Below are 72089 nucleotides of genomic sequence, written 5' to 3'. Positions count from 1 at the left end.
TTACTCCTCTGGAGCTTTTGTTGATACAGGTTATCATGCAGTTTTCATTGCCACATGCCATATTTTGCGGAGAGATCAGGTGAAGATCAGCAATAGACTCTGACCTGGCATGGCTTTCCTATTGAGGAACGATCAGTCCACAACATTGAGGGATTTTCATTTGGCTCCCACTGTATAAACAGAGTTTTTGTTGACTCATACCCAGACCTTGTGCTTCTGTTTTGGACTAGATTCCAGTGACTGGCACCTTTGCTCCAACATTCTGAGTGTACGAAGACAGTATAAATCACAATCCTTAACAGACTTGAAAAAGAAAGGATTTACACAGAATTAAGTGGACTTCCTATTCTATTTATAATCAAATGAAATATCACCCTGACAGAAAGCTGATGCTGGATTGACGCCTTTGCATAAAATGCCAATTTCAAGAATTGTTAAGTGTCCTGTGCTTTATTTCCTGGTACTTATTGGAATAGTTGAACCAATGCCTCAGTGGATAAGCTTTAATGCTTCATACAGGCTCCTGAAAGGTTTCTAATACTTAGAAAATTGTCCCACCAAAGTGAAGTACTTTCAAGTCCTATTAACTGAAGTATATTCTTAAATCTCTCCTTTTGAAAATCAAGGAGACTTAAATGTACTTAACTCTAATGAGACCATGGCCTTGGAATTAATAAACTGATTTTCCTAAGTTTTCAAAGCATTTCAAACAAATTGCCTTAGCAATTCTTACAACAGCCCTATCAATTAGGTGGCATCTCTCTCTTATTCATGATATTTGTGCTCATACTATTTTATTTATTTGCTCATTTTGGGGGCGATTTCTAGTCTAGTAGGTTTTCCCTACTTAATTTTGTAATGAAAACTCCATCTGTAGATCACAAGAGACTTGGACAGAGTATACTTTAGAAATGATTGGGAATAAGTATTTTGGACCTCATGTGAGCACATGGTCAACATGGTTCTGTTATGGATTAAAATGATTTGACTATTCAGTATAAATCTGAAAGAAAGAATAGTGCAACTTTTAAAAACCCACTTATTGTAAACACTGATAACCCTAGTGAAGAGGTTTTTTTTCCTTCCCATGTATAAGTACCTGAAGTCTTGAATATATTTTACTGTAAAAAGGTCTGATGTGCTCATAGCAGAGTGGAGCTATTTGTCTGTTACAGCATTTCCTGGAATGATCCTGTATCTAATTTCAGGAAAAACTATGAAGAAACAGCTACTGATTGAATAACGATTATTGTACAGCCCTATTATTGGCAAATAAAATGGCAAATCCAGTCTAAATATCTGGCTGATTATGCAAGAAAACATAATAACAATAATGCCAGTTGACTCTCAATGAGTCTGGGCAGCTCAGAACAAAGAAATTATAGTAAAGCCAATAAAACTGCACAGTTTAAATGCTGCACAGTTTCTTCTCAAAGACATATTTGGTTCTTTCATTATAATTATTCCACTGAAGTGTAACATACAACTACCATCAAACATCACTGAAGTATAACATACAACTACCATTACATAATCAAGTGTAACATACAACTACCATGTTGATATTCCTATAACCATACTTTCTGACAACCATTTAGCAGCCCTTGCATACTTCTTCCTTCAGTTCCCTACGTGTATTCATTAATTTCTGTAAGATGAATGGAAAAGGATATACTGTTGTTCACATGCTAATTATTATTATTTGGAATAAATAAGATACCGCCTTAATACTGATTACTTTGGTCTGTAATTGTTAAGAATTTCATGGGTTTTTCTGCAGTCAATCACATTGTGAATTCAACGTCACAACTGTTAGGTAATGAAGTTTAACATAAGGAAAAAAGGGATGTTAATCAGTTCTTGGATTCCATTATCAGAAGCAGAAAAACATTTCCAACAGTGTATTGCCTTATCAAAGGATTAAAAAAATGATGAAGATAATCAGAAATAAATTTGATTTTATCATATTTAAATAAGCTAGTGAAGCACATTGCTAATTTGGCTTTTGAGGTGATTAAGATGATGAACTTTAGAAAAGGACATCCTTATCAGTGGTGGGATTCAAAATTTCTTACTACCGGTTCTGTGGGCGTGGCTTGGTGGCTGTGGCAGGGAAAGGATACTGTAAAATCTCCATTCCCTCCCCACTCCAGGGGAAGGTTACTGCAAAATCCCCATTTCCTCCAGATCAGCTGGGATTCAGGAGGCAAGAATAGATGGGGGCGGGGCCAGTCAGAGGTGGTATTTACCAATTCTCCGAACTACTCAAAATTTCCACTACTGGTTCTCCAGAGCTGGTCAGAACTTGCTGAATACCACCTTTGATCCTTATACTATATAAAGAACTTAAAAGGGGGGGAAACAACCTTGAAACTCCACCAACAAGCCAATATTGATAGGCAACATGAGGACTCTTCCATTATGGAGGAAGAAGTTAACAATAACAATCAAGTCTGCCTCTTGCCATCATCACTGTTGTTATCAACATTTTCATCAGCAAGATCATCTACTACATGGATGTCATCCCAGCAATAAGGTGATTGACAGAAAAGCATACAATAGTATTCAAAATATACAATGGGTTTTTTTTTACAACTCTATTTAATATTTATTATTTCTTTACTAATGTTGTATAACATTAATCTACATGTTAAAATGTAATGTATTGCAGGTTTAATAATACTTCTAAGGGATTTTAGTACGTTGAATCATGACTTAACCATACTTTCTTAATCACATTTTTATCCCCCTAAATTCTTAAATTTAACTACAGAATGATCTAACTCTGAGATTTTTCAAAACTGAGATCCGTGTGGATAGGAAAGTGATTGTATTTATGGTTACCATTAAATAAGCAATATGTGGGGAACGTCATTGGGTTTTTAAGAATGCCTCTTAACCATTTCTAAAGGAGCTGAGGTCAGTTCATTTCTCTACTCATGTTGACTTTAGTGTCCATTTTTAGAATACCAACAAGTGGGATTAGGAATGTGTAAACGTCTTAGATAAAATAAAAAGCAGCCTGAGACTTTCCAGATAGCATGTGTGCCAATCCAAACAACCAATGTTTTTAGTATTTGAAAAAAATACTTGCATGGATGAACTATATTCATACTTTAAAATATAACAAAAGGTGAAGTTCAGATCAATGATTAAAATGAAGACACAGGCCTCTTTTGGTAGGCAAGGTCAAAAAACACACATGGATTTAAGGGATGCTCTTTATTTTTGTAGGGCAGAATAAAACTCAAAATCAAGATTGGGTTATTATAAGTTACTTTCTCATGTTTTCCTCTTTCTTCAGACCCTTTTCTGAAAGTCCCCACACACACTTTTTTCATTTATTCTTTCCTGACCAGAACTACATTCAAATACATCTTAGTGAAAGAGAGAGCTATGATGATCATATATATCAGACTGGTTACAGAAATGAGGTAACTTTAAGTGAACTTCCTTCTAGTAGTTTCTTGTCTCTTAGTAGACCCTTGGTCTACTGGTTGTGGTTGTAGTGTTTTGAGTACCACTGGATAGCTAAATGGTTGTTCCTCCCTCCCTCCCTCCCTCCCTCCCTTCCTGTCCAGGACATATACACTGTTCCAAGCAAATCAAATTCTAAGTGAAATTTCTCACAGGTTTTTAAGAGAAGCACTTAACTGCAGGCACTGTAGAAAAGTAAAATGGGGATTTAATTCAGACAGCTAATGTTATTTAAACTGTTGGGCCAGAAAAGAGTATTAATGGTTGTAATGACAGGGGCATGAGAATAGGGAAGCATTAAAACTGAGACTAGCCCTGAGCAGAGTTCACAATCTGTCTTTTATAGTGGTTGCTGTTTGCTTCCCTTTTTAGATTTAATTTAAGATTACTTTTTTTCTAAAAACTCTTATTTGCTCATTGCAATGTTTAAAACGCCATGCTTGACAAGGAATCGGCATCTATCAGTCACTGTCAGCTGCTGTTTGAGAAACAGCACTGATAGACTAGCAGCTAGCAAAGCCTTCTGATCACCCTTGTAGCATGCTGTGATTCAATTAGTCATGGTCAGAAGGTGCTATTATTATTCATATATTACAGATTGTCCCATAAGTAAACAGGACTATGATGGAGTCTGTGATCCTCCCAGTGCCCTTCTCCAGGACACAAAGGAAATTGCCAGAGAGGCTATGGGGTGGGACATTTTCTGATCTGATTTTTGAGTTCCCCCTGGAGTTGAGCCTTCCTGGTTCTTATCATCTAATTCATAAGCAGCCGTGAGTAGAGCTGTCCCCAATTAACTCAACATTGGCCCTTCCAGTTAGATAACCTTTTTCAAAGCCACAACATGCCTAATTAGAGTATGTGGTGCTTATCTGCAATAATGATCAATATCTGTTCTTGTGATATTTCAAGTTATCTTACATGGTTTGAATTGTAACCGACTAAGAACATATGTTTTAAAGTTGGCTATCTATCCCAATCCCTGAACACAACATAACATACAAAATAAGTCAGACCTTCTCAAATCAAGTCACTTCACTTTCAGGAGTTCTCTCATCATGCACCCAGCATATAATGAACAAAAAAACAGATAGAAGGGACCTTGGAGGTCTTCTACTCTAACCCCCTGCACAAGCAGGAGACACAATTCTGAACAAATGACTGTCCAATCTCTTCTTAAAAACCTCCAGTGAGGGAGTACAAACAACTTTTGAAGACAAGCAATTCTAGTAGTAATTTTTTTGCGTGCCGAACTGGTAGTAATGCCGGCAGGAACCCACCCCTGAGACTCTTCACAGTGCCTTGCAGCCTTCTCTAGGTGGTTACAGAGTCAGCAAACTGCCCCCAACAATCAGGCTCCTCATTTTACTGACCTTGGAAGGATGGGAAGGCTGAGTCAACCTCGAGCCTGGTGAGATTTGAACTGGCAAATTGCACACAGGCAGCAGTCAACAGAAGTAATTTGCAGTGCTGCATTCTAACCACTACGCTACCACGGCATATACATTCAAGGAGGCTTTAATCCTTGGTTTTATGTACTTCTATAGAGGTGTAGTGATTTTTTACATATAATGCAACTCCAACTCCTCTTTTGTAAGGTCTGTTTTTTAACAGTTATCCTTCCAGTAGTACATTCCAGTCATGGGTTTCATCTCACCAAGTTTTGATAATGGCAACTATATCATACCTGCCCTCATACTTCAAGTTCACCCTATTTGTTCCCCAAACTTTGAGCATTAGGCATCCGAGTCCTTTATGATTTACCCAAGATACGCTTCCTATATCTCCTGCCTTATATGTGAGTTTTGAGTGATTGGTTGTTTATGCTTGGGGTTAGGTGGTAAAGATTGGTCATTCCCCCCCACCCTCAGTTTTAGTTTAAAGCCCTTTGGATAAACTGAGCCGTTGTTTTCCAAATACATTCTTCCTGGTTTTTGTGAAGTGCAGTTCATCTCTTATTAGAAACCTTTTGTGTATGTAATGCAGACCATGGTCTAGAAATCTCTTCAGCCAGTGGTTTATTCCTAAAATCCTTTATTCCCACATTGGAAATTGACCTTTTGTTGGAAGTACAGATGAAAACATCACCTATGTTCCTAACGCCTTAACTTGGTTGCCAAGCTGCTCATAGTCTCTTGATATTATTTTCAGGTTCATTGTTGTATCATTCATCCCTAGATCAGTGGTGGGTTCCAGATCCTGTTGCAATCGGTACGGTGCAATGAGGCCAGGCGTCCACCACATGAACATGCGCTGCAGGCATATGCGTCCTTACCTCTTGTGACGCCTCCACAAGCTTCCGTGACGCTCCAGCTGCTTGGCAGAGCATCGCGCAGGTGCTGTGTGCTCCCTGCGCATGTGCGGAATTGCCGAAGAGCTGAAATACAGGTAAGTAGCTCGGGCAGGTGGCCCTCCAGAGCACCATACCAGAACGGTACCCGGTGCTCCGGCCAAGCACCGGTATGCCCGTACTGGGGCGTGCTGCCTGAAACCCACCACTGTCCTAAATGAAAGAGAAGAAAGAGATAGTAATACGTGGGCTTGATTATTTTAGTAAGACTTTCAGCCACATCTTTGATTTTTGCTCCAGAGACAACATACCTCCCTAGACTGATTGTCCAGTCTACACACTGGTGATTCATTTCCCCTGAGAAGTGAATCTTCTCTAACTAACACTCATCTTTTTTGGGGGGTGGGGGGAGTCTAGAAAGAGTCTATTCTTTCTATCACAGGAACACTTGATGATGTCCTTTCTCCAGATGTTTGCATGATTTCTTCCAAGCAATGGCTATAAAATCGAATGCTCAGCTCCAATGGGGCTGCACTGGATTGGGCTGCAGTAGACAGTAGGGACATGTTGGTTCTTGGTTGTTGTTTTCTTCTATGAGTGACATGTTGCTATTTGCCTGTTTTTAAAGGTTTGTGTACATGTTTATTTCTTCTGGTAGTTGTTTGTTCCTTATTGTATTCAGTTTGAATACCATCATCTTCCTTTGGTTGCTGTTTCTCATTTTGTAGGTTGCGACTCAGAATGGCTAGAGTTGCCTCTACACATTTTACTTTTTCTTCAAGTAAAAAACAAGTAACTATGTATTTCATATGTGACCAGGCAGAGAGGCATGTGTGCTCCTATGTACATTTCACAGATACACCCAAGGTTCAGTGACATGAAAGGGTTATAAGCCTCCTAAATATTGGTTTGGCAGGAGATGCACTACCACTTCCATCTGTTTTCTTCCTGAGCAAGCACTTTGACCATACCTTTCCCAGTAGGACACTGATGGAGAGGAAGTGGCAAAGAGCTCATCTAGGTGTTGTTAACATTAAACAAAAGGAGGAATGCAAAGGATACTCCTTGAACTGTTTCTTCTTCCAGAATTCCTGCTTGGAATTTGCCTGTATAAGAGACAGAGTTTAGACTGCTTCTCTACTAGCGAAGACAGCTCATTTTGAGCAGTTCACCTGCATCAGCCTTTCTCATGTGCCTTTTCAACGAAAGAACAGGATTATTAATTTCTTTTTCATGTATTATTTTTTATTTTGCCAAGTATTTTTTAAATTGTGAAAAATCTCATATTTGATATGGTAATAATTTTATCTATATTTACTGTACAGAAGTATTTAGTGATAATAGTTTATTAGATTTTATTTTACCCAATTTTAGTGCATATTGCTTAGAGATTATTTTAATGATAAGCACTTTAGAAAATCCTTAAAATACAGAAAAATATGAATTTGTGTTGCTTGCAATTCATACATTTACGAAATTTATACATATTTTAAGGTATGCTTTCAGAAACACAAATACTGTACCTCTTACTCATAGAGGTGTTCATACATACTTCCATTATGACTGACTGTTTGGTGACTGTTCACAATTATGATTGACACCCCCCCCCCCCCAAGTTATTTACAATCTGGATTCAAACTTATGATAACTGCTCCCTGGGGCAGGTGACTGCATGTTTGGTGCTTGACAACTGGCTTGCATTTATTGTAGGACTATTTACAGTCATGCAGTCACATAATGTGATTTACGTTCTTGCCAGAAACCAGTCTTTCTGGCAAAAAACACCAATAATGAACAACGGGTTTGCTTAACAGCTGTGGTGTTTGTTTAATGACCAAGATGTTTGCTTTACAACTGGTTATTCGTTTTATGACTGTGGCGATCGTCACAAAAAAGGTCATATCACTGGACAGAGTCATATAGAAATGCACTTAAGGACTGCCCTGACTTACAACTGTAATTGCAAATTCAATTACAATTGCAAGCTGAGGTTTACCTGTTTTATATTCTATATATTATTACTTTGTATTCAATTTTATATCTATACCTATACCTATTTCTATATACACTATATTTCCAAAAGTATTCGCTCACCCATCCACATAATCAGACTCAGTTGTGAGCGAATACTTTTGGCAATATAGTGTATCTACACCATATATATAAATATGTTTGTAAAAATTTTAAATGGGTGGATCGTAGCACATTCTTTTCAATGTATCTTGGCTGTGCTGTTGTTCTTACAGATAGTGTCATTTCATTTCCATTAATGTCAGAGAGAATTCATTTTGCATGTAGTATATATTTAGGATAGAGATTGATGAATCTTTTCCACATATACAAATCATATACATTCTCACATCCAAATAAATCAAGTTCTTTTATTAACTCCCAGATTAATTTACACATATAGCTTATCTTACCCATCAAACCAAACATATTCTTTTTTTTTAATCTTTTCATTTTACCAACCTCAGGAGGATCAACCTTGAGCCTGTTAGAATTGAATTCCTGGCTGTGGGCAGAGTTAGCCTGCAATACTGCATTCTGACCACTGCACCATCAATTTAACATGGGAAAGGAGGTCAAATCTTTTTGTTAGGCATTCCATTCCATAATTTCCTATCTGCTTCCAGACACATTAGACTTCTAGTATATTTAAATCCTAATATTGTTCAGCCAAAGGTACAATATATGTATATTCCAAAGTTCCCCAAATCAGAAAATTAACATCAAATATTGGTTTCCAATATTTAATACATCCCTGAACTCCTCTTGAAATTGGGAGAAATCATGAGCTGATATGGTGATTAACACATTATTTATTAATGTAAAACATTTCAGAACTATTGAAGTGCATCAGGGAAAAATCACTGAATGATTAATTCATTGAAATTTTTTTTCCTCATCAATGAATTTATTCTTGATTAATTTATTGCATCTTAAAAGCCTAATATTTAATTATCAGTAAATACTTACAAAAAAATCTTCAAAAAAGAGTTCAGAGAAACAACACAATTAAAAACCTTATCATAGTAAGGCTATATCAGGCACTCTAATTCAGGGGTCCCCAAACTCTTCAGCTCATCAACCCTTTCATGAAGTTTCCAGTTCCATCAACCCCAAGCTTTTATAATCCGATTGACCCTTGGATTTGATGTTTATCACTTTTGGGAACCCTGCTCTAACCCAAGCCATGGGGGAGCAGCCAGGTCTTGACGGCTCATTCAAATAAGAGTGCAGGGAGAATCCAGAGACAAATGAACCAGAGCAATAGAGTACTTTCTTGATTCTTTTGACAAAGCCTAATCCTTGATCTAGATATATTTTATCTATTTCATGAGAAAAACCAGTATCTGTAAATTGTTGGCTGAACTTGTTTTCCTACTCCAAAACAATGAACAGTTAACTGCTAAATGGGATTTCAGATGAGAAGGAATAAAACGAGTAATAAAAACTGACGAGTCAGTTCTCTTCTTTTTACCTGCCTCGATCAGCTTTCAAGAGCCAGAGTTAATTGCATAGGCGCCAGGTATAGTTGTATTTCAGGTAGACTTACTGAAATGGGCAATAAAACTATTCATGATTTTAATGCCAGGGGTTTGAGTAGTTCCAAGATTAAGAATGGATATAGGTCTGAATTATGATGAATATACTACATATCTCCCCATTTCTAATTCAATGGTTGCATAGAAATATTTCAATTTGACTGGAATATACACAGTACCAGGAAATAGCTACTGATCTGTCCAATTACTGTACTCTATCTTCACTTGAATTATCCATTGTTTAAGAAAAAAATGTTGCTTATTTCTCAATTTGTTGGAAATAAAACAAACTTGAGAGTACATCCAGCCTTCCATTAATTTGATAGGGCATGGAATTATTAACTATGACTATCTTTTCATTGAAAGGAACTTGTCTAATTAGTTTCAATAGGATTAAATGATAACTAACGTTGGATTGTCATATGGGCAATTCTTTTAATTCATTCATCTCTGATGAAGAGATCAAGCTAAAGGAATGATGATCATGTATATACTTTGTAAGGGAAAGAGAAGCAGATTTGGAAAACTCTGTTTAAGAGCACTGCCAAGAGGAAAACAGAGAGCATAGTTACATATCATACAACCCAGACAATGCAAACAAACTATTCATGCCTGCCACAAGGATATTTATGGCATATTCAGCAGTTGTCACGTCAACAGTACACAGAGCTAAATCATGTTCTTAATTTTAACACCAAACCCTATGCAACCGTATTTTGGTTAGTAACATGAAACAGATTCATGGCTTCTTTTGTTCTGACATTAATATGACTATGCTTTTCCCATTGTGTATTCAATGGGGAAAATACAGAAGCAGAGTACGGATGGACCACTATGGACTCCTCTTAGACAACCAGCAGAATGTTCAGGCTAGATCCAGGAAAAATAAGTTTTCTACCAACTGGATGATCTTGAAGCAGAAGGAATCTTCCATTTATGAAATCATTAATTATGGATTATCTCTGAGTATTTTATCATGTAATAAATAATAATTTCAGTATGATCCATTAGAAAAGGTGAAACAATTAGGAAGTCCATTATGTATTAAAGGTATGTTACATGGGTCACATGAACATGCTTTGTTTATTTCTATAAATTAGCCATTGTGAAGCTATAAAAATGCATATCCAAGGCAAAACCTTCATTTGCTAACAGTAGAGGAGCTTGATGTCTACAATTATTACTAGTGTAGAAGGCTCTACCAGTTTTTCAGTACGTTTAAATATTCCCACAGAGAAAAACTTAGAAACTATAATTCATACTTCTTCCACTACAAATCTATTTTTCAGGATCCAGTAGAGGCAAAATTGAAAAACAAAGTGTTTTCCCCTTAATACCCATCCTTGCATTGAGATAAATATGATCAAGGCCAACTCGAGGCCTGAGGCACAGGGAGTCCTGGCTAAGGTTTCAGTTTTTAAAATAACCAATCTCACTGGGGTCTACTGTGAAGCTGGTATCCCTAAAGCAACCTAGGTGTTTGCCTAAAGTGGGAGAACAGAGTAAATGATTTAAATAAAGAGTAAATAAAATAATTAATTAAATAAAGTTTATATCCCCCATTATACATTCAGGTTATTTTTGTCAAACTAAATAGCAATTAACACTGGAACTGTGTTTTAAATTACTGTTATAAATTCACCCACAAACAAAAAAAAATCCAATTATTCTCACATTAAAACTGAAAAGCTATTTTACTCTTTGAATCAACAGAATCCTGGTCTCCGAAAGCTCCAAAATGGATCTTGGTGAGAACTGGGCAGGAGGTATAGTAGGAGAGGTTGAATATCCAAAGAATTCTTACACATACAAACACAAACACTTCTAACCTAGGGAATAATTTAGATTTAAAGGGTGAATATAGGTTGCTTTTGGTTGATGTAAATAAATTCTGCCTCATCACGAACAATATTGAGTTGTAACAACAAAAACAACCTGTTGCAAATTCCAGTGAGGCCAAAAATAATACGAAACTATTATGATCCACATGATCAATAATGCACAGTCTACCAGTAGGTATAATCTTCCATACAAATTTTGCACAAAGCAGGGCACATTTTGGAAAAATGCAAATAGTAAAATTATACATTGAAGTAGTTGGACTGAAGAAACATATATACACATATTAATTGTTGTACAAAAAGTAGTATTTTAGGGGAAAGGGGAATACAAAACATTGCATAAGGAAAAGCATGAGGAAAACCATTTCATAGAAATTTGCAAATAAGAATAAATGCAATTTTTCCTGAAGTCTAAAAAGAAAACCAGACAGAACTAGAATGATCAAAACTTGCAAACCTGTTGTGGACCTGCATTTAAACTGATGGATAAATTTCTTAAACTGAAGTGATTTTCTATTGTTTGCAAATGTCCAAACAAGAAGGAAAAGTATTGAATGCTGCTGCTTTCTTCTTCCACTTTGCAAAAATCTATAGATGGTAGAAGTTTAGAAACAATTTGAGCATTCTGACATTAGTCTCATGAACATAAATTAAATATTACCAATTCTGTTTGCCAGCATACACTGGGCAGATCAGCACTGCAACAGAATTTCAGCTTAAAAAAATATGAATCAAACTGAAGAACAAATAGAGGGGACAACAATGCAACAACTATGTTGATTGAATTTTTGCATAATGCGAATAAATGATAATTTCAGACTAAATAGCAGAAAAGCAGAGATAGATGCTATCCAATACCAAAACAGATTTAAAATGATTTTTACTGAACAATCATTAACATGCTTAAAGAGGAATTCAAACATGTTCTTTCGAAAGTTATCCCCATGCATTCAGTTAATTAATTATGTAGATTAATTTCCATATAAGTGCACATGGGACTGCTTGCATCAGCTCATCATTAAACACGGAATATTAAAATAAGAAAACTAAAGCATTTGAGACTGAGTATACATAAGATAAATTTATTATCAGCTGCATTCCCCCCCCCCCCCCAAAAAAAATGAAACTGCAGAATCCATACAGTATTTTAAGTGAAGCTGATCAATGCAATATCCACAAACTGGATTTGTTGTATGCAGATGAAATCACTGTCACATACTTTTTCTATATTGTATACAATATATATATGAAGAAATAAAATAGGGACTATATCATAGATTATTCATCCATAATCTTCAGCCACCGAATCATAATTTCATGGGGGGGGGGGGTGTCTTGAACATATGTGTGCAAGTCATCTGCTCTGCACCTACTTTCCAATTTACTTTTCTTGTACTTTATATCATTTCATTTCTTAAGCATTTCTGGTCCATTCCCCACAATTTGAGATGGGAAAACACTACTCTACTATAACCATACAATAAGAATAAAAATCTCCAGCTATATATACACGGAAATTTAAAGGACTCGTATCTTGATGGAGGAGGGGGGGGAGAAAAGGAAGCAAGAGTGCATCATTGACTTTTCTTCTTTGATTTGAGTATATGTTCAGTATGTAACATTAGGGAATGAAATACCACAAGCATATGATATAAATCCGCATTGCTCCATTAACATTTGCATCTATATATGACTAAAATATGGACATCAGTGAAAGGAAGGGAAAGTTTCTATCAAATTTTCTCCCAGCTACATGCATACAAAGTTATATCAAGAATTATTGCTGGTGATTCTAAATTTTAAACTTCTACTTTCAGCTTGTCTACAAACTGGCAACATCTGCAGTGGCTTCCAGACTACACACAGACATGTCTGATGTGAATTATTTAACACAAAGTGCCATGACCTCCATTAACAAAGGGAGATGCTTTAAGACCTGTGGACAAGCACCCTGGGAAGCAGCTGGATTTGAGTCAGGCTTATTGAAGATGGGAGAGAATTTATTGTATGGTGAGACTTGTCATTAAAGAAATTCAAAGAAATGTGTTCCAATACAGCATTTGATCAGTGAGGACAGTAAGAGGCACAGTTGTAAATCTTCTTCAGTCAGCAATCTCATCACCATCTTCATCTCCTTCTGTCTTTTATTCCTCCCTCTTTTTGACATGCACACACAGGGGGGGGGGGCTGTCTTAGTAATGAAAGTGTACTTTGAAAAAGTAAAATGATATTTCAGCATTTGCCTCATTTACAAGCAAGAATGGGGAGGGAGAGAAAAGAAAGACTCACACTTCAAGGCTTTAAATGTGAAACTTCCTAATCCCCTGAAGTCCACACTAGACTTCTAGCCTCCATGGAAACACCAAAGCATTCATCCAAGTGATTGGCCTCCAATGAATTTTAGATAAGAGAGAAGGGAAGGGAATTGATGTGATTTTAATGCAGAAGAAAGAGCTGGAAGGGAGGTCCACTTGGTTCATATTTGAATAAAGCAAACAGGGCAGACAAAAGGCTGACAGCAGTAAATGACATTGTCAGGACAAAAATTATCAGCCAGTTTACAATCTGTTTGCTTATGTTGAGCAAACACCATGTGGGTGGCATCCCTCTGGCTTCATGAATGGCAGAAATACTTGCGGGCTCCAGAGAAAGGCTGCTATCTCTCCTGCTACAGTTCTGCCACTATTAGATAGCCATTTGACAGCCCACACTGAAAGGGGAATTTGAGGCTGGGCTTTTTATTTATTTATTTAGTTAATTTGGCGTGTGTGTGTGTGTGTGTTTTATTTTTAAAAATCTATATAACCAACTTCAACTGGGAAGACATGCTCACCTTTTTAAGGATTATTCAATAGGTTTATTCAATAAAGGACAATCTCCTTATAGAGTTCTCTTACAGGAACTTTAATGGGATGGGAAACCAGTGCTTCTACAAAATAAAAACTTGGACTTGCTCATCTATACTACTTTGCAAGGTTTGGAGTCAGAATATTATGAAATAACTCCAAGCCTGCTGCATTAGGCTCCTTGGAAGATTTACTAAGTTGTGTTTGCTCTAAAAGGGGAGTTTGTTGTTACATGTATATGTGCTTTATTAAAAATAATTCACCAATTCTATTAAAAAAATAGCAACTATATAAAAAAAACCACCCCTGCACTTAGTAGGAAATTTATCTGTAGACAAGCAACTTTGAAAGCAGTAGTCTTTCTAACATGTTTTAGGTATAGATGAAAATTCTTGTTGTAAGGCTTTCCTATACCCCACCAATAAACAGCACATCAACAACTAGTGTTGCTAGCTGCGATATAGGAATAGTTGTTTGAATATTAGGGCTAGATGACCACTAGGTGGCAGCAGAGACTCAAAAACTGATGCCATCTGATGCCACCTATTGGTACCATGATATTTTGCAGCTTGAATATGATAACCCTGTTGCCATGATGGCGAACCTGTGGCACACGTGCTCATAATTAAGTAGTACGACAGACTTGAAGGGCCGGCGCAACGTGTAACATGTTCACACTGGTATAATGGGATTGGGTGTTTGTTAATATGATTTATTGGGTTAGGGATTTTTTTTAATCTTAACTGTGAGTTGTATTATGTTGGGAGGGGTGAACTGAGGGAGCTCAACCAATCTCATTGTACATATGTTGTGTACTGACAATAAAGAACTATTATTATTCTCTGTGGGCATGCACTCCATAGCCCCAACCCAGCTCCAATAGCGTTTCTCTATCGCATTTCACTCAACCGATTCCAATTCCTTTGAAATGTGCTGCGCCTTTGAGGAAGCCGGACAGTGATGGCTGGGGCCATGGGGGAGGCAGTGGAGGAGTCAGGGCTGCTCCCACACACACAGCAAGCCGGGCCTGGAGGAGTGCGGAGAGTTGTGGACTGAGCACTGGAGCATCAGATGGCATGCTATTTCCAGCGGGCTCTCTTCTGTCCTTAAGTGGATTGAGTGGGGGGTAGGGGAAAGGGAGGAGGGGGAAGGGTGGGAGGGGGCTTCTAGGAGAAGCCCAGCTGGCTTTCCTTTGGGCGTGGGGTGGCGGGAAGGCCCAATAAAAATCAAATTTCCCCCAATAAATGGAAAAATAAAGTCCAGCATCCCAAAAGGGGGTGGGATCTGGTCATCGGACGATCGGAGAGGAAATCAGTTGAAATCTGGGCAGCAGGTTTTTCAGAGAAGGATCTGCCTGGGTCTCTTTTTCCCTCCCCCTTAGATTTGCCCCTCTCGGCTTTCTTTCCTAGCCTCGTTTTAAGGGGACGGGGAAGAAAGTTGGGACAATAGTAGCTAAAAGGCTACAAGGGGGTTAAGGTTAGGATTTATTAAAGACAGTGATGGGGAAAGGATGCCATTCATTTCCCAAGGACACAGGGAAAGTGGAATAAAAATAGGTGTGCGTGTGTGTGTGTATGCATGTGTATGTATGTGTGTGTGTATGTAAATTTTTGCTGAGAGCTTCTAAGCTACACAGCATTCTTTAATAAATACTAACAATAATGAACCATAATATACAGGATTAAAGAAAGGAAGGTGAAATCAGAGGAGGGGGAAGGAAGGAAGGAAGGAAGGAAGGAAGGAAGGAAGGAAGGAAGGAAGGAAGGAAGGAAGGAAAAAGAAAGAAGGAAGGAAGGAATAAGGATGTGATGGCCCTCCAGAAGCTACTGCACTACATTCCCATCATTCCTGAGTTGTGCTGTTAAAGAAATCCAGTGCCACCAGGGAGTAGTCAAATTGTGAAAGAGTGATTGAAATTCCTCACAAAACCTCATTATTCAGTTTAAATTGCCATATTGGCACTTTGTGATAAATAAGTGGGGTTTGGTTGCAGTTTGGGCACTCGGTCCCTAAAAGGTTTGCCATCACTGCCCTATTGTATATAACTGGATTTGTACTCTACTTTGTATGTTGTCCAGTTGGGCATTTCTTCAGTGTTTCTTAAATTCCATTCATTATGTGAATAAATGTTCCTCTTTCATTTTCATTTTCCTATCGTCATGATTCCATTCTGACCTACCAATGTTGTATATAAAGCATGCTTCTGCTATTAAACAAAATATTCTCAAGTCGGTCACTGTCAGTAACCTCCTCCATCTTTGCTTGTGCTTCGCTACTATTCGGTGACAGACTGCCATGAACTACTAAGGGTAGGGGGAAAGGCAAAGGGAAAAATGAAAGTAAGAGCGGTATCTCTTTGAGAGGTTGCTTCAAAGTCACCCAGCATACCAGCTGCATACCATTCTGTGCTTGAACTGACCATTACAATAACATCCTGCGTGAACCTGACTAGTGACACAGAGATGTAACTAGCGGGCAATGGGAGGTAGCTAAGGCAGGGAAAAGTTGAACTAAGGGATTTTGGCAAATGATTCTCAGTTCTGCGATACACTTGAATTCCAATAAAAAATATATCTTTCCCAACAAATGGAGCCAAGGATCATTTCTATTTAGAGGTTTAAGTGGCGGCAGGTCTGATAATCACTTTGGGCCAAATTATGTATTACTTTAAAGATATGGTCACTTTTCTTACTTCTCTTGAATAAATGTAATGGTTCTAATTGAGACTGAGAGCTTAATATAGAATTAAGAGGGCGTTAATTGTTTGTCGTTTATCCTCACCTAGATAAGGCCTCGATTCATCATTTACAATACCAATAAGTAACATATTCATTTAATGTGAATAAGATGTGAATAAGGGACTTAGAAATTGTCACTCATGTATAGAATAACAGCAGTATCAAAAAAAGATCCTGTTCAGCATATTTGGTTTCTGACCAGTTACATTCTTGTCTTTGGAAATTTAGAATTAGTTTGTTGTTTCTCTGCAACATGTATCAATCCAAAAGTTAATTTCACTGTTCATGCAGGTTTGATTTAATTTAATTTAATTTTTTAAAATGTAATTTCATAGCTAACATCTTTGTGGCTAGACCTATCCTCCATGAATTTGTACAGTGCAGAATTTTTTAAAATATAATTTTAGAATCCTATCCATGTTTATTTAAGTGTATAGATACTGAATGCTTTGCTTGATTTAACTTGATTTTTACTTCCCAAGGCTACAGTAACTGGACTGCAAAAATCTGTATGACATTACAACTAGAATTGTCTGCATCACTGCTACTATGGATTTTTGCAACCCAGTTATTGTAACTTTAAATAAATGTCCTGAAACATGATATATTTATTTATATCCAATTTTTCATTCAGAAATTCAAGCTGGCTTATATACCCTTCAGTTTTTACATTTCTAAGAATTATGTGATACAGCATTGGCATTGTAATAATTAAACAAATAGGCTGAAACATAACCAAAATGAATGTATTTTATGAAATACTTTATATTAATGTGAATATATGAATGTGTGTTTTTAGGCATCAAAAGGAGGCAATGGCCATCTTTCAGCACTTTTGGAAGAGCGTTCAATTTATTCACCTATCCTTATTTGGAATAAGTCTTACTGAAGTCAGTGAAATTTGTTTCTGAGTGAAATTGCCAAGGAGTATATAAGCCGCCACCATAGAATTTTATAGTAGTGATTTTCATTGATTGATTATAAAAAGATTCCTGTTATAAATCCTATTATCACCTTTATGTTATGAACTGAAAACCTAGTTTGTGTGGGAAGAGGGGGAAGAATAAATCTCTGTCCTGTTCCATTCCCCACCCCCAAGCAATTTACAATTTGCATATATCAGTTTTCTTGATTGATAAAATATGGTCGGAGAGAAAGGGTACAGAGTTAATAATGCATATATTCAGTCAGAATATCCCTAAGTCATACAGCGGTACGTTCAAACAGGGCAGTACAAAGCCAAGGGAAATAATTCTGAAATCTGTTCTATCTTGCATTTGTGTAATCCAACTAATGCCTATGTTTTCAATATCTGGATGCTTCTATTGGGAAGGAGGCAGCGCATGTGTGCCTTGGTATGTGTGTACACACATATATACACATATGCATATAAGTATTTCACATAAAACTGAAACAGTTTAAACAAGAGAACACTGTTTCTGATATGAAAAAGGAAATCGTTTTTCACTTTTTCAAAAATGTGATAAATAGAGGGAGGCTTATAGATAAAGAAGGGGAAGGGGGCAAATCTTCTCCCACATCACTATTCTAACAATAGTTACCTATTTCCAGCCCTACATTACAAAATACTTCCCTAACCTTCTCAGGGAATGCTCAGCCTTTCTCATTTGCATACATAACAGCATACCCTGATTTTGTTTTTTTAAAAAAGATGCAGTAAATACAGAAGCCTGTCTATAGAATCCCATGTTTCTTTCTGAAGCTTGATTGTACAGTAGACATGGTATCTTAAGCGTAACAGACAGAGGGATATAGATCTTTTTGTTGTTGTGGATCAAATTGTGTTCATTTCATGCAGATTAGAAAGTGGCAAGAAAGGAAGGAAATTGTTTAGCAGCACCTCACTTGTTTGATCAGGATGAAAATAACAAAGACAGGTAAGTATAGCCTGTTTGTTGCAGATAAAGGCAGGGTAATAAAAATACAAGAATACAGTAATTGCCTTTTAGGCAGCTAAGCATCAAAAACCATTCACTTCTATGGAAAGTTTATCCAGTTATAGCAAACCGGATGACACACAGTATGTTGTGTTATTCTTTGCATTTTAATCTAAATTGCAGCTTCTTTTTCCTCTGATACGACAATCGGTCATAAAGAGTTGACCACCATTAAAACTGTTTGATTTGGAGCTCTGTAGTGTTTGACTAAGAGGGTAAATGCAAATTTGATGAAAGAATAAGGATAAATTTACATATCAGCTCCAGCTCACATGGAGAGAGTAAACATTCTGTTTATCTCGAGTGTCACTTTATGATTTCAGCAGAATATAAAACTGACCTTGGCCCAATCATTGCAAGAAGCTTGAATGAAATATATTGTTGTCTAAATACAATTTACTCAAGTAGAACTTGTCACTAAACCCCGGGTAACTCAGCAAACAGGGTTAGACAGCAGGGGCACAGGACAGAATTGCTGAGATAAACTCCTAAATGAAATTCTTGAATGCAGTAGCATGAAAAGAAGGAAATCAACTCTGTTACCGTTTCTTTATTCAGAAGGCGAATGTGAGATAGCAGCATCTAAATTTGCTGTTATAGGTTTCAAATATCTTAATAATCACAAAAGACACTAAGCCGAGCTTTTTCAATTCCCAATGACATAAAGGAAAGACAGTAAGACCTGGGGATTAATGAGACACAAAAACACTTAAATTAATCAGTTAATTCCAAATCAGAAATCGTATTCTTTGTAGCACCTCATTTAATCAAATTAGAAAATTATTGTTACAAATAATTTCTGATTTCTATAAGGGTGTGGATAGTAGGGCTGCACATGGTTTGAAAATAATGTAAAAAAAGTCCTTTGGACCATACATGTCCATGATGACACAATCTCTTTTCTAAAAAATAGAATGACTGAACTTTCTTCAGGCTTAGGCATGACCCTTGGGGTGTGGGAGAGGCACAAAAAACTGCTTTCAAGAATCTGTGCATTAAAATGAGTAAAGTTGCAGAGCCTGGAAAAAAATAGGCTGCTTTAATAATAACTGAGAAGTGCAGTGTAAATCAGAGATACAAAGCACTTCAGAATATTTTTTAAAATATGTGTAGCCTGAAATTGTTTGATTTAGTCAATAGATGGTGCCAGTCATGGATTTTTCTAAATGGAAGCTGGTATATCTTTTGATCAGGGATCCCATTAATCTGGGGGTCTGCATGCTCAGAGGCTGTCACCACTAGCACTGATGATGTTATCTAGTTAAGGTAATGAAACGTCTGCAAGAAAACAAGCAAGCTCAGAGAGCACCAAGGACCCCTCATTTCAGCCCTTAAGTACAAATACTGTACTCCAATTTAAAAACAGTGAATTTCCGGAGCATCTGCTGATACCTTTATTTCCTAGAGAAAAAACAATAACTATTTTCCATTCTAAGCTTCCTAAATGGAGAAGAACAGGGAGAAGTAGTCAAGGAATTGAGCATTCTTTTACGTTTTTTCAATTATCAATAGGTCAGGCAATTCTGGGCTGAGAGGGGGTTCCTTCTCAGCATTGCCTGGTGTCTGGGAAAAGAAGAGAAAAAAATATGTTACTTGGTTCCACCAGCTGTGTGCAGAGGGCATTTTCTTTTATGAGAAATGTACACCGAGAACAATGAGAAGCGGGAAAGAGCAGAAAGCTGGATAGAACAAAGCAGGGTGACAGTTTTTTGAAATTGCAGGGTAGCATCACCATGGGGACTTGAGAGCACCTTACCCACGCCTCCCTTGAATATGTCAAGAATATTGCTATTTATTTATTTATCCATCCACCCATTTTACCACAGGGTAACTTTGGGCGGCTTACAATCTTTTGGTATTTTGTACTTTTTAAAAATCAGTCAGAAATTTATCAATACTCCAGTATTATCAAACTATACTCTTCATTTGGGTTTTTTTTTTACAGAGACTGAGAAAATATATGTTACATGGTTTGACTTTTCAAAATGTTTTATCCACCCTATTCTGTTTCTTTGTTGATTACTTATGACACACATAACCTTTATATATATAGATGTAAGATGAAAGCAGCATCTGAAATGATCAAATGCAAAGTATGGCAAAATTGTGGGGAAAGGAAATGGAATCTTTTTTTAAAATAAGTATTACTCATACAAATTGAGCAGTTTTTTAAAAAGCAGGAAAATTATGGCTGTGTTTAAATGGCTGCTCTAGAACTGAATTAAAAGGAATCAAATTAAATTGATCAAGTTGAAGCCTAGAAGTTTGCTTTATAGAAACTATCGCAGGTTACACATTCCTTTGGTTCAGTCAGACCCAAGCCATAATAGATGCACTAAGGTTGTCAGAAGATTCTTTGTTGACTTTGCTGCAACACGCTAAAGCTATTTCTTCTCTTCTAGTTATTGCTTATGACAGTGGTGATAATGGTTTTGGCAAATAAACAGTAAAACGTCCCACACATCACCTACATATTGTTTCCCGGTAAGAAATGCAGAAGTAAATCATTGTGCTTTTAAGAAAAGACAGCTTCTTTTTACGCAAATTAATTTCCAGAAAATGTAGCTTGTCCATTGTTATCAGCATCTGACCCACTGACCTCAATTACAAAAGAAGGGACCAAACAAACGGCCCGATAAAGCTGAGGCCATGGGCACACAGAAGCGGGCTTCTCCAGGCGTTGCTTTAGCCGGACGGCCGACTCGGACACAAAATGGGCGCTGCGTGCCATTCCCAGACCCGCTCGGCCCCGGCCGCGGCCCACACGCACGCGGCTCTCTTTTGAAAAAGAGGAAACCTGTTGAAGGGAGAGGGGTCTGTTTCTTTCCCTTGACCGGTGCCCGGTTCAGAATGGAACCGATTTTTTTGAAAAGCTGCGTAGAAATCGCGTTGGGTCTGACCAAAAAGCGACTGCAAGATATATGGAAGGGTTTTACAGCACAGTATACTGGTTTGTGCTTTACTGTTGCAGAGTCCCGAGGCCGTTTCCTCAGCCACCTCCTTGCCTCCCTCATAAGGGGAGGAAATCCAGAGGGGTATTCTCACCTCTTTTAAAACCGCCAAGCTCAGAGGCCGAGTTGCTAAAGCAAAGCCAAACGCCGCGTTTCCCCTCGCAGCATTTGATTCAGAAACTCCGCTTTTTCTCCGCCAACCGCCGCAGCTGTTCAGGGCTCGGCTAGAGGCAAAATGTAGGAGGAAACAGTCACTGTCAAATTAGGGAAAACGGAGCGTTTTTCCTTGCATTAACAAAGGCAGAGGTTTAATTAGCTGAGCTATTAATTGGAGAGCTCGGGTTTTCTAACTGATAAAGAATCTATGGGAAATGGATAGGGATATAATCTCCTCATATTCAGTTGTAGACTACCGGTATGTTTCTCAGAAATAATTGCCAACGCATAAGAAACATAATTGAAAACGTGGGGCTAACAGAGAAACCAATAATGATATTCCGGCAGATCTTGGGATCTATTTTGCTGAAGTTCTTAAAATAGTTAAGATTGTTGTTTTATCAGAGAATTGCCAATAATCATAATGAACCTTGATTCCTTGAATCAAATGGATGCCAAAATTTGACAACAGCTACTAAATTGCTTGTATCTGAAATATCTTTTTGCAGCCAAATGGGATTCTCCGTAATGTAAAATATGCTCCCAACTTATTTTGAACTTTTTCTGTCTCAGGCAAGTGATTTTTTTTTACATGCTTGTTGTAATAGCAGTTGATCCTGTACATATATCTTCTGCTGTAAGCCTGATTGCACTACTTGACCTTCAGAGCCATGATTCAAAATTATTACCCAAACAAAGCATCTTCAAGCTCAGCTTGATATCTGAACTGTCTTGGCTAAAGCTACTTTATTAGTCCATGACAGGAAATCAACGGCCAGGCGTGTCCTAAAAGGCTGAGAATAGACTGGCAGTGAGCAACATGAAATCTCAAAAATCCAGGATAGTGGATAGAATACTTATTTGGCCATTTCTACATGTGTATTGGATAAAATTCTCCTTAAACACTTGACAGTAGGTTGACAGTTTGTGTATCCAATCCATATGGATAATACAATTGGGATGGATTCTCCTACTCTGATCTAGCTGCAGCTAGTTTTTGACTTTATGGTACCAAAGAAAGCAGGGAAACAAGGTGGAGGAGAAGAGTAGTATGGAGACAAGCAATAGTAATGACACAGGGCAAAGGGGACAAAGAAAAAAGAGGATAACTTCAGCCTGTAGATCCTATTCTGAAGGTTGAGCACTTCTGCTGGGATGGGTAGGATCTTTATGACAAGTTGTGCTATAATGCTTTCCTTCTCATTTTGTTTCATGTACAAAATGTCCTTTCATTCAATTTTTTAACTAGAAGGATATGGAATCCTGTAGTTTTCTCCTATATGCATTTCGTTATGATTAAAGCAGAACAACCTTCATGTCATTTTTGTTATTGGGGTTTGTGGTAGTTCTTGGACAGGAAAAAGATGAATGATTTCTTTTACATCATACTTACAGAATTTGCCAAACTACTGCCTACTAGGAACTGATATCTTCATGAATGGTAGTTAGTAGCAGAGATGAGCAAATTATTGAAAATCCAGACTACATTGTACCAAATGTATCTACATGCAAGTTGTCATCACTTAATGATCACTTGTTCAGTGACCATTTGAATGTACAATGGTGCTGACCAGTTGGAACCTATGTTTGGTCCTGGAAGTTCCAACATTGCAGTGCCTCTGCAGTTATATGATCTTAGTTGTGGACCTCAGCTACTGGCCCAGATTTCCGGTCATTGAAGCAAACTCAATGGTCAAACTGGCAAGAAATTGGAAATCACAATCATATGAGGTCCTCACGTAATGATCCACACTGTCCTCACTTAAAAATGGCAACTAGGGACTGAGGGATTGCTGTTGCTTAGCAATATAATCATATGACGTTGCGCTTCATAACAGCATCACTTAGCAAGAGAAATTCCAGTCTCAAATACTATTTTAAGTGAGAACTACCTATAAAAGTCTTTGATTTATTAACAAAATATTTTGAATAGATGTACACATTCTCCACAAATTGCTATTTTCTTAAGAATTTTATAATTACCTAAATGCATGCTTTTTTCCAGCATAGCCACACATAATTTCCTTAATGTAAACTTCAATTATTGTATACATAATGTATTCAATATATACAACTTAGCCATATTTATTTGTAATAGTAATTTTATGAAAGACTACAATTATCACAATAAAAATTAATATAAACTAAAGAAGACTAAAAAGTAAATATGTAGAAACGAAAGAAGAAGAAGAAAGAGAAAACAGAAAAAAATGAAAAAATATAGTAAAAAAAGAAAAGAAATATATAAAGTTACTTTCTTCTTCATCACAACAACTATAAACCATTTTAGTAACACCACTTTCTCTTAAAATACAACAAATTATGATTTCTTCCCACATCCCATTTCTTATCTCGAACCAAATCCATAAAGCATCACAATTTCAGTCCTGATGAAAACAAAAATACATTAAGAATTACCAAAAAAAATAAATTTATTTTAACCTTGATCAAATAAATCAACTTTAAACGCCTTCCTATTATTTGTAACAATCTTGTTCTCTAGTCCCTTCAAATAATGTTGTAAACCTTTATTTCTTGGTTTTTTTCTTTGTTCCTTCTCACAAATCTCTTCAAAACTTTACCAAAACTTTTTAATAAATCCATTATAGGAAAATTGTCCAGTTACCCTCTTAGTTTGCTATTTGTATTTTGTCTTGAATTATAATCTTTAGTTCCCCATAGTACTCTCTGGTGTACAATTTTTAAAGTTTTACCTCACTATTTTAAAAAAAATGAAAAGAAAAACATTTTTCCACAGGAAGAATTATTTATTCCAAAATCTTATTTCAATTTTACCAAGAGCCTTAGTCCATTTCAAACTTTCTAAAATGAAAGTTTTATTCACCCCTTTACTGTTTGTTCCATCTCTCCCTCCCTCTTCCTCTCACAAGACACAACTGTCTGGAGCACTTGTGTGTGATCTCAAGTCCTATCTTTGTCTAAGAGGAATTATTCCTCTCTCTGCTATGGTCATCAGCTTCAATTTTCATGGAGCAGACTTCACTCTGCCATTCCTTCCCTGGACGCCCAGCCATAATATGATAAAGCCTTCACAAATCCATGGTGACTTTAATATAATTTTCCTGAACACTATTTTTATGATTTTTTTGGTAGTACAGTGTATGCTATTTCCTGCTGTTACACTGACTGTACCGTGTTTGACCCCAGAAATAAACACTTGGCCTTATTTGGGGGGATGTCTTATTATTTTTGAGGTGCAGCAGGCAGTGAGCATGGTCACCTCATGGCTGCTGCTGTGTTACAATATTTTCGGGAAGGGCTTAATTTGGGGGGAGGGCTTATTTTAGTGCATGTGCTCAAAAGCCCAATTGGGCTTATTATCTGGGGAGGTCTTATTTTCGGGGAAACAGGGTATCTAAGTGTACTTTAGGAAATCAAAATATTTTTGATTTTAAAGAAAATGGTGATAGATTTCTGCACCTCTGTCAAACTGAACTGCCAAAGTCTGAACTGTAGATAGGAGATATCATTTTCAGACTGTCTGAGATCAGTATTCCTTGCAAATAGAAAATCATCTTAATAGACATCAACAATTGAACTTGATGATTGTATGGTGATTTTCACACAAGGAGAAATCACTATTTTCTTATTTAAAAAATGGTATTCTTTATGTATCACAAATGCAGATTAAGACATTTTCCACACAACATTCTGTAGATAAGTTATTTTAGATGCTGGATTAAACAAATTCATTGAAACAAAGATCTGTCAGCCATTAGAATCAGAAATATATAAATAAATTCAGACTAAATAGAATCTCCAGTTCTAGAGGCAAATCACTGGTGAAATGTCCTCATGCTAAAATCTTCTGCACTTTTTGAACTTTAGCAAATACTTCAGTTAGGACGACCCTCCATTCTAAAGATATTTACAGGTAGTCCTCGACTTATGACCACAACTAAACCCAACATTTCTGTTGCTAAGTGAAACATTTGTTTAATGTATTTTGACCCATTTTATGACCTTTCTTGCCATAGTTGTTAAATAAATCACTGCAGCTATTAAATTAGTAACACTGTGGTTAAGTGAATCTGGCTTCCCCATTGACTTTGCTTGTCAGGTGATTGCAAAAGGGGATCACGCAAGGGTGAAATTCAGCAGGTTCTGACAGGTTCTGGAGAACCGGTAGCGGAAAATTTGAGTAGTTCAGAGAACCAGCAAATGCCACCTCTTGCTGGCCCCAGAGTGGGGTGGGAACTTTGCAATATCCTTCCCGCAGGAGTGGGGAGAAATGGAGATTTTGCAGTATCCTTCCCCTGCCACACCCACCAAGCCACACCCACAGAACCGGTAGTAAAAAAAAAAGAATTTCACCACTGGGATCACATGACCTTGGGATACTGCAACTATCATAAGTATGAACCAGTTGCCAAGTGTCTGAATTTTGATCATGTGACCATGGGGATGCTGCAATGGTAGTAAGTATGAAAAACAGTTGTAAGTCACTGGGCATTGACATGGGAGATGTTTGTTGCAATTCTAGTGACTTTCTGTATAGATTTGTTGATTCAGATACATTATACATGGTTTCACTTATTCACCTTATGAATTAAAAAGGATTCTCACAAAATTACATATTTCATAGACGTTGAAGGAGTACTGGGGCTTTCCAAGTTCTTCTCAATAAGGATATAATCACCATTCCATGCAAAATATTACTTCCGATAAAAATGCTAACATCATCTTGGTACTCAATATTATGGGTGTTTTAGGCCTTGGGATAACAAAGGAAATATATGTACTTTGTACCATGAATACTAATTGCCTCATATTAGGAAGGCTGCAAAGGTGCAGAATGGTTGAATGGTGCCATCTAAAGGAAAAGATGTGGTACAATTCCTAACATCATAGAAAGCTTTTGTCACTTAAGACTTTCTTTTTCAGTTTTCCATTGGCTCACGTTTTAAATCATACATTTCCATACATCACAGTGATTAAGAGTGTTGGATTAAGATTCAAAGGATTCAAGTCCATTTCACTGCCAGCCAATGCATTAATTGGGCCATTTTGTATCAGTCAAGCTTTATTACTCTGACCTATTTTGTACAGGTATGATAAGATAGGATGTAAAGGAAAGGTAACAGAACCATAATCACCTTCTTGAGCTTTCTAAAAACACTGGATTGGAAATGAAATATATTAATATGTTTGGTGTGATGACTACCCATCTTTTTATGGAAGAAAAAGAAAGAGAGAATACCATTGGCATTGCTGCTGCCAGGAATCACATTGTTTGTTTGATGCTGGTGAGGAAGTTAATGTGTGGCAGGCTTTGCTGTACCAAATAGCTATACTGTATGTCATGGACAATGGAACATTGTGGTAGGTTTGCCATCCATCTGCCTTTGGCATTTTGCTTTTGTTGACATCAGGGAGGACAGTAGTAGCCAACAGTAAAATTTATGGTTATAGGCATTCATCTGTGCCTGTTGACAATCCTAGGTACTGTGGCTGTTTTATATGGAAGTATTCAGGTCCATGCCTGATGGAATGTTAGTAACTTCAAAGAACATATTTAGATGATGGTCAACATCCACTGATAAATTCTTTGGATATGCTCCTCATGAGTCTGCTAGTATTGCTGTGTGAATTCCAACATTCATCTGCTTTCAAACGTCCAGTTTAACATATGCAGCTTACAGCCTATCTTCACATTCTTGGAGAACTCATAAGCATAACTGTAGTAAACAATGTCTCTGTGACTGCTTCAGTTGGTCAACACAAATAAAAAGGGGTGCCAAGTGATAATGGCATCCAAGATGCAACTCAGTGGAAAAAACAACTCAAAATACTGTTGCTGGAAGCAATCTGAAATGCTTCAATCTCACGCAATCCTTTGCCAGTGCTAACAGTTTAGCTCTGGCAAATTCCACAATAGTGGACCAGACTCACTGAATATACCACTGCTACGGAGACCAATCTTGCACAATATCTTTTTGCGTGCAATTGCAAGTCAATGGTGCCCCAAACCTCCCCCAGCAGGGCCTCTAGGTCACAGCAGAATACCAGGTCATTGGGCCATGCATTATTCTGGCTCCTAAACAGACCAATTGATTTTTTTCTTGCTTACATTTGTGAGACTGCCTTCATTTGTCTCATTTCAGGCTCTATGTCACCCATTTCAGTGTTTGGGTATCTCTTAAATAATTTTCTTCCCTCTCAACTCTCCACATTGCTCTCTTTTTAGTTGTTGGAATTTTTTTAAAGAAATAAAAGCCAAGGCAGGTGACAAAAGTTAATCAAAATCAGGAATGAGAATATGAATGGTGCAGAGATAGTAGATGGGATAGTAGAGATACCATATGTGAATAGAATCAGGAAATTTCTTAGTGGCAAGCATTGTCCTAACACTAGGAGCCTGCCTTTCATTTCCTTACCAAGAATGCTGATCAGAGGAAGTTGCTTGCCCATCACTGAAGAGAAAGGGAAGGTGTCAGGTCCCCAGTAGATTTTCTCCTCTATTCTCCTCTTTCTAGCAAATGTCTGAGAAGGATCCTAGATTATTTTTAACAGATGCTTGTCGTACTTTTACTTATAGTTGCTTATGTTGCTCATTCTAGTTCTCTTGTAAGTGTAGATTGGGTGAATGTGGAACCTTTAGATGGAATGAAATTCTCATCCATCCCTTTATGAATATTTGGAGAGTACAGCAGTTTTGTTGTATTTAAGTACAATGACAATAAAGATTATAATTTTTTCTTCAATTTTCTTTACCACTGTCAACTCTTTTTTGGGCTAGTGATTCAACCCTCCATTTTCCCCCTTCTTTCTTTTTGCCAAAATCCCATCAATATTATTTATGCTCTCAAGGTTCTTTGTCTTTTCCAAATTCTGATTTATAACTGTGGGTTAATAGATCTTCTTACCAGGCTTTCATCTCGCCTCTGCATGCTGCTGCTCAGCTGCTTTGGCCTGAAGCCAGCTTCTTGTGCAGCAATGCCGCCCTGACTCCGATTCAGAGGGCAAATCTCTGACCTATGAGGGACCTGTTGCTCTCCTTCTGGGTCTGATGATACACTGCCCCTTCTTCACATGCCCCCTCCCATCCCCACAGGGAGGTTCTGATCCAAAAACGGATCTCAGAATTGGTTTGTCAGACAGGATTCATGTGAGACTCTTCAGAGCTCACATCCCCCACGTCTGTCCAGCTAGAGAACTTCCGGTCGGCTCCTCTAGTCTTCAAATTTCTGCTGGTTGATGCAGTCTTTAGCACTTCAGCTTCCTTCATTCATGACAATTCCTGTATTTAACTCTTTGGATTGTATGTATACTTCTGATGACTAGAATTTTTGATATATAGAGAGAGTTGAAATGATACAATCTGCAATATTTATAAATAAATGTAAACATACAGTGTGAATTTGAGCTTGCTTTTTTTTTAAAGGATTTCATATTCACATTAGTTTGTTACTTGCAATTTGACTCAACATGTATGCCTTAATGTTCATAAATGAGATAGTAAGTGATATAAAATGATGGGCCTGTGCCCTAAAAAGTCTTCAGTCATCAACAGAAAGGAAAATAATAGGTGAAGAGAAAAGAAAAGCAGGAAAGAGGTGGCAAGGATACTAAGGTTGCATGGGGACAAATGCAGCTATGCGGCTTAATTTCAACTTTTCAGAATGTTGCAGACAATGGTTGTGAATTTTTGGGATGTTCTAGCCAAAAATAGGCATTTACAGCCAATGAATAATGATGGGGCAGCTCAGACATGTACTTAACCTGCGTTTCTTGGGAAAAAAGCACCATAATGCAATGAAGAGTTGTGTGACTGAATCATGGCCTTTGTTTTTCAAGATTTATTTGTATTTTGGCCTAAAGTAAAATAAATGTGCATGCAATTAAAAAAAACGAAAGTAGTCATCTACTCCAGGAGCTCTTTGCAGCACAGGCAAGTTCTTTAAAATATATATATTGTTGAACAGAAGTGTCAGTTTAAAATCCTCTGCATAAAGCAACCTTGCAAAGTCTATTTGCAAAGTAAATTTGCTCTGGATTTCTGATACCTTGAAAAGTTTTTTTCTATTATATTTATTTAAAATTACAACAGTTTACATTAGAAACAAGCTCAAACAATTAAGGTGAAAGATAAATAACTACATTCAGTTTAATTTTGCTAAATGCAAACATTCATCTTTCATTGTTCCATAATCTGTGTATTAAATAAATATATCATAATTGCAGAGCAGTTTCGTGATATTCATAAGCGCAAAATATCAAATACATTTGACTTCTTTGAAATATTTTTTTTTTTGGACTATACCAAATTATGTTATAATCCAAGTCTACTGGGAAGGAAGTATTGGGGAAAACAGAGGAAAAGAGATCCGTACATAGAAATAAATATTCTAGGTTCTTCATTTCACATGTTCACTAGAACATTTTGCTCCCATGTTCATGAAAAATAAGGAATGATCCTCACTCTGCACTCATGAAGAATATATGATTGATTCTTTTCTCCATTTTTAAAAACTTTTGCATAAAAGTTGCGATGTTTATATGTCCATGCCAACACCAATGATAATTGGACATACTATTACTGATTATTATGCTGTTTTCCACGTAGCTGGCAGCAACGTCATTTGAATTCAGTTGCTGCCAGCTACTTGGTAAACAGTATTTGAATTCAGTTACATTCTCAGCTCTCCCACTAAACCTGAATTCCTAAGATGCTTTGGAAAAAGCAATGACTGATTGCATCAATAAAAGCATGTAAATGTCTTGAAAAAGCTGAAGAGAATATGGATGGAGAATATAAGATAAGAGTTTATTATGAACTGAGAATGGCATTGTTATTATAAAGAAGAGAGAGTCAACGTATTGTCCAAAGCACCTGAAGGCATAGAAGCAGTGGATGGAAACTAATCAAAGAAAGAACCAACGTAGAATTAAGGAGAAATTTCCTGACAGTTAGTACAATTAACCAGCGGAAAAACTTGCTTCCAGAAATTGTGAATGCTCCAACACTGGAGGTTTTTAAGAAGAGATTGGACAACTATTTGTCTGAAATAGTGTAGGGGAATGATGGTGAACCTTTTTTGGCTCATGTGCCAAAAGTGGGGGGGAGCGCAGGGGGATCATGCACAGGCATGCCACACCCATAATGCTTTGCGCAGGACCCCAGCGCACATGCATGCACGACCAGCGCTCCCCCCCATTTTTAGTGTGCTTTTTTTCTCCCTCGCCAGGCTCCAGAGGCTTTATAGGAGCCTGGTGAAGGTGAAAACAGCCTCCCCCCCCCCCGAGGCCCTCCAGAGGCTTCAGGAACTTCCCTGAAACCTCCGGAGTGTGAAAAACCGGCCCTATGAGCAAACCGGAAATCGAACTTCCGGTTTGCTTGTAAGGCTGGTTATAGCCCTCCGGAGCCTTCAGGGGCCTTCAGGTGGCTTCTGTGTTATTCTGATCTCTTTTTCTTATTTGACTAGAAGTCCTACATATAGTCATATTTTTATTATGTATTAAATAATACACATTATTTATATTAATATAGCAATAAGTATTGTATTAAATATTTAATATTAAATTAATATTGACATTAACATTTGTTATGTATTGGCGAGCCTGGCCAGCAGAGGGCGTTCAGGGAAGCACCTCTGATTGGTCCAGGCGCGCGCTCCAGCCGGCGGGAGAATTGGTTGAATTCTATTGGTTCACCGTCTGACAGCTGCAAGTATAAATAGCTGTCAGACAGTTCTTGTTGTTCGTTCCTGTCAGCCTGTTGAAATCAATAAACGTGTTATTATTACAGCCGCCTCAGTCTCCTCAGTGCGAGATTTAACACTGGCGACGAGGACGGGCGACACGGATCCTCACGTTGTGCCTCCAATGGCCACTAATGCCGTTTTCTCGCCTTTTCGGCCAGAGGCTGAGGCATGGGACGCGTTTTTGGAACGTTTCAAATGCTTCCTCATAGCCCATGACCTCACCAGCCTCTCACTCGATCGGAAACGAGGCATTTTCTTAAATTACTGTGGCCCAGAAATGTTTGCCACAGCGAGGGCCCTTTCTTCGCCTGATCCAGCCCACACGGTGCCATGGGATCAGCTACTGCTCAAACTGAAGCACCACTACGAGCCCGCTCCCTCTCGTTTCGCCCGGCGCCAATACTTTCGCCGCTGCATTCAAAAAGAAGGACAGTCGATCGCTCAGTACGTTGCTGCCCTCCGGGCGGAGGCTATTCACTGTGAATTCAACGACCTTGAGGAGGCGTTGCTTGAACAATTTATATACGGCCCCCGTGATGTCAAACTTCATCGCCGCATTTTAGCCCGACCTGAGCTCACCTTAAAGATTGCTGTCAATGACGCCCAGGCTTACGAAATGGCTGATCAGTCCACCCCGGACTTCAGCTACCTTACTCAGCCTCCGCATGCTGCCTATGCTACACCTTCAAACTATGCTCAGTCTGTGGCTACCTCGTTTCGCACCGATGTCGATCAAACAATCGATCGCCTTCAAACACTATCCAAGAAGGACGGCCGTCCCTGCCTCAGCTGCGGCGGCCGCCACCTCCATTCAAATTGCCGTTTCCGAGCCGCTCTTTGCCACCAATGCACCAAAAAGGGCCACCTCGCTGCCGTCTGCCGTTCTACGCTTCCTGACCGTCGCTCTCAACCGCCGCTGCCTCAACTGCCCCGCAATCCAGCTCGCCTACCAGCACGACGCCAGAATTCCCTCTCCGTCGGCGACCCTGCTGCAGCATTCCCAGAATGGCTAGTTGACTCGGCCTCTTCCACTATGGAGGGCCGAGGTAAGCTTCACCTCCCTATCTTCCTTGAGGGCGTCCCGTGCTCTATGGAAGTGGACACAGGATCAGCACGATCCATTATGTCCTGGGACACCTTCCACTCCTTGCTGCCAGGGTTCTGCCGCCAATGCCTATCTCCCCCGTACTGCCGCCTTCGGGACTACCAGGGAAATCCCATTGAGTTATTAGGCTGTGGGCAATTTAATATCACCTACGGATCCCATAATGCCATCTTGCCTCTCCTGATTGTTAAAGACCCTCTCTCTTCATTACTGGGTTTAGATTGGTTCAGGGCTTTAGGCCTTTCTATCTCTGGGGTACACTCTATCGCCCCCTCTCCTCTTCCCTCCGTTCCTTCCCTCTCCTCCCTCCTTTCCGAATTCTCAGACGTTTTTGACTCCTCCCTCGGCTGTTACTCCGGCTCACCTATCTCCCTCAACCTCGACCCCTCCGTCGCTCCCATACATCTCAAAGCTCGCCGTTTGTCACTCGCTCTTAAAGCCAAGGTGGACGCGGAGCTCAACAAGCTCATTGCGCAAGGGATCCTCGAGCCTGTTGATTTCTCCCCGTGGGAAACTCCAATCCTGGTTCCCTTAAAGTCCGACGGATCCATAAGGATCTGCGCGGACTTTAAGTCAACCGTTAATAAGGCTCTGCAGTCGCATCCATACCCTGTCCCAGTGGTGCAACACGTATTGCACTCACTGGGCAAGGGCCAAATTTTTGCTAAACTAGACCTCGTGCAAGCGTACCAGCAGCTGCCCGTGGACGAGGCCACTGCGCTTGCGCAAACTATAGTCACCCACCGCGGCGCTTTCAAATGCCGCCACTTGCAGTTTGGTATTAGTGTCACTCCGGGAATTTTCCAAGGCTTAATGGAGCGATTGCTCCATGGAATTCCCGGGGTCACACCATATTTCGACGATGTCTTAATCGCCGCTCCAGACGCATTAAGTCTCGCCGACACCTTGTGCGCCATCCTACAGTGTTTCCGCGCTGCTGGACTTCACCTAAAATCATCCAAATGCCAATTGGGAGTCCCTGCTGTCACGTTCCTTGGGTATCGCATTGACGCCAACGGTATCCACCCCGACCCCGCCAAACTCGAGGCTATTTTGTCTGCTCCCCCCCCCCAACGAACAAAATGGAGCTACAGGCCTTTTTAGGACTCCTAAATTTTTATTCATCCTTCATACCTCACAAAGCCTCCCTCGCGGAACCTCTCCACCACCTCCTTGACTCCTCCGCCCCTTGGATTTGGACAAGCCGCGAGGCGCAGGCGCTCGCGGCTGTCAAGCGCTCACTTACTGCCCCTCCAGTCCTCACTCAATATGACGAGAGTCTTCCCCTCGTTTTAGTGTGTGACGCCTCCCCTTTTGGCGTTGGGGCTGTCCTCAATCACTCCTACCCTGACGGCTCGGAACTTCCAATCGCCTTTTACTCCCGCACCTTATCAAAGCCTGAGCGAAATTACAGCCAGCTTGATAAGGAGGCGCTGGCCGCTGTTGCGGGAGTGAAACGGTTTCACCACTATCTCTACGGCTGTCCCTTCTCCCTAGTGACGGATCATAAACCCCTCCTCGGCATCATTGCCGGTGACCACCCCACTCCGCCGATCCTGTCTCCACGCATGTCCCGCTGGGTAGAATTCCTGTCCTCCTACTCTTACTCCCTTTCTTACAAGCCGGGGGGGACACATCGCTCACACGGATGCTTTAAGCCGCTGTCCTCCCCCTCTCCCTATGGCTGACCCTGCTCCTACTCACTCCCTATGTCTTATTGCTGATCTTAGCCTTCCAATGTCCGTTTCGGACATCGCTCAGGCTTCCTGTACCGACCTGTTACTCTCCCGTGCTATGGCCACCGTAAGCCGAGGATGGTCAGCATTTGCTGCTGATCCCCTCATGCTTCCATTCTATCTCCACCGTTTGGAGCTCTCAATCCTTCAGGATTGTCTTCTATGGGGCTCCTGAGTGGTCATTCCCACCTCTCTGCGCACCGCAGTGCTGTTTCGCCTCCATGACGGTCACCCAGGCATCGTCTGCATGAAGAGCCTCGGCCGCGGATATGTCTGGTGGCCGTCCATGGATGCAGACATCACATCCTTCGTACAACGTTGCGACCCCTGCCAACGTGTACAGGCCGCCCCTCCAGCCTCCCCAGCCCGGGAGAGGGAAAGGCCAATGGCCCCATGGAGTCGCCTACATATCGACTTCATGGGTCCCATTGACGGCCATTCTTTCCTTATTGTTGTCGATGTATGGTCCAAATGGGTAGAACTTTTCCCAATGACCAGCTCTACATCCTCGGCCACTATCCGCGTCCTCGACTCCTTGTTTACGACCCACGGGTTGCCCGACGTTATCGTCTCCGATAACGGGCCCCAATTCTCCTCCGCTGAATTCCAATCGTTCCTCACTTCCTTAGGTATCCGCCAAGCCCCCGTCTCTCCCTACCACCCAGCTAGCAATGGCCTGGCAGAACGTGCCATCCGTTCTGCCAAAGAAGCATTTGCACGTATGTCTGCCCTTCCTTGGTCTTCCCGCATTCACACATACCTACGCTCCCAACACTCAACTCCTTGCCCGTCCACCGGCAAAGCCCCGTCGGAGCTATTGATGGGCCGTCGTCTCAGGTCTACTCTAGACCGCCTCCATCCCCTCTATTCTCCCCCTCCTTTGCCTCCTTCCTCCCCCACAAGGTCTTTTCTGGTAGGGGAGGGAGTATTCGCCCGCAATTTTGCAGGGGAACCGAAATGGGTGCCGGGGCAAATTGCTGATATAACGGGGCCCTGTTCTTACAGGGTTCTCCTCCACGATGGGAGACATTGGCGGCGGCATATAGACCAGCTGCGGCGGCGACCGACAGAGGAGCCTGCGAGCGCAACCGCCGAACTGAAACAACCAGGCCTTAGTAACGCCGCCTGCCGGCCCGACCACACAAAAAACTCTGTCTCCGAGTCAGCGCAATCAATCCCCGGTGCGCTGGCAGCCTTACCTGTGCCGTTGGGTTCTTTGCCGGGGGTTGGGCCTGCCAGAGACTCTCCGCATCTTGCTCGTCACCAAGGCGGAGCCGACACTCCTCCCTCCTCGGGTGACACGCCATCTTTGCCGAGGCGCTCGCAACGCATGCGCAGACGCCCCGGTTACCTTGAAGATTACGCCTGCGCGATCCAGGGGAAAGGGGTGTTATGTATTGGTGAGCCTGGCCAGCAGAGGGCGTTCAGGGAAGCACCTCTGATTGGTCCAGGCGCGTGCTCCAGCCGGCGGGAGAATTGGTTGAATTCTATTGGTTCACCGTCTGACAGCTGCAAGTATAAATAGCTGTCAGACGGTTCTTGTTGTTCGTTCCTGTCAGCCTGTTGAAATCAATAAACGCGTTATTATTACAGCCGCCTCAGTCTCCTCAGTGCGAGATTTAACAACATTGTCATATAAGGTTTATTTATTTATATAGGTTTTTATCCCATGATAAGTTCAATATGCCTTATATAATATCATTCTTATTTCCTCATAATCAAGATAAGCACCTGAACTTTGAATCTACATTCCATTCATGACAGTATATGGGCATTATAAATTTAAGTACCTAAAACTGATAATTTCAGTTGGTTTTGACTTATGTTGTTCTCTATATAATGCACAAAGTCAAGGCTTATATTATTTGTGTTCATAAGAATGGACCAAATTATTATAAAATATTCAATTATCAATTAAGAGATGATATGATACATAATAGGATAAAGTTTGCATGAAGGTGGTACTCTAAAATTATATAAGGACCAGCAAACTCATCTTATGGTCAGAATCTAAATGTTTTCCATGGTGTTTGGGTCATTCCTGGTTCTTGAGTATTATTTGGAAAACGCTTAGCTTCTATTAGATTTTTTTTAATTACATGAAATTTGCAGAAAAGTTTGATGATACAGTTCTACAGAGGAATTATTGAGTCTGTCATCTGTACCTCTATAACTGTCTGATTTGGTTCTGCAACCCAGCAAGACAGACACAGACTTCAGAGGATAATTAGAACTGCAGAAAAAACAATTATTGCCAACCTGCCTTCTATTGAGGACCTGTACACTGTATGAGTCAAAAAGAGGGCCGTGAAAATATTTATAGACCCCTCGCATCCTGGACATAAATTGTTTCAACTCCTACCCTTAAAATGATGCTATAGAGCACTGCACACCAAGACAACTAGACACAAGGACAGTTTTTTCCAGAATGCCATCACTCTACTAAACAAATAATTACCTCACCAATGTCAAACCATTCACTAAGGCTGCATTACTATTAGTTTTCTCATCGTTCCTTTCACTGCCCCCCCCCCACTTATGACTGCAGGACTGTAACTTTGTTGCTTGTATCTTTACAATTTATATTAATATTGATTGTTTCCTGATTGCTTATTTGTATCCTATGGTTATCGTTAAGTGTTATATCTTATGATTCTTGATGAATGTATCTTGTCTTTTTATGTACACAGAGTATATGCACCAAAGACAAATTCCTTGTGTGTCCAATCACATTTGGCCAATAAAGAATTCTATTCTATTTTATTCTATTCTATTCTAATCATGGGGACTCTATTAGCTAACAAATGTATTCAGGGTTATATAGAACAGCGATGGCTAACTTTTTCCGGACCGACTGCTCAAAGGCCGTGCCTAAACCTTCAAAATGCAATGCACGTGCAGGCCCCGTCCATGCGCCCTGCCCCATATATGCACACATGATCCCTCTGCATGCGCCCCACCCCCTGCATGCATGTGGGCCCCCTGTCTGCCCCATGCCCCCATGCATGCATGCACACACACCACCGTGTGTGCCTTGCCCCCGTGCCCTGCCCCCTGTGCAGGCTTGACAGAGACCCGAAGACCAGCTGGGCGTGCGCACATTTGTGGCAGAGCTGAGCTGTGTGCCATAGGTTCACCATCACGGATGTAGAACAATGTTAGGCATTTTGAGGGAATGACACATAGCAAAGTCAGTCAAAATCAATGATGGAGTTTTCAACTTACACCATTTTTAATAATAGCTTGCTATGACCTCTTCTATAATCTTCTCACTAATCCTTTGTTAGCTCAATATGACTAAGACCCTCCCATCTTTTCTCAGCCCCTTTAGTTGTAATGTATAATGTGTTAACATACCCTTTTCCTAGGATATAATGAAGTGCTAAAATGGTTTGATGAGGCCAAAATGTATTAGGAGGATACAATTTATAATTATAAAAAAGTAGAAACATATTATTTTCAATTATTTTATAGAATAAAAAATTAAAAGCTAATAAGGAATGATATTTAAGAAAAATGGGTGAAGAGAACTAGATAGCATATAATAGGATAAAAGAGTATAATTTTAAATTAATTTTTTTACTGGAAGGGAGGGGTTGAGAGGGAATGTGAGAGGCATAAAAAGATGGATAAAAATAATTGAAATGGGACTGATGATCCATTTTTTATTATCTAGTGTATTCTAATTGGTCAATATTCAGCAGAAATACCTTTGAATTTCACATGCACCTGTTCTTTATCACAGATTCAGTTCAGGAGTTCTTAGTGGAGTCCATTATACATCCTTGGACTAGAGTGACTACCATATGAACCCAAATAAATCTTGTTAAGAATTGCATGTCATCACACTATTAGTCTTGAATTGCCTATCTTAAGATAGATTTACTTTGGCTATTTGGAAAACAACATTCAGTTAATACCAATACTGCTTTATATCTACTATTTCTTTATTGCCACTGTGTCTTAAGGCTTAGGTATATATTGCCATACTAATGAGAATTGGTCGAACAATTTGTACCTACCTGCGATCAAAGATGCTTGAGATTCTAATTAAGAAACAAACCTCCAGTTTGCTTACCACTCTTTTAAGTTTCAATGCGCTGGAATATTCTTCTGCACGTCCTCCTGATATAAAGAAGGCTAATACAAAAACACAAAGGAGAACAAATTTCATTTTAATAATGAAAAACTTTTTCATTTTTCTTTTGAATTTAAAGATATACAGGTGTTACCTATTGACATACAGACAGTACCATCTATCTATCTATATTTGATATTTTACCCTCCCAGTGTGGCTTTCTACTGGTTGTCAGTAGAAATCCCTTATCTCTGAGTAACAAAGGATATAACTGATATTGTCCACTTTTGACACATAACAACAGCTGTGACCATACAGCAGTCTTTATATTTCCTCTGCATATTCTGACCATTTAATCCCAGAACAATATGTATGGTCTAAAAGCACCCTTTGTTCCTTTTTGGTTCAAAGTATTCTGGCAGCTGTGTCTATCAAAGGAGCTTCCGTAGCTTTCACATCCTCCTGCTACATGTCCGAAGAGGGACACTGCAGCTGCCCAGGTAGTGTCACATTACATTATAGACTTTCCAAAGGCCTTGAAAGCAGAGAAACAATAGGATCCTTTTACATAAAACATTTGTGATAGTCCTCTTAGCAACATTTGCATAGCTCCCTCCATAGGCAACTCTAATTTTTGCCAGCTGAAAAAATGCTAAGAAACATGGTGGTGAAACAAATGTTAAAGAGATTGTGTGTAGAAAATTTCAACTGCTATAAAATATGAAGTTGTTAAAGCCCAAAAGGTCCGATTTGCTTGACTATATCCACGATTTTAATAGGCTAGTCTGCTAGCATTTATCTCCATTAATTCTAGTATTAACAGCATACTGAGTTGCAGCAATTTAATTGTTAAGAGCACAGAGCTGATTCTAGACCATAGCTGGGAAGCTATTACTATTGTATGGAACTCCAACACAAATGAAGTTGCTATTATTGTAACAATTCCAAAACCCCTTCAGTATTTCTAAGCCTCCTACTTGCCACTTCAGATCAGCATACATCATGAAGAACTAGAATGGAAACAGCATCTAAAACTGGTAACAAAGATTAAGCAATATAGTTGAATACACATATATTATTGTCTATCACTGACACATAACCTCTGACCTTATCAGCTCCTATCTATTTAGATACACCCCTTTATTCAGAATTATTTCACTTTGGAATCAAGCATGCTGAAGCTTAGTGAACTTTGGTGATTATGTGATATTTGGTCATTTTCCCCCAATTTTTTTTAAAAAAATTATCTTTGTGTGTGTGCCTGGCAAGCTTTGCTGTAAGAAATAAGAAAATAGGTATTCCTATATAGACAATATTATAGAAAACCTTTGGTGTCATACCTCATTATTTTTCCACTTCTTTGAAAGATGCAGATGTTAATCTATCAAAGCATTTATAAAGCAACCCAAAGGTAGCTAAAGGTTTTAGCATACGGCAACATTATCAAAAGACAACATTTTGTTTTATTTTAGTCATTATAGTTGCATCATCCATTCATTTTCTGTGTGTTAAAAAAGGACCCATAAAGAAAACAATAGGGCGGAAAGTAGGGAAGGAAAAGCTTGCACCTGGCCAGCTTTGAAGAAGTTTGTTTCATCTATTTCCCCAGGTACTTTAAGACTCAGCCTTGCCACAGATCTGGGCCTCTGGTGAGAATGCAAGGTTATCTCACAAAGGATCAAGCTATAGCATTTGTGCTATGTGCATTCGATTAAAACTTCATTAATATAATTGCAGTGGTTTATATAGTTTTAATCTCCACAATCTTTAAATTTAATCTCCATAATGTTTCTCCATAGTTTAATAATCTCCATAGTTTTTCAGTTCTTCTACAAATGTTTATAGAGCTGGGTGAAGTAGACAGGAGAGCTTCTCAAAGCATGTGAGCATGAACCACGCAGCCCATTGTATAGCACCAAAGCAGCCGCATCTGTTAGAAGAGTTTGGTGGCTCTTTCAAAGGCTGTCTGCCTGGATATTGCTTGCGTATGCATTGTTTATATGTTATTTCTGTTTCTGTAACACATTTAGAGGCAGCCCATCTCATTCACAGATATTGCTTTGCCATAGTCTTCCTGGGAAATTATTAATTTATTATATATTAATACTTCAATAATTAAGAAAAACCATAGCTTAAGATGATGATGGTTCTTGCAGGACTGCTTACACTTTATTGTTGGTGAAGAATGCTGCAGGAATTAGAGACTGGAGACTCTTTCCTTGTTCTCTAGCTTTCTGAATTCTTAGGAAATATTAAGAATTTCCATTTCTTTTATATATTTTTTGCCTTTAGGTCATTTCATAACGAAGACATTGATGGGTTCAATAGTGTTTTCTTTTAAAAGCTTATCTTCCCTATACACCAGCAGTACAATTCATATGAAACTTTATCTTCTTTTCAGGGCTTTTTTCCCTTGTTCCTGGTATTAAAAATAAACTGACGGAAGAATTAATATGATAACAGATTTTCCAATTGTCGTTGGTTATTTGACTGCTAATTTGATTGAAGAATGATTTCTATGGGCTTATTATTTAAATGAAAATTAAAATATCCATTATGATAGGATTATTTTAGACACTTCCAGAATGTTGTTGCACTTAGAATGACCCCAGTGTTACTTACATGGAAATGATTGGCAAAACATCAATTAATTTAAAATAACATTAAGACATGTCCGAGCTAAAGCAGAAGCCATCACATGGCCAATGAGCCAATTTCTTAAATGGATGAAAACCATTTGCTGAAGAAAATCCATGCAGCTTTTATTTCAGCTTTCATTCTAAATAAATTTTGCTTATATGATTTATGTATACATTATACTTATAATTAAAAAGACATTTTATATTCATTGTTTTCATCCTACAAAAGCAAAAACAAAACCTTGTGACTATGAAATGCTTTCACACATGCATGTATAATTTTGGGAATCTCAGCCACCACATTTTCATACTACTCAAGATTTAAAAAGAACATAGCTGGTATTCAGTTTGAAAAAAGCATCTTCAGAAAAAATAATCAGACACAGCAAATGATATTGGCTGATCTTGAAAAAGTCAAGCTGGGTCAGACTTGATTAGTACTTGAATGGGAGATTACTGGGGAAACCTCATGATTGTAAACTAGACTAGGAAGAAGTAAATATCAATTTTTTTTCATGCTATTGCCAAGAATGTCCATGAGGTCACCAGGATTAAAATTTCATTGAAAGCAGTCTATCCATTATGATGACAAATTTTACAGATGCAGTATTCCTCTCTACTTAAACCGCTGTTATTCCAACATGACAAATACATTCAGACTAATATAATGGTTTATCACACAGTCAACCACATGTTTAGACTGGTTTTGCCACTTTTATCCATCTATCAAGTCTTTGGGACAGGCAGCTGTGGATGTTTGATGGTGTCAAAGATATTGTCGCAGAATGCGTTCTGAGTAAAGTTGCCTTTTGTAATCGAGTGATTTTGTCAACGCTGATGGTGTTCAAGTGTTGCTCCAATTGTTTTAGGATTGCAGCCACAGGGCCTATTACTATTGGTACTAGCTTTGCTGTCTTTTGCCATAGTTGTTCTATTTCTATTTGCAGATCTTTGTATTTTGTTAACTTCTCCAGTTCTTCCTCTTCTCTTCTGCTGTCTCAAGATACTGCCACATCCACTGTCTCTACTTTTTTGTTTTTATTACTGGCAGTTGTTAAATCTATGGTGTTACTGTGGCAGGTGCTTGTATGTTTGAATTCAAAAACCCCTATTATTATTTATATATAGAGAGAAAATAAATTATAGCTTACCTTTTAAGGCTGCTGTAATGGACAAATAAAGAAGAAAGAGTTGTTTTTTTCCCCAGGGAAGGGCTGTCCTATTTCTTAGTTCAAATGTATACAGTGGGCTTTTTTCTTATGCAACACTAATAAGTCACAAGACGAGAAACTGTTAATTCTTACTAAAATCTATGCACTAATGATTGAATATTCTTTCTTCACGTAGAACATTACTAGGTATAAAGAGGAAGGATAGAAGAAGATTCTTATAATAATGAGTTTTTATATGGAAATTCATGAAGTGTGCAGAGAATCTCTCTTACAATGCAACTTGGCTGGTTATCAGAACAGAATGGCTTATCTCAAATCAGAGTAGGATATTTCAGCTTAACTGCTGAAGCAGATGTTCTGAATGTCAATGGCACTGCTCTTACAACTCAGTAAGAACAGAAGATCAACTGCTTTGTATTTATTGTCAGTCTATAAAAAGTCAAACCCAATATTCATGCTGGTTTTGTATTATAAAGCCGACATATATGCCACAGTTCCAGAAGGTCATCAGGCTAGACCCAGTCTTAGTCCATGAGATTTCCCAAAGAACCTAGCATACAATACAGATCTGACACAGTTTTGAAATTTATCCTGTTTTTGATACTATTGTCCTTTGCTGGTCACAGAAAAATGTTTGTGTTTACTTTGATACTTATCAGCATTTCAAATCAATTAGAGTTTTGCTTGCCAGAAGCCTGTATGAAGCTACTGATGGTTTATACAGAAGTATGTTTAATAATTGATAATGTAGTTTGACAGATATTTGCATTATAAACATCTTATATTAGCAATGTGATTTACCATAGTTTTGTAATACCTCTGGCTGTCAGCCTCATATCTTATCTTGAATTCTTTCACCAAAATTTATTTGTTTGTTTGGTTTGTTTTATTGGATTTATATGCCGCCCTTCTCCCAAAGGACTCAGGGCAGTGTACAGCATTAAAAAACACATATTACAAAAGTTAAAAGGAAATTAGAAACAATCCAAAAAACAAACCCAATTAATATAACACTAACATTTAAAAAATTAGATAAAATTAACAGGCCTGGCCAGCTTGCTGGAAAAGCCAACTTTTTAGGGCGCGTCGGAAGGACCGGAAATCAGGGATTATGCGAAGCTCCAGGGGCAGCTCATTCCAGAGGGAAGGCGCTCCCACAGAGAAGGCTCTCCCCCTGGAGGTCGCTAGCCGACACTGTTTGGCTGACGGCACAAGGAGGAGGCCAATTCTGTGGGATCGCACTGGATGGTGGGAGGCTACTGGTGGCAGTAGGTGGTCGCGCAGGTACCCTGGGCCTAAGCCTTTAAAGGTCATAATTAGTACCTTGAATCGCATCCGGAAAACAACCGGCAACCAATGCAGGCTGCCTAAAAGGGTTGTAACATGGGAGCACCTAGGTACCCCCATGATAACCAGCGCGGTCGCATTCTGGACCAGCTGAAGCCTCCGGGTGCTCTTCAAGGGCAGCCCCATGTAGAGAGCGTTGCAGTAGTCCAGGCGAGAAAGGACGAGGGCATGAGTGACTGTGCATAAAGCATCCCGATCCAGGAAGGGGCGCAACTGACGTACCAGGCGAACCTAGTAAAAGCCCCCCCTGGTCACGGCCGTCAAGTGATCTTTGAAACTAAGCCGCATGTCCAGGAGGACTCCCAGATTGCGGGCCCTCTCTGAGGGGGCTAAAATTTCTCCCCCTATCATCAAAGATGGAACAAGATGCACAAATCGGGATGACAGAAACCACAGCCACTCAGTCTTGGAGGGATTGAGCTTGAGCCAGTTCCTCCCCATCCAGATCCGCACAGCCCCCAGGCATTGAGACATCATGTCGAATATCGTTTGGGTGGTTTGGGGTAGAGATGAAAAGTTGGGTATCATCAGCATATTGATGATACTGTATCCCAAAACCACGGATCTCGCCCAGCAGTTTCATATATATGTTGAACAAGAGGGGTGAGAGAACCGACCCCTGGGGCACCCCACAAGTGACATGCCTCGGGGTCGATCCTTGCCCTCCAGTCAACATGAACTGCGACCGATCCGACAGGTAGGAGGACAACCACCGTAAAACGGTGCCCCCCACTCCCAACCCCCCGAGTCGTCACAGTAGGATACCATGGGCGATGGTATCGAAAGCCGCCGTGAGGTCTAATAGGACCAGGACAGAGGAGCAGCCCCTGTCCCGGGCCTGCCAGAGATCATCGACCAACGTGACCAATGCCATCTCCGTGCTGTACCCAGGCCTGAAACCCGACTGAAATGGATCAAGGTAGACAGCTTCATCCAGGTACTGGTGAAGCTGACGTGCTACCACACTCTCGACAACCTTTGCTACAAAGCGAAGGTTGGAGACTGGACGATAGTTGGCTAAAGAAGCTGGATCCAGAGAAGGCTTCTTGAGGAGGGGCCTCACCACTGCCTCCTTCAAGGCGGTGGGAAAGAACCCATCTCTCAATGAAGCATTGGTAATTGCCTGGAGCCAGCCTCGTGTCACCTCCTGGGCAGCCGAAACTAGCCAAGAGGTACACGGGTCCAGCACACAAGTGGCAGCACTGAGTCTCCCCATAATCCTGTCCATGCCCTCGGGGGTCACAGGGTCAAACTCATCCCAGATTGTCTCCACAAGATTCATCCCCGTCGACTCACCCGAATCTACCCAGTCAGAGTCCAAGCCTGTCCGGATCTGAGCGATTTTATCCTGCAGATACTGAACAAATTCTTCAGCTCTACCCTGCAAGGGGTTTTTCCCAGTTCCTTGGTTAAGTAAGGAACGGGTCACCCTAAACAGGGCGGCTGGGCAATTATCTGTGGATGCGATAAGAGCGGAAAAATGTTGCCGTTTTGCCACTTTTATCACCACTAAGTAGGATTTAATATGAATTCTTACTAGTGTTCGATCAGATTCGGACCGGCTGGCCCTCCAACCACTCTCTAGGCTTCTTTTCCGGTGTTTCATCTCCCGGAGCTCCTCGGTAAACCAGGGAGCCACCCGGGATCGACACCGGATCAGAGGCCGCAAAGGCACAACACAATCCAAGGCCCCAGCGGCCGCCCTATCCCAGGCTTCCACTAGGGCTTCCATCGAGTTGTGAGCAAGGGATTCAGGAAAAGTCCCAAGCTCCATCAGGAACCTTTCAGGGTCCATCAGGCGCCTGGGGCGGAACCATCTAGTTAGTTCCGCCTCCCTGCGGCGAGGGGTAGCAGAATGGAAGTCAAGCCTGATGAGGAAATGATCAGACCATGACAAGGGTTGAATAGAAATATCCCCTAAATCTAGATCATTCATCCACTGCCCAGAGACAAAAATCAGGTCGAGCGTGTGTCCCCTATTATGGGTGGGGTCTTGAATTAATTGAGAGTTAGGTCCATAGCCGTCATGGAAGCCATGAACTCCCGAGCTGACTCGGATTTCTCACCAATGGAAGGCTCATAAGGATCATAAGCCTGGGGAAATCAACCGTCAATCCAGCTAATACAAAACAAAAACCAAACTAATAAAAAGTGTCTTCTTATTGACCCTAAACTATCTGCCCCATCCCCATCCTCTGATCCTAGAGACATTCAAGGATGAAAGTCTGCAGCAAAGATCTGATTATATTTTTTAGAACTTAGAGATGATGAGACTTGTAATTCAGCAATTTGGGAAGAGATCACTTTGACTGAACCCAGGCTGGCCAGTGGCTCTCATTTCTAGTTGATGTCTCTGTTTCATTGTCTTCCTTCCTTGAATTTTGCTTCTGCTTCCATCTGATTGGACTATCTTTTGGCTCTTACCCTGAAAGTTTATAGGCTGATCCAGTTATATACATACATGGTCCTACATCACTGGATCAGCGAAACAATTTCAGTACAACATATTGACAGCCATTTAGCTTTGTATCACAGACATCAAAATTCATTGATTTTGTTTTATTTAACTAGGTCATTTCTATTTGCCTTTCAGACAAAGCCTATGAGCTGCTTGCAGAAGATTCCGCATTGCAGTGCCATTTTAAAAACGAAAACCAAACTAATAAAAAGTGTCTTCAGGTGACATTGAAAGGGCAATGACTAAAACTGTATCAGTAAACAAAACAAAAAATATAACACTGGGCAGCAGTGTATACATTTTAATTAGAATGGAAATGAATACGAAACTGTTTTCATCGTTTTATTCAACACTATACCATGAGAATGTATTTCAACACACTTGTAATATTGATGGACCTTTTCACAGGAAAACCATTGCATACTAGCTCTCTAATGTTAAATGTTATCACTCGATAATTAAAGAAAAGATACTGAAATAGGTGGTTTCAGAACAGCTTGCAAACAGTAATAAGAATTCAGAGACATCTGAAGAGTATTGTATTTCCAATTCAGAGAAAATACTTTCAGCAAACTTGTTTCAATTGCACCTTTCAGCAAACTTATTTCAATTGTACCTTTGATGTGCATTTCTTTCTTGTAGCTCACATCCTAATGCCTGCAATCTTATCCATTAGAAAGCAGAATTGGCCCATACTTTTAGTTAATGAACAATGGGGAAACCATTGTTTGGGAGTTCTGGTGATCAGTTAAAAAGAATGTAGCTTGTCAATGTGTTTCTCAGTGTTGTGGTAAAAAAATTGGAGCATAGTGACCTATTTCCTACAGCTAGAAACAACATTATGGTTAGTACAACCTCCTAACTTTTTCTTTTACATTTTTGCATAATGCTTTTACTTGTGTGAGGAACTGAGGAATAATACACTTTTCAGTGTCCTCGGTCCAGCAGTTCTGTTGAGTAAAATGGACCCAGACAAGTCGGTAATCACAAATTATGTCAAAGAATTTTATCTAAGAGCTCTAGGACTTCACAGGATTCTTCTAATTATATTCTCATAGCACCACCTTGTGAAGTTAGGCAGAGAAAGTCAGAGCCTCCATATACTTGATATGCTGTGTGAGCCAAACTGGACTTGAATCCAATTATCCCTCAGCTAAGTCTAGCACCTTACAGGCTAAATTATACTGCTTTACAAACAAAAGAAATGTACTCAGAGAAAGACAATTCTATATGTGGAAGTAAGGTAGCTGTGGTAGAAAAGTATGACACCAATGCTCAAGATGCACATAGTAAATTAGTAGAGAGAGATTCTTCATATGCACAATTAGCTTCATGCATTTTCCCATTGCATTTTAGAAGCAGGATAATGAGAAATTCAAGATACAACATAGTAGAACTTTACACCACACATATTTACATGTAAGAATATGTTACCACAAGTGATGATCAGCTTTAAAAAGTGATTAGACAAAGGTGTGGAGAATGGTTGTGATGTTTCTCAGGGAAAATATGGTGGTGCATCTTGCACCACACTGTCAATGTCTGTTGTGAGGTTGGGTGATAAGGACAATTCTGCTCATGTACCACCCACCTTGCTCATGAGACTCTTCACAGGCGGTTTTTGGAAACTTCTTGGTTTTTAATGCTGTGGGATTTCAGTCTTCATGCTCTAAGTTAATGTCAAAAGAGCTGAGGAATTTATGGCTTCTGTAGCAACCATGCACTTTTCGTAGGGCATTTCTTGCCCAAGCCACACATACAATCATATATTAAATTTGGTCTTCACTTCAGAGCAGTTGGCAAATGATCTGAAAATACAGGTGATAAATCCTTTAGATCTCTTCCTGTTTCACTTGAAGCTAGTCAGTGACCATATTCTTGAAGAATAATCTATTATGATAGTCCCAGCACTTCTGAATGGATGCTATAGGTGTCTGGACATTTTCTCTGAAATTTGACAGACAGTTCCCCAAGTCTCCTAGATAGCTCATAGATAGATTCATTCTAATGCAGGGGTTCTGAAAAATAGAATAGGGTGCAGAGCAGTATGACCTCCACTATGTATGATCTGTACGCATGCCTCCTCTGGCTCCTCTAGGAACCTAGTGGAAGTGTGGCTAGCTATATCATGGAGATGACAAACAGCTTTTTGGATAATGGTCTGATGCTGCCTTGACTGAAATAGCTAGTGGTTCCTCCTCTTGTGAAGAGGCCCTCTCTAGATCAATCCATATTTGATATTATTATCCCTTCCTTAATTTCCTCTTTTTGGATGAGGTTTATGGGCAGTGTGGCTTAGTTACAACTATGGGAAGTGATTTGACCCTTTTCCATTCAGTCTCAAATATGGGGAAAAACACATTGCTCATGCTGATTGATGACTTGTATCAGGATCTGAATGGGAAAAGTGAACCTCCTTTGGTCCCTTTGGGTAACTCAACAGCATTAATTACTATCAACCATGTATCCTTTGGGTGAATTGTAAACATTTGGTCTCAGAGCCACTCTGCTACAGTGGATCAGCTTATTCCTGAGTCAGCAGTTCTAGTGGGGGAGTGGTGGGAAAAGGAGGAGAAGTCAAGTCATTGGTTACTTGAGCATGAGTGCCACAGAGTTCTGTTTTTCCATCCTCTTTTCACCAATTGCATGTCTATAGCTCTGTTCCCATCCCAGCATGATTGGGTGAGAGGTGCTGCATATTCTTTTGGATTCAGAAGCAATGACCACACCAAAATGAGAAACTTAGAAGGCAGTATAAGAAAATGTTTTTCAGAGTATAAGATGCACCCCCCTAAAAGAGGTTGAAAATTTGGATGCATCTTATACTCTGAATGTAGTTTTTTCAAAGCTTTTTTTTCAGCCCTAATGAGGTGCTAACGAATGAAGCAATCTTCCATGCTTTGCCTACTTTTCTCATTGCTGCTCCCTACAATGTTAACGCCTCATTAGAGCTGAAAAAAGCTTCGAATATTTTTACTGCAGCATACTCACCCTTTTGGATACTGGTATATCTAAGTGAGGCTTGGAAGAGTAGAGACAAACAAAATGTCCTTGAAAAACAATTTCTCAAGGAATGGAAAACCTACTTCTCCCCAATACAACACATTATTTTGCAAATTGTGGCTATCGTCTTTGAATTTTCTCATTTAAGTATGCCCTTCAACTTTTCTGTGGAGCAGATAATTTGCTAGTATTACTGCTCCAAGGTTCCAGAATAGAAATAGCATCATGCTGGTTGATGATCTCAGATAGAGTTTAGATAGGAAAGTGTACTTCTTTTTGCCCAAATAGACTTCTCACATGCCCTCAATAATGCTTGTTTGTAATGATTGTAAGTGATTGTTAATCAGTGTGGCCTCACTTGGAATATATAGTCCAGGGGATAAAAAGCACATGCACATGCATGCTTAAAACCAGCAAATTTATGTGCTGAAGCTGACCAGACTAAGGATGCTAGCCAGATGAATACCTGGTAGGCAGAATTTCCCCCCCCCCCTATTTTCCTCCTCCAAAACTAAGGTGTGTCTCATACTCCAGTGCGTCTTATACTCCCAAAAATATGGTAAGTACATAATATCAGAGAATATACAAGAAAAAATGAAGAACAAAGACAGCAATCAGAGAATATTAACACAAGGAAATAATTAAAAATTATTCAAGAACACAATAAGGTAAAGAAAGAAAGTCTTTACCAGGAATCTCAGATAAATGATGGCGGGTGGACTTCTTCAAAGCCAGCAAACAGGCAACTTCTGCAAAAGGTAAACACTCAGGGAGAGTGGAAAAGATGCCAGAGCAAGGACCAAAGAACTAGTGCCTTGGAATCTCTCCAGGCAAGGAGAGGATGAGAGATTGCCCATATGTACTCCAGGTGGCTGCTTTTCATAGGGAGATGAAGGGATATGCCATAATGCTCACAACTCTGGCAGAATCTATTAATGGACACTAGGTTCACTAATCACATTTTCAGACATTGCTTATTTTACAATCGTAAAGCTATTAGAGATCTTTGTAATGATAAGTTTGAAAAGCCACCTGGTAAGTCTATCTTCAGTTCTGAACCAAAGAAAAAGCTAAAGGGGAAACAAGCTAAATAAGTCTTGAACTAATAAAGTTATAAATGAACTAAGGGTCTGGACACCTTTGGAACATTGAAACCTTTACTATAAGATTTTGGAATTAGCTATATCCATGTTCTTTCCCTACTCAAGAATTTAAAAAACTCAAGGAGCTATGCAGATTTTATTTGTAGCAATTCCATCTGTAACAGACCCCTTAAAGCTTGATATGGCGGATACAAACCACTTACTATTTAAAACATTTCTTGTATCTTAAAAATGTTTTAACAATTCCCTAGGTATTGGAAAAGATTTCATCCTCAAATAGAGAAATAGCATCATAATATGTGACTATAGTAGCAGTACCTATATACAGTACCTAATATTTCCTTTCCTCGTCTCCTTTATCTGTGCAAAATTATTCAAATCAGAGCATGGAACAAAGTCAGAGCAATTTGTCCTTTTTTCTTTTCCAAGTATGAATGACAAAGTCATCTGCATCTAAACCTTTTAAGAATTATCTGGCCTGCTCTAAGATAATTCTGTTGTCCTAGTGAGCCTCAAAGCAATTATTGTGGATTAGAAACAGATCAAGGGATTATATCAGACATGGTCTGCTGTTTTTTATTTTCTGCAATCTTGCAGAGCTGGGAGCATTTATGAAAGTTTCTAAAAGTGACCCAAATGCATTTCCCCCCAGTCTATCTTATCTCAGGTATATTATTGGAAAATAATAAAATTGTATATATATTGTAAAATCAAAAGGGAAACACACACTTTGAATATTGTGTTGAAAATAATCATAATTTTAATTATTATATTGATGTGCTGTTACATGATAATTTGTTTATTCAAAACTGACACTTTCATCTCCATTTTTAAAGAGCAACAAGGTCATAAAATTACTTTCTGGTTCTTAACAGCAGCCAGGATGCAAGAGCTAGTAGCTTTCAATGCCTTGGTTATGCTAAGATCATGTCAAAGTGTTCCTGTCTTAAGAGATCTCTGCTTCATCTTTCTCCAGAATTTTATCCAGGGTTCAAATCCTCCTATTATTACCATGAACTACTTTTTCTGGATTAATTTGCTCACTATTTACTTTCATGATATCATCTTATCAACTATAATATTTGTATAATTTACTTGTATGACACACTGTTTTTGCAATACTCTCCAGAATCCCCAGTGAAGTTGTTTTTGAAGGTTAACTTTCATAAGTTATTTGTTCACTGACAATAATTTCTGTTTCTTTAGTAGTTTTTGCTGTATCTATTATTTATGGAGTAAAGAACTACCACATATCCATTCACACAAATGCAAGCCAGCAAATGATTAATATGCATATAAATCAGATCTTGATAACTAGCCACTGAATTTTTAAATACCCTACTAAAAGAAATGCTCTCTTTGGACACCAGTTAGAATTCACTGTGGTGAGTGTAGTAAGGTCTTGTGCTGTTAACTTGAATTCCTTTGAGGCTACTGTGCCTAAAGATGTGAATATTCTCTGTGATATGAGTTGTATAACCTGCAGGATGAACCCATGCCTCTCCTAGCTCCTATGGACAGCCAGGCAGGGTATGAACAAGACGGGACACTGTGCTTTGGTGATTCTGCACCTACCTCAACAGGCAGTTCCTATTTGTAACTGGGAAGGAAGGGCAGCATTTGAAGCAATGTAGAGTCTTATAGAATTTAGTGTTCTTTCATATTAGAGGCCACCGACAATTTTGGATGAGATGTCACCAGTATGTTGATGACACTTACTTTTATGTCACCACCCAAATGGGATGCTGTGGAATGCTTATGCCACGTGAAACCTGAAGATGCTTGGATGGACTGAAATAAGGTAAGATTAAATCCTCTAAAACCAAGCTAGTCTATGTCAACAAAACTCTATGAATATTATCTTAGTAATTACTCTGGATAAAATAATGCTCTCTGAACTAATTGGCTTGTAATCTGGGGGTTCTTCTGGACTCATGGCTACTGCTTAAATAGCAAGAAGAAATTGGAACAACCCTACCTGCATGAGAACAGGGGTCCAAATTCTTCAGCTCATCAACCATCTCATAAAGTTTCAGATTGTTCACTGACCCTCAAACATTATATGAAAATGATTTAATAAATTCAATTTTAACTAATGGTGGTACTACTACTACTACTAACAACAACAACAACAACAACAATGGATAATCCCATCAACCTTTTGAGGGTCAGTGTTGACCATTTTGGGAGATCCTATTTAGAGACAATAATTCATGCGCCAATTATCACATAACTGGATTATTGTAACATGGTCTATGAGGATCAGCTTTTGGAGATAACCCAGAAACTGTAATTGATTCAGACTATGGTAACCAGACAGCTGATGGGTCAACGTCATTATTGCAGATTCACTTCTGAAATTTTTATGCTGGTTGCCTGAAGGCTTCCAGACCCTACAACAAAGTTTGATGATCACCTATAAAGTTGTACATGAATAGTTGTACATGAATAGCACTGAAATACATCAGGCACTTGCTAGGATTTAATCTGCCTGTTAAATAAGATCATCTTGAGAGGGCCTGCGGAAAGCCCCTATACCACCCACAATATAAAGGGGACATGGGCATGAACTTTCCATGGTGTCTCCTATGGTTTGGAACTATGAACTCCAGCAATTCTTAAACTATGGGTAATTACACTCAAAGGGGTAATTTGGATATATCCTGGGAGTAATGGAGCAATTTTTAATTGCTTGCTTGTGAGTTGATGATTCAGTTTGGAACTGTTGATGCCAATATGCTTGGCAGAGCCTATGTTTTTTGTGGGGGTAATGACATTATTTGAGACTGGGAAAAGGGGTAATTAGGGACAGGCAGTTTTTTAAAAATTACTTAGGTACCTCAAAGGTCTTGAAGCCCCCTTCCTTTCTGTGTTCTACAAGACAGAAACAACCCTTTTCAAATGCAATTTTAATGTCCATTGTGAGATAGACATTAAGCATCCATTTTATGTGCTCTTTTTATGACTTTATCTATTATACGTTACCCAGAGCCCCCAGATTATAAGCAAATGAAAAGGAGAGAAGACTTTTGAGGTAATATGGGGTTAAGATTTTATTAGTGGTCATAATTCTGTATTATTTCAATGTACATTCTATCTTCTGCCAGATTTATATAACAGAGGCTCCATGTCCACAAGGGGCTATTCGACTATGCCACTGGCATTTATTAGTTATGCTTAACATCCTACCCTATCTCCGGGTGCTCAAGGCTGCATTCAAAGGGACCGTTCTTCATTTTATTCCTCATGACAACAGTCTGTGATATAAGACTGGGCTGAGAGAAAGTAAGAGGCCTCAAGTCACCCACTAGTTTCCATTTTACTTCAATATCTTATTCACTACTTATATTAAATGTCCTCTATGCAAACATGCATGCAGTAATGCATAATTGCCAGGGCATACATACTGAGAGCAGTGACTGCAAAACACCTCCTATACAATCATTTGATTTTTCGATTTATGAAGCCACCTTTAACTGGATAATTGAATCAAGTTATAAAGCTGTCTTTTTAACTATTTGCCTTTAAGACAAAACATTTTATAATAATATATACAGATCATTCCTAACCGATATTCATATAATTTAAAGTTATTTGTATTTTTCCTTCCCAGAGAATCTCAGAACATATTATATGATCTTCCTGTTTCACCCTGCAAGGAATAAGACTTCCAATGAGCTTCAATACCGGAGTTCCTACTGGATTACATTGTATTATAGAGCCACCAAGTGGACAAAATGAGTTTGAGTCAGAGGAAGAATATTCTTGAAATAAACAATCTCCTTCTCCAACAGATCTGCATTAAAAATTCAATTTACCCAAGAGTTAATTTTTAAAAGCCATTATGGAACAATTATAATTCAGTCTTCCAGATTGAAAATAAATGTTAAAACAGTAAATGGCTTCAAATACAGTTTCCAACATAACTTGGAGAAAAAGAGCATGTCCTCCATTTATGCAGTTCTTCATATCAAGACAGCTGGTGTAGTGTGATGGTTAAGGCACTAGGCTAGAAACTGGGAGACTGGAAGTTCCAGTCTCACCTTAGATGAAAAGCCAGTTGGGTGACATGGGCCAGTCAATCTCTCTCTGTCAGCCTTAACAAAGAGACAATGATAAACCACTTCTGAAAGCCTTTCCAAAAAACCAGCAAGGATTCATCTAGGCAGACTCCAGGAGTCAACACTGACTTGAAAGCACAATAAACAATCATATATGCCATAGAAAGTTCATTGTCTTTTCCAGAATCATGCTTACATTAACATTAACTTTTAAATCTCTTATTTTCACAATGTCCAAGCTGGTGACAACATATATGTATGGTGACATGTTTTGGTGACAACATATATGTATTAAATTCCCTATTTGACAAATATAGTTTATCTTCTTTACCAATATTCTTTTGTTGTCCAAAGACTTTTCTGATCAATTTAGTTGCAAATTAAAGCATAATTTTACACGCTTTTTCTTGGATCTTTTATGTATTGCAGTCATTTGGTTTGGAAACTATTACAATACAATACAATACAATAGTAGAGTTGGAAGGGACCTTGGAGGTCTTCTAGTCCAACCCCCTGCCTAGGCAGGAAACCCTATACCGTTTCAGACAAATAGCTATCCAACATCTTCTTAAAGACTTCCAGTGTTGGGGCATTCACAATTTCTGGAGGCAAGCTGTTCCACTGATTAATTGTTCTCACTGTCAGGAAATTTCTCCTCAGTTCTAAGTTGCTTCTCTCCTTGATTAGTTTCCACCCATTGCTTCTTGTTCTACCCTCAGGTGCTTTGGAGAATAGTTTGACTCCCTCTTCTTTGTGGCAACCTCTGAGATATTGGAACAATGCTATCATGTCTCCCCTAGTCCTTCTTTCTCTTAAGGTTGGTATTGGAGATTGATGACTCTGCTGGTGCTGGAGCAGTTTATTTTAAATATGAACTTGATTAATTTCATTACAACTTATATTTTTATATTATTCTTATGTATGACATTCTTATTACAATAAAGTGCTGAGAGGCCATTGTTGATTCTTCAGTTAATAAAAGTGATTGATTGACTGATAACTAAATCCTGTACGTAATGACTATGGTGGTGAGAGATACGTATTAATCCCGCTTCCCCTTACTCTTGAGCATGACGTCTCTCCTGCTTTGGTTATGGGTTATGTAGTATTTTCTGCTGCTACCATCCAACTTTCTGGAGAAAGAAACTGCTTTGGCCTGGCTCCTCTCCCCTAACACAGGCTTGTGAAGACAATGGAGTTCTCCGCATCTTACCCATTGGTAAACTGAGCACAAGAACAACAATAATAGTAATAGAAAGAAAGAAAATTAAACTCTGTGGTACTTTCAAATTAATCAGAATTCACAAAGGAGACTAACAAGTTTTCAAAGTTACTTTGATTATTGAGGAGAGAGACAGAGAGACAGTGTGTGTGTGGGGGGGAGTGTAAAATTGTCACTCCTGTCCTAGAACTTTTACTTTATATCAGAAAAGAAGGATTTCCGCAGTTTGTTTCTTTAGCTTCTTTATCTAATAAATCTTTGATCTCATAGACTGCAACTATTTTAAATTTTAGGAGCACATTTCCTTAGCACACTCCCTCATCTATTGTCCCATAGACGGTTAGCTGTATCTTCCCACAGTGCTTGATAGTGCTCCAAGTTTGCCTAAAGTTCCAGCTCTGCTGCTTGAGCATTTTTTAGTTCTCTACTTCTCCCAAGAACGAGCTCACCAAACCCATGTGCCTGTTTCCACTCTTCATTCCAACTGGCTTTCATGGCTAAGATGGGACCTTCAACTCACAGTCTCCAACTTTCTAGCCTGATACCTTATCCAACTGGTTCTTATTAATTATAAAGATATATTAGATACTAATGTTAGTATGGTATTAGTAAATAAAATAAATAATTGGTTATCAACTCTTATAAACCAGAATTGGTTCTATAATTTTGTAGAATATCTACTTGTAGACATTGAAGCAAATCAAAATAATAGATGCTGGATTTCCGGAAGCACAGAGAGGAACTTGCCCCACTGTATATCGAGGAGGGCTGTGTGGAGAGGGTTTCCTCTTTTAAATTCTTGGGAGTGCTTATTAGTCAACAACTTATTAGTTGTTTTTCTCACCTGGAAAAACAACACATCCCTGGTGGTTGCTAAGGCTCAGCAGAGACTTCGTTTCCTTAGAGTCCTGCGGAAAAATCAGGTGGAACAACGGCTGATGACCTCTTTCTGTGGTCCCCGATAGAAAGTGTCCTCACATATTGTATTACAGCAGTGCTTCTCAAATAGTGGGGCGTGCCCCCCAGGGGAGGCGCGAGGCTCCGTAAAGGGGGGCTCGTTTGACCTTGGCAAACACTGTCGACACGAGCCGCCTCTTCCCTTCCAGCGCTGCCTCCAGTGCTGATTGGAAGTTCAGCCGCCGCGGAAGATGGAGCACTTCTTTGGCCACCGCGCTTTGGTGACGGGTGCAGGCAAAGGTAGCGTCCCCGGGGGCCGCGCCGCTGGAGCAACCCTGGCACTTCGGGGATGAGCCCCGCCGAATTAGTGCCGGTGCAACAACGTTGTGCTCTCCTTTGCAGGGATCGGCAGGGCTGCGGATCTCGATAGCCTGCAAGAAGAGGTAGAGGCAGCGTGGCTCCTGCCTGCTCAGCCTCTGTGCCCAGTTCGGCTTCTGCCTGGCCCGACCCTCGCTTTTCCTCTGGCCGAAGGCACATCCTCTCTTCCAGGAGGGCCATGCCTGGGTGGTTGCCTCTCGCTCAGAGGAAGGCTTTGCTTCTGGGAAACAGAAATACGAGGCAGCTTTTCCACTGGGGTCTCTACATATTATAGGACTAGATTGGTTCTCAAAGGTTTTAGCCTGGGGGTCTCTTTGATTTTTAAAAAGTGATTGAGGACACCAAAAAGTTTTGATGTGTGTGGGTTATATCACTGATGTGTAGTATGTTAGAAATTAAAACCGAGAAATGTTAAAAATATTTATTTATAAAATACTCCGCCATCTAATCTAATTTATAGATTAAAATATTGTGCCTGGCTTGCTAGAGTGTCATTGAAAAGCTATCACTATCAGATAAGCCACCTGCAATCTATGTCCCCAGAACAGCACCAATTTAAAAATAAGCTATTTACTGCATTTCTCATCATTTTCTCACAGAATTGCGATGAATTACTTATGGATAAATGTTTATTGTATAAAATAAGAGGTGTTTAATAAGGATAGAGTGTTATACAGAGGTGTACTTATAACAATTTTATAGACAAATGATACTATTTACAGTCGCGCGGGGCACGCGAAATGTTTTCTTCTTCCTAGGGGGGGCATGACAGAAAATAATTGAGAAGCACTGTATTACAGTATGGTATGCTTGTTTAACAGCTGCAGACAGGAAGACACTACAGAGAGTGGTCAATTTGGCACAAGAAACCATTGGTTGCCCCCTAACACCACTAGATGACATGGCCAGGTCTTGCTGTTTCAGCAGAGTAAAGAAGATATTTAGGGATGATTCACACCCTGGCCAGTGTCTCTTTTCACTTTTACCATTGGGCAGAAGACATCAAAGTAAAGTCAGACAAACAGGTTTAAAAACAGCTTCTACCCATGGGCTGTTAGACTCCTAAACACAATCACAACCACTCCATGTACATATGGAAACATATGACTAGGAAGTTTCCCCCAATTACTTGTATAAGGATTATTCTCTATACTATTTATGTTATCTTATTCATGTATTTTCTGTTATGGATTTCACCAGTAGAGACTAAATCAATTTCATTGTATACATGATGTACAATGATAATAAAGATTGCTGCTGCTGTTGTTATTATTATTATTATTGCATCAACAGAATTGTATCACAGCGGCCAGTTGTTTCGCTGGATTTGGCATTGATTACTAGTCGGGCCCCACCCAGGGGCCTAGGACGTCGTAACGTATTTTCGTAATATGTGTGCGGATCCAAGCAGTGCGGCCTTTTGCATTTGACTGATGGTGATTTTGTCAATTTTTAACTGTTTTAAATGTAATTCCAGTCCTTTGGAATAGCACCCAGTGTGCCGATTACCACTGGAATTATCACTGCTGGTTTGTGCCATAATTGTTGAATTTCGATTTTTAAGTCCTGGTATTTCGCGATTTTTTCATATTCTTTCTCGGCGACCCTGCTATCACCTGGTATTGCGATGTGTATGATTGTAACCCTATCCTTCTCAACCACTGTGATGTCTGGTGTATTATGCGCCAGTATTTTATCCGTTTGTATGCGAAAATCCCACAAGATCTTGACCATCTGACCCTCGACGACTTTTTCAGGCTTATGTTCCCAACAGTTTGTTGCTCTTTTAATATTATAATTTTTGCACAAATTCCAGTGGATCATTTGTGCCCCTGAATTGTGCCGCATTTTATAGTCAGTCTGCATGATTTTTTTTACAGCAGCTGAGTATGTGGTCAACAGTTTCATCAACTTCTTTGCAGAGTCTGCATTTGGCATCATCAGAGGATTTTTCAATTTTGGCCTTAATGGCATTTGTGCAGATAGCTTGTTCTTGCGCAGCCAGGATTAGTGAATCTGTTTCTTTCTTTAATGTACCTGCTGTTAACCATAACCAAGTTTTTTCACTGTCCACTTTATCTTTTATTTTTTCCAGAAATTGACCATGCAATGCTTTGTTTTGCCAACTCTCCATTCTTGATTTTATCACATCTTTTCTGTATTCTTGTTTCATCTGTTGGGCCTTCAGTAGATTTTTGTTCTTTACTTCGATTAATAGATGTTCTTGACTTTCTTTTAAATAATCAGCCAGTGCATGTTTTTCTTCTTCAACTATTTGCTTCACTTGTAATAATCCTCTGCCACCTGATTTTCAGGGCAGGTATAGTCTATCAGTGTAACCACGTGGATGTAAACTGTAGAGCATTGTCATTAGTTTCCTGGTTTTTCGGTCCAAAATGTCCAAATCAGCTTGTGTCCAGTTAACTATACCATCTATCTTATAGCTGGTATTGCCCAAGTATTTATGGCCTTGATTGTATTTCCACCATTTAATTTAGATTTCAAAATTTTCCTAACTCTGTTGGTGTACTCACTCCTGACAATAGTTTTTACTTCTCCATGTTTGATATTATCCAACTGCAGAATGCCTAAGTATTTGTAGGCTTCATTTTTATTGCATTTAATTAGTTGGCCATTGGGCATTTCAATTCCCTCACACGCAGTGATTTTGCCCCTTTTTATGGATACAGTGGCGCATTTTTCCATGCCAAACTGCATTGAAATATCGGTGCTGAATACTCGGACTGTGTTTGTCAATGATTGGATTTCTATTTCTGACTTACCGTAGAGTTTCAAATTATCCATATATAATAAATGCGAAATTTTTTCAGCATCTTTGGCTGTTTGGTAGCCTAATTTCATTTTTTTTAAGATTACTGATAGCGGGATCATCGTGATGATGAAGAGAAGAGGTGAAAGTGAATCACCCTGGAGAATTCCTCACTTGATATTGACCATTCCGTAGTTCTCATTCCCTATTGCCAACTCAGTTCTCCATTGTTTCATCGCCTTTTCAGTGAAGGATGTAATATTTTTGCTAAATATGTTTCTAAGCATTTTATGATCCAACTATGTGGCAATGAGTCGAATGCCTTTTTATAATCAATCCAGACCATATTCAAGTTCGTTTTTCTTTTCTTACAATTTTCTAATATCATTTTATCAATTTTATTGCCTTTTTGCTCTACTGGCAAGATGTTGTGTGTTTCCAAATAATCCATAATATTATCTGCAATAATGCCTGTGAGTAATTTGAAGATTGTTGGCAAGCATGTTAATGGTCTGTAGTTTTCAGGTATTGTTCCTTTAGTTGCATCTTTCTGAATCAAGTATGTTTTTCCAGTTGTCAACCATTCATCAATTTGACCATTTTGTAAAATTTCTATTATTATTATTATTGTTGTTGTTGTTGTTGTTGTTGTCGTTGTTATTATTATTATTATTATTATTATTATTATTATTATTATTATTATTATTATTATTATTATTATTATTATATGATTGTATCACAGCGGCCAGTTGTTTTGCCGGATTTGGCATTGATTACTAGTCGGGCCCCACCCAGGGGCCTAGGACGTCGTAATGTATTTTCGTAATATCCGTGCAGATTCAAGCAGTGCAGCTTTTAGCATTTGACTGATGGTGATTTTATCAAGTTTTAACTGTTTTAAATTATTATTATTATTATTATTATTATTATTATTATTATTATTATTATTATTATTATTATTAATTCAATTTATAGGCCGCACCCTCTCCACAAAGGGACTCGGGGCGGCGTACAACTCAATATACAAATAAATAACGAGGAGGTAATCAAAACATTGTACAATTCATAAATAAATAATCATAGGTTAAAACAACACAACAAAGTTTAAAACAATTAAAATACCCAAAAAATCAGTTAGTTTAGATTTAAAATTGTCCAGGGGGGATTAGAAAAATGTAGTTGTAATTCAAGCCAGGCCAGCTAGTTGGAACAGGTGGGTCTTGAGTTTCGTGCGGAAGGAGCGGAGATCGGTAGTTGTCCTAATGTCGGGGGGAAGGTCATTCCAGAGGGCTGGGCCCATCACAGAGAAGGCCCTTCCCCTCGGTGCCGCCCTCTGGCATTGCTTAGTGGACGGCACCTGGAGGAGTCCCTCTCTGTGAGAGCGAATTGGTCGCAGGGATATATGGGGCAGGATACGATCCCGCAGATAACTAGGTCCCGTGCCATGGAGCGCTTTAAAGATGGTGATCAACACCTTGAAACGCACCCGGAAGGCTACAGGAAGCCAGTGCAGCTCGCGCAGGAGAGGTGTCACATGGACCTCGTACTCCCCATAACTGCCCGCGCGGCCGCGTTCTGGACCAACTACAGTCTCCGGGTGCATCTCAAGGGAAGCCCCATGTAGAGAGCATTACAGTAATCCAGACGGGACGTCACCAGTGCATGAGTGACTGTGCGAAGGGCATCCCGGTCCAATAGGGGGTGCAATTGGCGCACCAAGCGAACCTGGTGGAATGCCCCCCTTGCCATGGCTGCCACATGGTCATCCATAGACAGCCGGGCATCTAGGAGGACGCCCAAATTGCACGCCTGCTCCACGGGGGCCAGTTGCTCGCCCCCGATGGCCAGCGATGGAATCAGCTGGTTGAACCGGGGGGCCGGTAGCCACAGCCACTCCGTCTTGGAGGGGTTGAGTTTAAGTCTGTTGTCTCCCATCCAGATGTAATTCCAGTGCTTTTGGAATAGCACCCAGTGTGCCGATTACAGTGGTGGGTTTCAAAAATTTTTGGAACCTACTCTGTGGGTGTGGCCTCCTTTGTGGGAATGGCTTGCCGGCCATGTGACCGGGTAGGAGTGGCTTGCCGGCCATGTGACCGGGTGAGTGGCTTGCCGGCCAAGTTCAGAGAACACCAAAGGACCCCACAGTCCTCTCCCTCCTTATCTTTTTCCTTTTTGTCCTTCGACTTCTCCTCCTCCTCCTTTCCCCACAACCCCACTCCCTTCTAGCAGTGATGATGTTACCTAGTTTGGTAATGAAATGTCTGTAAGAAAACCACCAAGCTCAGAAAGCAGCAAGGATCCCACTATCCCCACCCCCTCTTTCTCCCTTTCATTCTCCTTTTTGTCCTTTCTGCTCCTCCCCCCCTTCTAGCACTGATGATGTTACCTAGTTTGGTAATGAAATGTCTGTAAGAAAACCCCCAAGCTCAGAAAGCACAAGGATCCCACTATCCCCCACCTCCTCTTTCTTCCTTTCTTTCTCCTTTTTGTCCTTTCAAGTCCTTCCCCCCACAACCCCACTCCCTTCTAGCACTGATGATGTTACCTAGTTTGGTAATAAAATGTCTGTAAGAAAACCACCAAGCTCAGAAAGCAGCAGGAATCCCCTATCCCCCACCTCCTCTTTCTCCCTTTCATTCTCCTTTCTGCTCCTCCCCCCCCCCCCACTTCTACCACTTCACCAGCTCAGGCGCAACCGGGGACGTTTCTCTTCTCAGAAATGTCTTCAGTGGAGCGGTGGCAGCCTGGCAGGCTGAGCCTGCATCCCTTTCAGGAGCTCCACTGAGGAAACTTCTCCGGTCGCGCCCGAGCTGGTGGAATGCAGGCAAGCGCCGTCCCATCGCCAGGGAGACAGTGAGTGAGGTGAATCGCGTGGTTGCTCAGATCACACGGGCGCAGCCCAACCGGAGAAGTTTCTCTTCTCAGAAATGTCTTCTCATGATGCTTCGTCTCATGCGTTACGTAGCTACCGAAGTTCCTGCCCACGATGCAGTGCCAGGTGGGGTTGTATTTCTTGTCAAATTCCTTCTTGATGTATGCTGCAATATCCTTCTCTATATTGTAGTTCAGCCAGAGTCCAGTTGATGATTCCAGCTGAGTAGCGTATCACTGGAACTGCCCATGTATTAATGGCTTTCATTATGTTTCCAGCATTCAGCTTTGATTTTAATATTTTGCGGACCCTCCTGATGTATTCCTTTTGCGTTGACTCTTTGAATTTTCCGTTCAAGACGTTATCTGCTTCAAATATACCTAGGTACTTGTAACCATCATCCTTTGCTAATGCTTTCACTATATTTCCATTTCCCAGTTCTATTCCTTCTGTTTTTTCCATTTTTCCTCGCTGCATGGATAATACAGCACATTTTTCAAGCCCAAAGTTCATTTTGATATCACTGCTGAAGAGTTGAGCTGTGTTGAGTATTGATTTAAGTTCAGTGGGGCTTTTCGCATACATTTTTAAGTCATCCATGTATAGTAGATGGTTTATCTTGCCATGTTGGCTTGAGATTTGGTATCTCAGTTTTGTGTTTCATAGGATTATTGTCAGTGGAATTAATGCAATGTTGAACAGTAGTGATGAAAGTGAATACCCTTGGAAGATTCCTCGTCTGATGTTGACTTCATCAATGTTCTCCCCATTTGTTGTTAGAACTGTTTTGCATTTTTGCATATTTGCTTTCAAAAATGTACAGATATTTTTGCTGATTCCAAAGTTTTCCAGACAGGTGTTAATCCAGCTGTGGGTAATGAGTCAAATGCCTTCTTGTAATCAATCCATGCTTTGTTTTGCATTTTAGTACCATTTTATATTATTATTATTATTATTATTATTATTATTATTATTATTATTATTATTATTATTATTATTATTGCTGTTGTTATTGTTGTTGTTATTATACAGAAAAACATACATATGTATCCATACACACAAATGTACAAACACAGACAATTCAAAGAAAGTAGGGGTGGCACTCCATATGATATGTATCTCTGCAGTTCCCTTTTTCTTTGTGAACTGTTGGTGGAAGGGAACAAATAGTAATATGTAAAATACTGTTATTGGATAGGGTTAGCACCATTGAAGGAGTTTAAAAGAGAAGAAATTCAAACATTATCAAGTAGAGAACCATCCAACTGCCAAATTACATAGAAAAACTATTGTTGGCACATCCAGTTTATAAAAGTCAAGTCAACCTTAACCTGAAACTAAGCTAAAAAACTGAAAGGTTGGATTAGAAACTACATGGACATAATGTGATCCTTCCCAATATTAAATTAAGAATGGCTTTTCTAGACAGATGTTCATACCCTGTGTGACTAGCATAGTACTATCCATGTTTGTTAATCATTGCACATATTGTTTTTGAGTGAAAATATTATATCCCTTTCTGGGGTGAATAAATTTACCACATAATTGTTTACATTCTATGTAAATAAAAATCACAATCACTCCTTCCATCATCCACATTGTAAAGTACACTGTTCATCTATGTCCACTCTCATCTGATTTCAAGATTTATGTAAGCTCTCCATAAGCAGTTGATAAACTGAACTTCTGTTTGTTCCTTTTATCATATAATATTTGACAAATCTTGCAGTAATACAAATTACATAATCCATATACAATAAATAAATACTTATATTACATATTTAATGTATAACCTGGTCTTTCTTGGTTTTTGATAGTGGGGTACTGCTAACCACATTATCCAAGAAAGTAAAAATTCCCCTAAAACATTTTGTTCACCTGTATGGCTTGGATCCAGAAATACGCCTGCAGAAAGAATGTTGGAAGTGGTCTTTTTCTATAAATTGTTGCTTAAGAGCTACTGGAATTCCATACATAATTGGGTCTTGACAGCAGATGCAAAGCTCTTGAAATATTATGCAGCACAGCCATACCATCTGGTTTCAGTTCTCTTTTCTGAGGAAAGAAAACTTTGCAGAGAGCACTTTTAGGTGCAAATGTTAATATTTAATTGTAAATGTTCATAAAATGATGGTGATACTTTTGTCATGCTTCCTCATTATGAATCCAAGAAAGCACTTGATTAGCATTATCTGAGGATGAAAGCACAGAAGTATCAGGGTTTTTATTACATGTTGTATATCATATTTAGCAGGATATGTTACTTTCCAAATAATTAGAAAGAAGTTAAGTATAAAGTGGTGGTGGAAAAGATGAAATGCAACATGTATCAAGATAAGTTAATACGATAGCAGAGTTGGAAGGGACCTTGGAGGTCTTCTAGTCCAACACCCTGCCTAGGCAGGAAACCCTATACCGTTTCAGACAAATAGCTATCCAACATCTTCTTAAAGACTTCCAGTGTTGGGGCATTCACAACTTCTGGAGGCAAGCTGTTCCACTGATTAATTGTTCTAACTGTCAGGAAGTTTCTCCTCAGTTCTAAGTTGCTTCTCTCCTTGATTAGTTTCCACCCATTGCTTCTTGTTCTACCCTCAGGTGCCTTGGAGAATAGTTTGACTCCCTCTTCTTTGTGGCAACCCCTGAGATATTGGAACAATGCTATCATGTCTCCCCTAGTCCTTCTTTCTCTTAAGCTAAACATACCCAGTTCCTGCAACCGTTCTTCATACGTTTTAGTCTCCAGTCCCCTAATCATCTTTGTTGCTCTTCTCTGCACTCTTTCTAGAGTGTAATGTATCTCTTTCATCTGTGCAAAACATACAGTATACTATATACTATTTGTGCTAGCTATTTACCGACTGGCCATAGACAATTCAAAGTAAACAATTAAAGTTAAACTATAGATGACTCTTTTATTAGAGTTACTTGTATTTTAACTGAATAAGAGAGGAATCCAGATAAGGAGATCTTCTACTCATATTCAGCTTGTGTTTTCCATCTTTTATTCACAACAAAATGAGAACATATCTACCGAATCAATCTTATCCAGCATTTTGTGACATTTAATAGTTTACTAGATGCAGTCAGGAAGCTCACAAACATGGAAAGGGAAATGCTAGTTCCCCGTCACTGCAGAGGTGGGTTCCTACCGCTTCAAACCGGTTCAGGCCTTCCACGTCCTCAAATTGGTTCTCTTGGCGGCGCCATAGGCGTTGCCATCTTTTTTTTGCTTCTGCGCATGTGCAGAAACATGTTTTAGCACTGCTTATGTGTGTGCGCGCACACACAGTGCGTCCCTGAATGAACTGGCAGTAGCAGCAGCCAGAATCCACCCCTGCTTCACTTTTATTCTAACATCTGGTGTCCAAGAGTATGCCAGTTATAATTCTGGAGTTAGCAGTCACCAAGTCTAGTAGCTTCTGATAATCTATTCTAGACTGATCATCCATGAATTTGTGCAATTCCCTTTCCAACTATCAAAGTCCTCACCACATTAGATGGCATAACATTTCAGTTTAATTATGTATCGTACAAAGAAGAATTTTCTTTGACTGGCCCAGGAACACTATCATTTAATTCTAATGAATTTAATACTGTGACAGAAGAAAAGAATTATCTCTATCCACATTTCCATACCATGTATAATTCACATATCCCTGCCATATTTTCCTTTACCCGTCTTTACTCCAGGCCCTTAAGATTTCTATAACTAAACTGCAATGACTGGGAGTTTGAATAATGAGATATTCAATTTATTGAGAATTCTAAATCTGCAGGGACTCCTTTCTTTTCTTTCCTAAATCGATACCAAGTTGCATTGAATGCAAACCAAAATTCAGTCAATGAAATTGAACAACATGAACACAGTCATAGCAACTCTAAAATAGGATGAGATGTCAAAAAGCTTGAAACTCTGATACACAATATTAGAAAACACGCAGGGGAAATAAAAGAAAAAGGCAAATTTGCATAAGCTTTCTGTGGTTTGCAAACATTTACAAGGAACAGAAGGTTGCAATGATAGAAAGAGAACATTTTAAACTGTATAAATTGAGGATTGCAATCTAAAACACATTCCCCTTAGCAGAGCAGCCATTCAGACAAAAGTTTTGCATTTGTTTATGAGAGTGGGGAAAAAAGAGATCAAAGAAACATTTAATGCACGTGTTAGTTGGCATGATTCATTTAAAAATCCAGTAAAATTACCTTTAGGAATGCCTAAGCTACATTTTTATTACACTGTAGTCTCTTAATTGTCCCTTCAAACCCCAAAAATGTGTCACTAGTGCCACTCTGATAAGGAAGCTTGTGTGTGAATGGCCGTAACTATTGGCTCAGACTATCCTTTCCCTGCTTGATCTTGTCCCACTATCCCTGAGGGATGATTTTCAGGGACAACTAAAATCTCATCCTTGGACTTCTCTCCAGGTCTTCTACTCATCATGGGATATGATCAGGCCAAAACATAAAGCAGACATAGAATGCTAACTAGTCCTAGTCCCCAACCTTTATTGCAAGAGAACCCAATGAGCATTCTGCCTCCCCTATGGCATGCTTCATTAATCTTGAAGTACCTAACCACCGAAGGTCATTCTCTCTCCTCAGCTGTCCTTGACGCCCAGTTACAGGAAACTTCCCCCTACCCAGACAAACAAAGAGCTGTGATTTTGGTCCTGTACCACAGAGACATTCATACTAGTCTCATTTATTACTACATAAATACCCAGGATTTACAGAACAATTCTACACCTCCTTGTTGATCTGAGATACAAATCCTGCTACAACATACAATGTTGCCAGGTTCGGTGCAGCTGCATTTACAATCTTTCAGAAGATGAGCTGTTCCACAAACCATTTTTAATGGGCACCTAGCTTGCCACTATAGAATGGTCTATATTATGATAGATTTACTTTGCTATATTTTTCTATGCCTATTCATTTATGTTTCCCTAAGTAATTCATTGCTTCTGTACCATTTTTAAAGAGTTTTAAAGAGCTTTTTAGATGTGTGCTTTTATATTTTTAGTTGTTTATATGTAGTTTTATTTTATTTTATTTTTTATTTATGTACCCCACCTTCCTTATGCTTAACTTTGACCAATAAAGTTTTATTTGATATCTTTAGGAATGTAACTATTTTTTTAAATTAATACTTTGCTTTCTATAATCTATGACTTTGTTAACAATATATTTAAATTATAAGTATATTCTTGTTATCATTTAGTGTAATATTTCATTAATAAAGACATAAACATTTTAAAACATTTTCATTGCCTATTTCTGTCTAGCTAGAACCAATTTACCATATTTCCCATGCAAATATCACTTTGTAAGATTCATTATCTGTACTAATGAGACCTAACTGTATTGTAGGGCTGCTGTTCCCAGCTCATTACAGGTAATCCTTGACGTACGACTGTAATTGATCCCAGAATTATGGTCTTACATTGTGCCAGTAATTAAATGGATCATCACATGACTGCCCTGATTTTATGACACTTTTTGTGATGGTGGTTAAATGAATCCACAGTCATTAAGTGAATGTCAGGGTCATTAAGCAAACCCATTGTCTGCAGTGTTTCTAACTGGAAGTAAATATGATCACATGACTGTGGGATGCTGCCAATGGCCATAAATGCAGGCTGGTTGCTGAGTGCTCAAAATGCAATCACTGGGAAAGGGGCCCAGCTGTCAAAAAGTCACATTTGGTCATAATTACCTTTTTGTGTGTCTGTCCTAAGCGACTATGTATAATCATTTTTGTGATCTATTTTTATAGTTAGTTCCATCTCTGTTGTTATTCCAGTAGCCAAATGTGCTAAGAAGCAAAAAATAGAATTGCTGTACAATTTCTATAGAACTTTTTCTTAGAAGCTAACCTGTAGTCGAATTGTTCCTCCAGTGGCATTGATGGCAATAATCATACACATGGTATGATCTCATCACGCAAATTCCACCATTACATATATACAAAGGAATGAATTGCAGATTGTGTGATGATGTCATGTGTGTATCACCATTCCCCTTCCCCCTGGCCTTACTTCATGGACCCCTGTGTATATCTCACAAAAGGTTAAGTAATAATGTCTGCTAACTACTTACCCCTTCAGTGGTGCCTGCATAGTAGACTAATCAAAAATGTATTTGTAGCTACAGATAAAAATCATCAACAGTTGTATATTTTTACATAGCAGATTTTTATTTTCCCACTGGGGGCAAAAAAAAGTTTTTTCCTGTGTGGCCTAAGCATGATAATGAAAGTCAGTCTAATTTCATTTTAAAAAAGCAATTTTCCTAAATGATGTTCCACTAATGGTGCTTGATCACATCTAAGCCCCACAGCAAATGAGTCTTAATCCAGTTGGTCTGTGCTGTGTTACCTGAGGGAAATAATGCCAATCCTTTTTCTCTGCTTGCAAACTGTTCACAGAGACTTCTTCAATATATATTAATCCCATCATTTATCTTTGTCAATGGAGTACAAAAAATAATTTGTGCAAGAGTAAACAGATGAGCAGACATGAAGGGACCTCTGTTTTATTAAACAGTGAAAAGCAGGTGCTCCCATAGCCAACCTTGTTTTTATTGCAAAATCTGAGCAATTTTCTTTCCCCATCTGTGCTGAAGGATACAGTCATTTTGATAGCAAAGGGGAAATACCATTGCATACTAGTACCAGCCTCCAAGGCATGGGTGGACAGGACAAGGGTTTCATTCATTTTTGCATATCTTTCATTAATAGGATCTTGTATGCATGTAGAGATATATTTGAACATGCATAATATTTTTTGAATTATATAACATAATAGCTCATAATTATTTCAAGTCATTCAAATTGTTAGTGAGTCAAAATTAATGTTGTTTGCCCATCCTTAAGTTCAACATGTCAATTGGCTGCCCTAAGGTAAGGAAGGTGGGCATATAAAATATCTAAGTAAATAAATAAGCATTCACACATACTACTTTTTGACTCCTTTTCAATGTGTGACATTGTACTATTGCTGTTATGCTTTATATTTCAATATACGTAAGATTTGGTTCAATTGTATCTATCAAATCCCCTTACAATATATGAAATGGCAGATTTTAGTCTAATTGTGACTTCAGCATATTCAGAAAAGCACATAGGGAATAAAAGACGAAGCAATCAAGGATCATAGAATCAAAGAATAACAGAATTTGAAGTTACCTTGGAGGTCTTCTAGTCCAAACCCCTGATCAAGCAGGAGACCCTATACTATTCCAGACAAATTCCTAGTGGACAACCATTTGTCCTAGTGGTTGTCCTAGTGGACAACCATTTAAATATGAGCCAGCAGTGTGCAGCAGCTGCCAAAAAAGCCAACACAGTTCTAGGCTGCATCAACAGAGGGATAGAATCAAGATCACGTGAAGTGTTAATACCACTTTATAATGCCTTGGTAAGGCCACACTTGGAATACTGCATTCAGTTCTGATCGCCATGATGTAAAAAAGATGTGGAGACTCTAGAAAGAGTGCAGAGAAGAGCAACAAAGATGATTAGGGGACTGGAGACTAAAACATATGAAGAACGGTTGCAGGAACTGGGTATGTTTAGCTTAAGAGAAAGAAGGACTAGGGGAGACATGATAGCATTGTTCCAATATCTCAGGGGTTGCCGCAAAGAAGAGGGAGTCAAACTATTCTCCAAGGCACCTGAGGGTAGAACAAGAAGCAATGGGTGGAAACTAATCAAGGAGAGTGTTAGATATTAACATATATCGCGGCAAGTCTCCTCTCTGGTCCGCCGCTACGGCGGGAAACAGGTATCGCTCTGATTGGTCGAGAGGTGTACCCGATCCCTATAAAAGGGGAACCCTCAGACCACAGAACAAGCTGGATCACTACTACTATTAATAAAGAGCTGTTAAGTCACTACGTGTCCGGAGTCTGTTCTCTCGTTTCCCGAATCTAACATTGGCGACGAAGGTGGGATCGAGAGACAGATAGGATGAAGAAGCTACCTCCAGAATCCCAGGATTCGATCCAGCCCAGGAATTCGGCAGAAATTCCGGCAGCCATCTCAGGCCATCGCAGCGCGGCAAATTCAACGCAGAGAAGATGGCGATGCACACTCCTCCCGCTCCGTTCGACCCGATGAACGACCAATGGGAGGCATACATGATTCGTTTCGAGTGTTTTCTTGAAGCAAACGAATACACGGGAATAACCGATTCCCGAAAGAAGAACATCTTCCTCAGCTACTGTGGGTGAGAAGTTTTCAACACGGCCAGAGACCTCTCCGAGCCTACACTGATACAAGCGGTATCATGGACGGCGCTACAACAGACTCTGCAAACTCATTACGCGCCAAAACCTTCCTGCCACGTTTGCCGCCAGGAATTCAACACGCGGAACCAGAAGGCGGGAGAATCCATCAACTAATATGTTGCAGCCCTACGTAAAGCAGCGACTCACTGTGAGTTCAGGGATCTGGACAAGCAAATCCTGGCAAGACTTGTTTGTGGGTTAAAGGACATCTCGCTACAAAAAAGGCTGTTGGCAAATCCAAATTTAACCCTACAAATAGCACTAAACGAAGCAAGGGCGTCCGAATCAGCGGAAAGATCATCGGAAACCATACAACGCAGGTTCAACGCGAGCCAGCCGGCACCCAGACACGCCAGAGTCCACTATGAGGATACCAATCCAGACTTCGAGGATCCCGAGTTCGAGGAAAGTCACCTGATGCGGAGCAGTCACATGAGGCCTGGGGGGAGATCCGGATTCCGTTTGCCACCCTGCGCAAGCTGTGGAGGGAACAACCCCCAGTCTACCTGTCGGTTCAGGAACGTTGTTTGTTCGCACTGCGACAAACTTGGGTCCTGCCCGGAAAGGGAGCGGCTAATAAATCCAAATTTATTATTATTTATTTATTTACATCGCACGAGTGTGCCGGAGCGAAGTCCCTGCCTCCTTACAGCAACCTCCAATGTACTGCCAACAGAAGTCCAACCCAGGGGCTTGGCGAAATCAAAAAGGGCGCCCAGAGAGAAACACACGAGAGTTTACCCAGATAGACAATTCCCAAAGAGCTGAAAGGGCGCATTCCCAGAGAGATTACACACAAAGAGCTGAGAGAGCGTTCTACCAGGACACTCAACGAGAGTATTGCCAGGATACCGATGCAGAGATAGAGTTGACCCAGAGAGAGGAATTGCGAACCTATCCCACCACAATAAGTCAGGTCCGCACCAAGCGGCCTAAAAAGCTGAAAGTCACAGTCCTCTTGGAGGGCTCTCCTTGCGAGCTGGAAGTTGACACAGGATCGTCCCTGACGATCGTTTCATGGGCCTCCATGAAAAAGGCTATCCCTAGCCTCAAAAAGAGCCAACTACGTGCACCAGACATCCTGCTACGAGACTACCAGGGGAACCGAGTCCCCATCGTGGGCCAAGGCACGTTCCAAATTCGTTTCAAGGACATCGTAGCCCAGCTGCCCGTGACCATCGCCAGCGCGCCGTTACAGAACCTTCTAGGACTAGATTGGTTTGAAGCCCTGGGGTTAGAAGTCACCGGGATCAACGCCGTGGAGAACAGCAGCGCTGAACAGAGTTTTAAGGAGTTCGAGGATGTGTTCAGTCCCGGTCTTAGTAAGTTTGTGGGTAAACCTATCTCATTCAATTTAGACCCAAAAGTGGCGCCAATCCGACTTAAACCGAGACGAGTGCCTTTTGCACTCCGCCCAAAAATT

This window comes from Natrix helvetica, assembly GCF_964273705.1.
Source record: "Natrix helvetica genome assembly, chromosome: 4".
Classification (NCBI taxonomy): domain Eukaryota; kingdom Metazoa; phylum Chordata; class Lepidosauria; order Squamata; family Natricidae; genus Natrix; species Natrix helvetica.
The sequence above is the reverse complement of the archived record's forward strand: the minus strand, read 5'-3'. Positions refer to the sequence as shown.